At 37.2% G+C, this 69,662-nt stretch overlaps 3 annotated features.

The window, feature by feature from the left end:
• Positions 11,616-12,374: an enhancer, noted in NCBI's record as "OCT4-NANOG hESC enhancer chr14:87726633-87727391 (GRCh37/hg19 assembly coordinates)". NCBI's record gives its function as "activates a minimal SCP1, AML or CMV promoter by ChIP-STARR-seq in primed H9 embryonic stem cells {active_cell/tissue: H9 hESC(primed)}" and the evidence as "EXISTENCE:reporter gene assay evidence [ECO:0000049][PMID:30033119]".
• Positions 31,401-32,202: an enhancer, noted in NCBI's record as "OCT4-NANOG-H3K27ac hESC enhancer chr14:87706805-87707606 (GRCh37/hg19 assembly coordinates)". NCBI's record gives its function as "activates a minimal SCP1, AML or CMV promoter by ChIP-STARR-seq in naive H9 embryonic stem cells {active_cell/tissue: H9 hESC(naive)}" and the evidence as "EXISTENCE:reporter gene assay evidence [ECO:0000049][PMID:30033119]".
• Positions 37,486-38,003: an enhancer, noted in NCBI's record as "NANOG hESC enhancer chr14:87701004-87701521 (GRCh37/hg19 assembly coordinates)". NCBI's record gives its function as "activates a minimal SCP1, AML or CMV promoter by ChIP-STARR-seq in naive H9 embryonic stem cells {active_cell/tissue: H9 hESC(naive)}" and the evidence as "EXISTENCE:reporter gene assay evidence [ECO:0000049][PMID:30033119]".

Below are 69,662 nucleotides of genomic sequence, written 5' to 3'. Positions count from 1 at the left end.
AGACTGAGAGAGACCTGAGAGAGAACCCACAGTCTTTTATAATCTTATTTTTGAAGTAGAATATCATCATGTCCTTTTATTGGTCCTAGTACACTTCTTTGAAGGGGATTCACATAAAAGCATGAAGATGACTAGGGGGTGATGTTGTTGGCTGCCATTGTGGAGTCTACCACAAGAAAAATTCTGAAGAAGTGTATGGCATGATCTGACTTATGTTTAATTATTCTGGATGCATTGTGGAAAAAATAATATAAAGAATCAAGAGTAGAAACATGTAGACCAGTACGAAGCCATTGAAATAACTGAGAAAATAGATGTTAGATTGTTGGTCACAAAAGGATGGTAGAAGTAGTGATATTGAGAAGTGGTCAAGCTCTGTGTATATTTTGAAGGTAGAAACAAGAAAATTTACTGAGGGTTTGGATATGAAGTTGAGGAAAATAGAAAAATTAAAGACAAAGCCAGAATTTAAGAAACTGGATGAATGGTGGCAACGTGTATTAAGAAGAAGATTGTGACAGAAGCCAATTTGGTGAGTGGGAGAGGGAATAAAAAAATCTGGTTGAAACGCATTATTAAGTTTGAGATGCCTACTAGACATACAAGTAGCAAGGTCAAGTAGGCTGTTAAGTTTACACATCTTGATTACATGGGAGAGGTTGAGGCTGTAAGTATAAAAAAATGTGAATAAGATAACTGTAGTCATCATAGTGCAGAAGAATTTAGAGACACAGGGTGGATAAGATAACATAGGAAATGAGTATAGAGACAGAAAACACAAAAGTCAGAGGGCTGAGCTCTGTGATACTCCCATCGATAACAGTTTTCCCTCTCTATTCATTTGCTGATACCATTCCTTCTACTCAGAATGACTTTACTCACTTTTCCTCACAGAAAAGCACCCATCCTTTACAATCTAACTCAGAATACATCATATTTGAAACGTTGGCTATTTAGCCAGGGTTTTCCAGAGAAACAGAACCAAATTCTTACCATAAATCTACATATTTGTAAGGCATTGGTACACATGATTATGAAGGCTGACAAGTCCCAAGATCTACAGGATGAGTCAGAAAACTGGAGATCTAGGCGAGCTAATGGTTTAGTTCCAGTTTGAGTCTGAAGGCCTGAGAACAAAGAGAGCTGATGCTGCAGTTCCAGTCTGAAGGCTGGCAGGCTCAAGACAAAGGAATGATTGATGTTTTTATTCAAATCCAAAGTTAAGGACAAAAATGCCTATATCCTAGTTTGAAGGCCATCAGACAGGAAGAATTTTATCATGCTTGGGGGAGGTCAGACTTTTTGATCTTCTCAGGCCTTGACCTAATTGGATGAGGCCTATGTACATTAAGGAGGGCAATCGGCTTTATACAGCATACTGATTAAATGTTAATCCTGTAGGAGAGAAAAATAACTTTCCTTCACACATTCCAAGGGCCATGTCTTACACTCCTATTACAAAAGACAAATTAACAAGAGAAAAGCATAATAGGTTTTTAAGTCAAAGTTTATGTGACATAGGAGGTTTCAGAAATGAAGACCCAAAACCAGGGGAAAACTGAATTTTTATGCAAAGTCTGATGAAAAAAGTAGAGAAACATGCTTGGAGAAAAAGGGTATGATCTATTGGTAATAAACTGAAGGGGGAACACAGCAAGGCCTGTCTGTTCAGATTCTTCTTGGCCTCCAAGTATAGAGTGGGACTCATCTGGAACAAGGGTCTTACAACCTACTTGCAGGCAAGACAAGTCAGAGAATTCCTATATGACCATTTTCCCCAAAGAAAGGCAGGGGAAGGTCAGAAATTGACCTTTCTAGGTTTTATGGCTTGCCTTGGGGAGAGAAATTCTAGTTTCTATGTCCTGCATAAAAGGGAGAAGAAAGGATGAGGGAGGGTGGGAGAGACCTTGCTTCTGAGGTCCTCCCCATCTCCTTCAGTGCAAAGTACTCAGCTGGTCAATGCACCATAGTCTGGAGTATTATTGTGTTCTCAGCCCTGACAATCTCATCCAGAAACGTTCTCACAGATACACCCAGAAGAATATTTGACCAATTCCTGCATACCTCATGGCCCAGTCAATCTGATACATAAAATTAACTATCATGTTGGTCTTGTAGTAGGCTGAAAAATACCTCACTCCACCAAATACTTGTATATCATAATCCCTGGAACCTGAAAATATCACCTTATATGACAGAAGGGACTTTGCAGTTGTGATTAAATTAAGGGGAGGGTTATCCTAGTTTATCATGGTGGGCCCATGTGAGCACAAGAGTACTTATGAGCGGGATGTAGGAGCATGAAGACTCAGAGAAGGTGGCAGTGTAAAGATGAAGCAGATTGAAGTGATGCAGTTTGAAGACAGAAGAAGAGTCCACAAGCCAAGGAATGCAGGAGGCCACTAGGCACTGAAGACAACTACATGGATGCTCCCCTCAGAGCCTTGGGAAGAAATAAGTTCTGATGACACCTTGGCTTTAGCCCAGTGAAACTGATCTCATAATTCTGGCTACCAGAACTGTAAAAGAATAAATTTGTATTTTTTTAAGCCACTGAGTTTGTAGTAATTTGTTATAGCAGCCATAGCAGCCATAGGAAAGAAAAGTCTTCCTTTCATCTACAATTTGCATCTTGCCCTCACCTCATGTAGTATTTATTTTAAAACAAATTCATTGAGGTAAAATTCACCCATCATAAAATTGCCCATTTTAAGTGTATAATCTGATGAGCTTTGGTAACTTTACCAGATACCATAAACCATTACCATAAACCACTTTTAGACTATTCTCATCACCCCGGTAAAATCCTCCATGTTTACTGACAATTAATCCCTATTTCCAACCTTAACCCCAGACAATCAATAATCTACTTTCTACCCCTATGGATTTGCCTTTTCTGAATATTTCACATAAATGGAATCATATAATATGTGGTCCTTTGTGTCTGGCTTCTTTTACTTACCATAATGTGTTTGAGGTTCATTCATGTCTTTGTACATATAAGTAGTTGGTTCCTTTTCATTGCTGAATATGTCCATTGTGGGATATTCCATTGCACAGATATACTATGTTTATGTTTTTCCACTTAATAGTTGATGATCATTTGGGTTTTCTCACATAGTACTTCAATATCCATTTATTCCTATAGGATTTTATACCCACTTCTTTAAGGCATGCTACATATTATCTTACAGTTGTAAATAGAGAAGGAAGTACATTTGATTCACCTTTTTATGCTGGGGCCTACACCTATATCTGGAAAATTGTAGGTATTTAATGAGCCTCAGTTGCAGTTGTGTGCTGCTTACATGACCCTGCCTGTTACTGCTGCTACAAACTCAGGAATCGTGGTCCATCTGGCCTCTACACAGGCAGTGTTTCTGTTCCCAGTATTGCCTTTTTCCATCCACCTTCCATTTCTTTATGCTGGGCTTACTATTGTCAGGTTGTCTAAACCATAGTTTGCTCAAAACTTCCTTGTATATTTTCTTAGGGCAAAGGGCAATGTGCTTTGGAAAGTTAAGGTCTAGATAAGGGTTTTGAAGAAAAATCTTTTTTTTACATAAAGTCATGTGTCTTTGTCGTGTCCTTTCTCTAGGCCATGTTATAGATCTAACTAAAGAATATTAACAGTCAAAACATAAAAATAAATGCAAACCTTTCAGTCTCAAGAGCTCTAAGCATTTAAGAAGAGAAAAAAATAAACCTTTGTGAGTTAAAGTTAAATCCTTTAGATGTTTCCAATGTTCAGCTTTGAATTCCAATAATCAGCACAGAATATTGGTGTATGATTCCTGTAAGTCTTCAGTGAATACTTCTTTTTAAGAATTTAGTTTCTCTTTCACAGCATTTTGCTAATCAGTCATGCTGCTATGAAAAGTGGATAATGACCCACAATACATTCTGAAATAAAAAAGAATGCAAGGGGAAATAAAGCGAGAAAGCCCACAACACGAAGGTATTATCAATTCAGGTTCAATCAGGCTTCTCAGGTGGAATCGGTCTTAATTCAAAGGGCCCTCTCCTCAGAGATGGAGGCAAGTGATATTTTTCTCTGTGGTCTTTCAGAGCTTTTCATTCCACACAATCATAGCATACATCAAGTATGAAAGCCGTGCTTTCGGAAATATGTAACAGGACGTTGAAATGAGAAAAGGGAAAGAGACAGAAAGACATTTTATTGAAAAGCATATTGTAGAGCTTAGCTTAAAATTGGACACTTGCCTTTGATGGGTCTGCTTTTAAAATAGGAAATTGATTTTCAGTTAACCAGCTCAAAGACAAATGCACAGCCACACTCTCGCTCTTAATTCTGCAGGCAGCCCTTCCTTCCTAACCGACTTTCCTTGTAAAGGCATTTGAATACTTTGCAAATAAAAAGTGCATAGGGTTTAGGCATGCCGTGTCCTGAGCGATTCAGTCTAAATTTCTGTTGCTGTGCCTTCTGTTTTCCCCAGGACTGAAAACAAACAAAAAAAAACACTTCCATAAAGGTAGGATGCATTTCAGAGGAAATCGTGTGTGCAGGCCCAGGCAGCTTTTTGAAATGTGACGACATGTAATAAGTGAATTACATTCTAGTATATAAAATGTGACACGTGAATTAATTACTGATGCTAACTTGATTTACATTAAGTTGCCAGTGATTTGTCATTTTAAATTATCTATGAAAAAATTATTTTGGTTTATGACCCATTTCAAATGAGGAACTTTAAGTAGGCAAGATAGTGATGTGGAGTGGAAATACTCTAGAGATTTTTGCTTGTTTTCCTTATTCTGCTACTGTCATCTCTTTGAACACAGGGGCAATGTGTTTCTTCTTAATTTCCCCAGTTCCTAGCATAGCGCCTAACATATACTAGGCTCTCAAAAGATATTCTGAATGAGTGATTGAATGAATAGTAACTGATAGCTCATATTTCATTTCACAAGGATTTTTCTAAACCTTTAAAATTAAAATCAAATCAAACAATGTTGATATATACACTCTAAATTGCCATCGAACGCCAATAATCATAAAATATGAAAATGAGAGGTCAGCTAAATCAACCTTCTAATTCCTGATGCAGCATTCGAATAAGTGGTTATCCTATCTCTGCTTAAACCCTGCAAGTGATAGGAGATTCGTCGCTTCGTGAGGAAGCCCACAGCATATTTGTAGAGTTTCCTTTCTTAAAAATGTCTCACCTTGTATTGTGCTCAAATATAGCTGCCTACCACCTACTACCATTCTTCCCTCTGAGACAATATACGTAACAAGATGTTAGATGCAACTGTTTCTGTTGTATTGGAGTTTTAACAAAGACTCCAACAGCTGAAAATAAAATAGTTGGTGCAAGGGACATTTATACCCTAATGTAAGATGACGTAGCATGTTATATTAGGATGTAAGTGTGGCATTCAGGACATGCAATGGAGTTGGCTCCAAACTAGTTCTCTCCACTTTGGTCTATCATCTGTGGCCCAGGTATTCAAGCAAATATTAATGGGGTTCCAGAGGCACTATCCCCAAATATGGCTCATTGGCATTTTAAAAAATAGCAGAAGCAAGAATGTCACTCTGACCTTCCCTATTTTCCCCTGAAGTAGATCATAAGACCTGGAAATGAATTGCTGATCTTCTCCTGAACTAGGTCATCAGACCTTCAGGTGAGAGGTGCTCACTCTATACCCAGAGGAAAGGAACAAATTTACCTTTGAAGACACAGGGACACAGAGAAGAATCTGAACAAACAGGCCTTGCTAAGTTTCCTCCAAACTAGTACCATTAGATCATACCCCATTTGTCTAATTATACTCTCTGCAACTATCCACTTCATCAAACTTAGGCTTAAAATACACACGTTTGTTTGTTTCATAGGATCTTTATTTCTGAAGGCTGTCATCTCACATAAAGCTTATTTTAAATAAATTGCATGCTTTTCTCTTGTTAATCTGTCTTATGTTATAGGGGCCTTAGCCATGAACATAAGATGGGAAGAAGATATGTCTCCTTCCCTACAGAGAGAATGTGTTGGCAGAGGCTGAAGAGATTGCAAAGTGAGAATTTTTTTACTCGGTTTTCAGAAACCTGTGGTTGCTATTATCTTCTTGCCATTTCAAGTCAAGTAAGTGGAGGCCTTAAAAGAACCAAATAGCTTTATAGGCATTTCCTGGAGTTTGAAAGACAGAGAACCTAGCATTTTACTTTTGTCTGAAAACTTAAAGGTAGGAAGCTGTGGCTAAAACATCCTTGTCTGGAAATAAAACAGAAGGGCTTGCTTTGAAAATGGAATGAAAAGTCTGAGTATTACATTGGTTTCCACCAAGCCAGATGTGGCCATCACAGAGAAGAGTCCTGTTGTGTTTCTTGAGAGGGACTCTTCCTAGAAGAATAACTAGAAATTAGAATGACTCTGCAAGAAAGGTAAGTTCCTGGAAACCAAGAGTTGGAGAAATTACAAAAGGCTAGTTGGAGGTGGCGACACCCTCATCACAGGATGGAAAATGGAAACACACCATGCCATGAGGCACCACAGCTGATTCCAACTCTTATTAGTCAAGTGTCTCTCTCCTTCTCTTTATCTCCCAGTGGGACCCAAAGCATCACCTACTAAATATAATGGGAGAAGAAGCAGAAAATAGAGGTAAAATTGACCATATCCCCTTCTCCTCCTGCAGATTTCCGAGTTAAAATAAGGTGTGATCTAGGGAAAAGAAGTTTTAATCTGAATGATATTTAGGGACTTCATATTGCCTGAAACAAGATTTTATTACCAGGAAAAACAAAAAACAACAAATTCTTCACGCATTGCCTGACTGTCACTGGGAAATCTATGAGCTTTGCCAAAGATTATGGACAGATTTAGAAAAAACAAATTGAAAGACTAGATTTAAAATGGTAGCAGTGGAAAGGAATATAGTTGTTTCCTGCTAATATGCCAGGAAATGAATTAACTCACAAATTGGTTTACACGTGGAATATAAAATTCCTCTTCTACATAGCCATTCTTCAAATATTTATTTGCATGTAAGTCGCTTAGTATATCTGCATCTGTATTTCTATTTGTGGGGTAGGTGACTTGATGAGGGATGAGTTTAATTGATGGCATATTAGGACAAGATATGGAAGACTTTAAAGTGGGCAGACAAGATTGCAGCACTTCCTTTTAATAGAATGCTGGGCATTGTCTAGAAAACAACGTACGAATTTTCTGATTCTATAGTGATCTTTGCCTTGGATTATTTCACTTGGTTAATTTGTAGCTCTGTAGAGATGAAAGTTAACTAGTAGAAAACTGTTGGTAATGCAAGTATTTCCTGCCTATGTCTTTGCAAATGATTCCCATTCATAGAAATGCAAAATATTTTTTACAAGTAGACAATACAAATTTCTATCAATCAAATCCTCAGTTGAGCAGTTTGAAACATCTTACCAATGCCCTCATTAATTCATGAGTTATCTATATTTGTGTGAGAGGGATGACTTAACTTACTTTTTAAAAATTTCTCTTTTAGGAAAAGGCAGAGAGAGCTGGTAAAAGGTATTAATCACTCAGAGCTCTGGATTTTCTGAAAGATAACCAAAGTAATGAAGGCTATCTGGTTGGGATCTGAGTAGAGAAACAATGTTGATTAAGTGATTCACCAAATGAGGTACTCAAGGACGTTACACTGAGCCAGAGTGTATACTCAGGAAGTGGGGAGTAACCACTACTAGATGTACACGAGTCGGCAGCATACAGCAAGCTTTGTGGGATCTGGTAAAAGTTAGGAGAGAAAACCCATTTGCTTCTGACTGGTTCTTGCTATGATATGATGGTCAGGAAAGCTGACTGAATTCAGAGGCAAGGATTGGACAGATAGGCCTGAATGAAACCTTGTGTATAGCAGAAGGTTTCAGAGGCATTCAAACCAGAGTGACTCCATCTTGAATAGGGGATGGGTAAAATGAGGCTGAGACCTGTTGGGCTGCATTCCCAGAAGGGTAGGCATCCTTAGTCACAGGATGAGATAGGAGGTCAACACAAGATACAGGTCACAAAGAACCTACTGATAAAACAGGATGTGGTAAAGAAGCTAGCCCAAACCTGCCAAATCTAAGGTGGTGATGAAAGTGACCTCTGATTGTTCTCACTGCTCATGATACACTAATTATAATGCATTAACATGCTAAAAGACACTCCCACCAGCTCCATAACAGTTTACAAATGCCATGGCAATGTCCAGGAGTTACCCTATGTCTAAAAAGGGAGGAACCCTCAATTCTGATAATCGTCTGCATTCTTCCTGAAAAACTCATGAATAATCCAATCTTTATTTATTACATAACCAAGAAATAACTATAAAAATAGCCAACCAGTGGCCTTTGGGGCTGCTTTTCCATGGAGCAGGCGTTTTTTAATTCCTTTACTTTTTTAGTAAACTTGCTTTCACTTTGCTCTGTGGATTTGCCTCACATTCTTTCTTGGATGGGATCTAAGAACCCTCTCTTGGGATCTGGATTGAGACCTCTTTCTGGTAACAAAGGTATGTCTTATTTATTTTTGTAGCCTCAATTTTTATCTCTTAGAACTTTATATATGCTGAACACTTGAAACATATATGTCAGACTGTTTCTTCCAAGTCTTCTTTTGTCTGAAACAAGAGAGTAGAACATCTATTCTTCTAACATTTTCCATTTCATATGATAAACCACAATAGCAATAAACACCCACAAGTAAAGTTTTATTTCCTAATCATTCTCCCGAACACTGCAAATTCCTCAAACATTTGTTTCCCAAGTTATTGCAGGTAACATTATGTTCTGCCATTGCATTACATAGATCATCATTTTTCCTTTGGGTCTCTTTCCTGTTCACTGTGCCACTGGTACATATTTTTGTATTTGTCATGGCAGCACACTATTTCTCCTGGTACTGATTTCTATATTCATCAGGAGACACTAGGTCATAAGTAGTAACGAACAGCTTCAAAATCCCCATGGCTTAACACAAACATTTTTATATCTAATTTACACTAATTTCTCTATGTGCCTAAGTAAGCCTCTAGAGCAACTGAACTCAACATGGATTACCAATTTATGCTTCTTCAGTCTTGTAAGTCTGCCATCTTAATGTGAGGCTTTCTCAAAATGATTCCAGTAAGGAATGATAAATCTGGATGATTCTGCACTGCTAATTCAGCAGCATGTCTCAAGAATGATTTTGGTAACTTCGTTTAACAGTCCATCGTCTCAACTAAGCACATGCTCCACTTCGCTGAGGTTTGCTAGGACCTATGTGTTCAGAATAGGGTTTTTTGGAATGTGCTTAGATCTCCGGATAGGGAGCACTACCTATCTCCAGATGGTATTTCAGAAGCTCACGAGAGGGCCCTACAAAACTTGAGATCAAGATCTGAGATGGGGCCACCATCTAGCCTTCTCTAGTAAAACTGGGAGGAAAACGAGCTGATCAGGGCAGCACCAAAAGAAGCTGGTGGTTGGAGCCAACAGCTAATGGGTGGAGCCTGACTGACAGGAACAATAAACAAAATCAATCAATCAAATAAATAAATAAATAAATATCTCCCCACCACCACCACTTCAATATTCTAATGCTCTTCTAACCTAAAAGTAAGCCAATTGGCCAGGGTATCTGGTATGCATAGCTGGCAGAACTCTAGTCTTGTTTTTATAGAGTCAAGAAAGGTGAATTTGAATTTGAAAGAAGGTAATAAATAAGTAAACCAGCATAGTCCACCCCTTTGGCTGCTGAGCAAACTTACATATCATCTTACACATATTTTACTCTGCAGGCAACAAAATAACAATGACTTCCTCTACCTAATAAGATGGCTTTCTTTGAGCAGATGGAGATGTTCTCATTTTCTTTGTAAATGAGATAAGAACAAAGACACCATGCAAGGTCAGTTTCTTTTAGCTCAGTCACAAAATTACTTAAATATCCTTTAACCCAAACACTAAATTAAAAGATCACCAATAAACTATTCTCATATAAAATAATAAGCAAAAAGCTGAAAAGGGAAAATTGTTGGTATATTATATATCAATCCACAAGTCATTTTTCACAATTTCTGCAACAACTGTGGTGAGTATATGTGCGTAGTTACCATAATCTTCACATGTGCATTGTTTCTGTAGCTAACAATAATGCTGTAGTTTAGTTTTTACTTTACTTTTTAAAGACTATTCATTGCACTTTTTCTTTGTACCTCCAGTGGCCTTGCTTCCTCACTTCGTGGGATGAGCCAAACCACTTCTAGAGTGTCTAACTGTTCTGTGGATTTGTTTTTATCGAATCACTGCAGGTTTTCCCTTAACTTTTAGTATTGGGACATAGAAATATTGAGAGATACCTAAGAGAATCCCCTGGGTTCTAGACCCACATTTCACTGATCACATAATGTAGTACCAACTCATTTTCCTCTTGATAAACTGAATCAATCCTCCAGCCAACACTGCAACACCTACTGGTGCTGTGACATGAGAAACCCAAAATTATCAGGTGTTAATCTCATTTTTTAACTCAGAGGAACTATTGTCCTATCATTGGCTGGCAGCATTCCATGCTTAAGAATTAAGGGAGTCTAACCAATTGAGTTTAAACTTTCAAGAAAAGATAATAAAATTTGCAAGTGGATTATTTATAAGAGAGAGAAGCTACCTCTACCCTTGGTTCCTTTACTTATGTATTATGGTTATAAGGAAAATAGCATGATATATTAATTACTTGTTTAAAGCATGCGACTCATCCTCTATGACACTAACATTTCAGAGTCTTTAATTCCTGCTAATGTTATGTCTGAATCTGAGTCTTCAGTAGACCATTTCACTCTTGGGTCAGGTCAGCTGTTTCTGGATAATGAGACACATAGTAATACCAGTAAATTCCTTGGGCGTGAACCCATTGTCCTGCTTCTTTGTGGATCTGAGTTTCTAGGTCAGAAGCAATGTTGTAAGAGATGTCATGGTAGTGAGCAAAATGTTCTTTAAATCTACAAGCTGGCAAAGCACTGTGGGCAAGGAAGATGAATGTGTATCTAGAATACATGTCTATTCTCGTAAGAAAGATAAGTTGTTGCCACCTCCATGATGAAAGAATTCAGCAAGAAGTATGCTTCTAGGTGGCTAGTGTGGGGAACACTGACATCTGGGAGACCTTAGTATTGGTCTCTGTTGTGGTCAAGACAGGATTCACTTGAGTCAGTAGCCAGATTAGCCTTGGTGAGGACAAGTCAATGTTTCTGATTCCTTTATATCATTTTCCACTTAATGGTATAGTCTACATATTATTCAATATATTGATTCTATGAAAACAAAATTAAATTCTTTTTTTTGAGACAGAGTCTCACTCTGTCACCCAGGCTGGAGTGCAGTGGGTGTCATCTCTGCTCATTGCAACCTCCGCCTCCTGGGTTCAAGCAATTCTCCTGCCTCAGCCTCCCGAGTAGCTGGGACTACAGGTACCCACCACCACACTAGGCTAATTTTTTTGTCTTTTAGTAGAGATGGAGTTTCACCCTGTTCTGTTGCCCAGGCTGTTCGCAAATTCCTGAGCTCAGGCAATCCACCCACCTGTCTCCCAAAGTGCTGGGATTACAGGCATGAGCCACTGTGCCTGGCCAAAAATATTTTTAATGAACATTTAATTTGTTTTCTGCTCAATTTTTAAAATAGCATCCTTTCTGTATTAGCAAAAGGTAACATCTGTTTGAGTAAGTTGTAAGCATGAGTCCCAATCAAATGAGCTTTTTTCTGAGTTAAATACAAAACAATTAATCTCTTTTATGGTTCAGGTTTCTAGAAAAATAATAGTGCTGTTAGTCTTAATTATTGGATGTTGTGTGCCTTTACTGGTTGCAATTTTATTCACTCGTATCGAATTGGGCTTGCAGTTTTTATTCTGTGTTGCCCCCTTTCATTAGAAACACTATGACTAAGGTTTAACTAAAGTAGCTTCAGGCTGCACCAGCAAAGTTGAATTGACTTTGCACAGCTTGACTTCTTCAAGTCTTTGGATAATTAGCTATGAACAGCTAGTTCCTGGGGCTTGTGGTCCATCAGGCTATTTTTAAAGGTGCTTATGTTTCAAAGGAAAACACCATGGGGTATAGCCCATGCATTGCCTTCTACCATTTTGTGTTTCCCCAGATTTTTAAAATAAACTCCAAATCCGTCTTCTGTAGAAATGCTTCCTAAAGAAACTTCTGCTCCCCATGGCATTTTGTGTACCTTACATGTAACTAATCTTTTAATATATAGTTACAGGTTATGTTTTCTTTTATTGTTGCTGTTGTTATATTTATTTTGCTCTTCCTATCACTCCCTTTTACTCTAGATTCTTCAGTTAGCCATTTGTTTCTCTATTGTGAGCACTCAAGTTGAGAGTTTTGGTTAAATAAAAATGGTATTGGAGCAAAGACCACTGACTTCAAAATTACTTACATTTACAATGGAGATCCTCATTTACATCATATCAAATGAGTAAATATTTGCAAAAAGAATTAAACCTTTAATAACAGACTATCATATATTAGCACCTTTGTATATTGGAGGGTATAATTATTGAAGAGGAACCCTCCAGAAATGTATCACAGCAGATTTATGGCTATCTATGTAATTAACAGGCTCGGTGTTGTCACTCATATTTGATCTTTGTCTTTTTCTTCTTATTCTCTGTCCTCCTCGATGCCTTGCCCAAATTGTTTTACATGGTAGGCATTCATCTAACATTTGTCGAATTCACAGTAACTTATTTTTCAAAAGTCCTACTGAATTAAAAAAAGGATTATATTGACAGACTTCTCATTCTTCTCAACTGATTTTCTAATCTGTTGAACAAATAAGCAAAATCTCCTTTGACAGCATTACTTCCCACATCAGAATTGTGTAAAGGAATGAGACATTATCATGACTATTCCAAGAAAAGAGTATATCAAGAAAGAAAGAATGCATACTATCTGGTGTTGATTTGGTAACAAGAAAATTTTAATCAAAGTGCCCAGATTTTGAACTAATATCTTTGGGGTATTTGCCAACATCATGTTAATATGCTTTTGGTAAGATGATTTGATTCCAGGAGACTTGCCTGCCTCGCCTGTGTAGGATATAAATATCTGATCAGGATGGGCTAGTAAATGTAACAAACAGAAGACTTAGAAGAACAAGTATTTCAGGTTTCCATCTTATAGCATATGATCACCATAGCACCTACTCTTGCAACCTCATCCCCTCTCCAACTGCCTGTAGTTATTTGACGTGGAATTGGAAATTAGACAAAAGGTTTTCTGGTAACAGAACATATAAATTAAATATACTATGAATTTTCTTATTGATTTTATTTAAGTGAGCATTTTATCATACACTGTTGTATTTTCTTTTGCTATTTTATTTCATCAATAAACTATATGCTGATTAAATACACTGAAGTTTATTTATATGTCTTTTGGTTGTCTCCTGTATTAGTTCATTTTCACACTGCTATAAAGAACTACCCGAGACTAGGTAATTTATGTAGGGAAGAGGTTTAATTGAATCACAGTTCTGCATGGCTGGCGAGGCCTCAGGAAACTTACAATCATGGTGGAAAGTGAAGGGGAAGCAGGTAACTTCTTCACAAGTGGCAGTAGAGAGAAAGAGAGCAGGGAAAACTGCCACTTTTAAACCACCAGATCTCCTGAGAATCCCTCACAGTCATGAGAACAGCATGGCGGAAAGTGCCCCCATGGTCCAATCACCTCCCACCAGGTCCTTCCCTTGACATGCGGGGATTACAATTTGAGATGAGATTTGGGTGGGAACACAGAGTCAAACCATATCATTCCACCCCTTGCCCCTCCCAAATCTCATGTCCTTTTCACATTTCAAAACCAATCATGCCAGCCAGGCACAGTGGCTCACACCTGTAATCCCAGCACTTTGGGAGGTGGAGGCAGGTAGATCACGAAGTCAAGAGATCGAGACCATCCTGGCCAACATGTTGAAACCCATCTGTACTAAAAATATGAAAATTAGCTGGGTGTGGTGGTGTGCCTGTAGTCCTAGCTACTTGGGAGGCTAAGGCAGGAGAATCGCTTGAACCCAGGAGGTGGAGGTTGCAGTGAGCCGAGATCACGCCACTGCACTCCAGCCTGGTGACAGAGTGATACTCCATCTCAGAAAAACAAAACAAAACAAAAAATGCCTTCCCAACAGTCCTCAAAGTCTTAACTAATTCCAGCATTAACTCAAAAGTTCAAATCCAAAGTTGCATCAGAGACAAGGCAAGTCCCTTTCACTGAGGAGCCCATAAAATAAAAACAAGTAAGTTACTTCCAAGATGCAATGCGGGCACAGGAATTGGGTAAATGGTCCCACTCCAAATGGAAGAAATTGGCCAAAACAAGGGGCCACAGGCACCATGGAAGTCCAAAATCCGACATGGCAGTCATTAAATTGTAAAGCTCCTTTGACTCCATGTCTCACATACAGTGCATGCTGATATAAGGGGTGGGCTCCCATGGACTTGGGTAGCTCTGCCCCTGTGGCTCTACAGGGTACAGCCCCCATGGCTCATTTCATGGGCTGGCGTTGAGTGCTTGTGGCTTTTCCAGGCATGTGGTGCAAGCTGTCAGTGGATCTACCTTTCTGGGCTTTGGAAGAGAGTGGCTCTCTTCTCACAGCTTCGCTAGGCAGTGCCCCAGTGGGGACTGTGTGTGGGGTCTCCAACACCACATTTCCCCTTCGCATGGCCCTAGCAGAGGTTCTCAATGAGAGCTCCACCCATGCAGCAGACATCTGCCTGGACATCGAGGAGTTTCCATACATCCTGTGAAACTTAGGTGGAGGCACCTGAAGCTCAACTCTTGTCTTCTGCACACCTACAGGCCCAACGACATGTGAATGCCACCAATGTTTGGGGCTTGCATCCTCTGAAGCAATGGCCTGAGCTATACCTTGGCCCCTTTTAACCACAGCTGGAGCTGGAGTGGCTGGGATGCAGGGCACTAAATTCTGAGGCTACACAGAGCAGCAGGGCCCTGGGCCCTGGCCCATGAAACCATTTTTACCTCCTAGGCCTGCATGCTTGTGATGGGAGGGGCTGCCATGAAGATCCCAGAAATGCCCTGGAGACATTTTCCCCATTGTCTTGGTGATTAACATTTGGCTCCTTCTTACTTATGCAAGTTTCTGCAGCAGAAAAAATGGATTTTTCTTTTCTACCTCATGGTCAGGCTGCAAATTTTCCAAATTTTATGTTGTGCTTCCCTTTTAAATAAAAGTTTCATTTTCAGGTGATCTCTTTGTGAATGCATAAGACTGAATGCTTTCAGAGTAACCACATCACCTCTTGAACACTTTGCTGCTTAGAAATTTCTTCCACCAGATACCTTAAACCATCTCTCTCAAGCTCAAGGTTCACAGATCTCTGGCACAGGGGCAAAATGCAGCCAGTCTCTGCTAAAGCATAGTAAGAGTGACATTTGCTTCAGTTCTCAATAAGTTTCTCATCTCCATCTGAGACCATCTCAGCCTGGACTTCATTGTCCATATCACTATCAGCATTTTGGTCAAAACCATTCAACAAGTCTCTAGGAAGTTCAAAACTTGCCCTCATCTTCCTGCCTTTTTCTGAGCCCTCCAAACTCTTCCAATATCTGCCTGTTACCTGGTTCCAAAGTTGCTTCCACATTTTCAGATCATCTTTATGAGACCACCCCATTCTGCCAGTACCAATTTTCTATATTAGTCCATTTTCCCACTGCTAAAAAGAACTCCTTGAGATTGGGTAATTTATGAAATAAAGAGGTTTAATTGACTCACAGTTCTGCATGGCTGGGGAGGCCTCAGGAAATTTACAATCATGGTAGAAAGTGAAGCAGAAGCAAGCACCTTCTTCACAAGGCAGCAGGAGAGAGAGATCAGGAAAAATTGCCAATTTTAAACCATTAGATCTTGTGAGAACTCCCTCGTTATCATAAGAACAGCATGGGGGAATCTGCTCCCATGATCCAATCACTCCCCACCAGGTCCCTCCCTTGACATGGGGGGATTATGATTTGCGATGAGATTTGGGTAGGGACACAGAGCCAAACCATATCACTTCCTTTCTCCTACCTCCAATTTCTGAGTTATTATAAGCTTGGTTAACTTGTTGAGGAGGGAAAAAGATAGTTTATTTTCTCTGGCCTCAGGGCTCCTTGAGGAAAGATGTTGTTTTATTTATTTTTGTATCTCCAGAGCCTATCTTAGGCCTAGCGCATATTAGCAGCTCAATGCACAATCTTAGAATGAAAAGAAAAATAAACAATTGTAACAATGGATGTACATATGGAATAACAAATATGTCTAGATTAGTACTATTAAGGATTATCTAAGACAGTCATGAAAATAAATGCACGGTAGTGACAATTAGAGGGGTTAGCCTTGTAGGACTGCATAAACTTGAATTTGGAATCCCTTCTGCTATCTGCTTTGAATAAAGACAGTTGATGGGCTGTGTTTATGTAACTGTGTGGTTATAATCTCAGCCTAAAGTAGAAAGAACTTAGGTTTTTGTCTTAAACAAAGGAAAAACAGACTGTATATAAGATGACTAGAGACAGACATAGCCATAGATACATTAAAATTGTGGGACAGGCTAAGAGCTCTCCTTTCTATCCATAAAGTCTTGGACTTGTGCAGCTCTGTATAAGTTATAGGAAAGAGACTTAAGGCTTTATAATAACATTGGCTGTCATAATATTGAGCTGGTGGCTTTAGTGCTATCATTTGGACTTTTGGTCCTAAATCACAAAGATTCCTTCAGCATATGAGTGATGGTATCACAGATGAATGGCTACCAATGAATGTCTTCATCACACTTATGGTAGCGACATGGGTCTCTGATACTTTGCATCACATTTTAAGACAATATGCTCACCTTTTCAAATGCCTAAGAAATTGATATCTTGTTACCTTTGGCCAGGTGATCATGTTATGAAGACTAATATAAACAGTGGTTTTGGCTGCTTACTTGTACTAGGTGGCATGCTCAGAGTCACCCTAGGATTTGGAAGATCTACAACTACCATTCTCACTTCTGGTATGCCTACATGCAGGCACTGAATTCTTTATGTAGAAGATATTATACCAGTGAGCAGTACTATAAAACACCTATGGCAACAATTTCAGGATATACCACCTATGTTCAGGTTTTCCTCATTTGTTTTCCTTCTATTTATATAGAGTTGTTGTAATTCCCAACAAGCAGCACTGGCCTCCCACATTATTTATTGTTTCAATATAGGGGACAATTACATATAATTAGCTGGATGACACTACTCATTTGCTGGTGGAATTTGCTATGAATGCATTTGCTCCTTCTGGGAGTTGCTTTCTATTTCCTGCACCACTGCTCTTCTGCTGTTTAGAGAGACTTACCCTTTTTTTCCCCTTATTTATTGCTTCATTGGTCCAAGGCAGGAAGAAAGCATATAAAAATCACTATGCAGCAGCCTGTGAATAACTATCACAGGAGGCAGGGAAATTGCTGCATACCAAGTAGAAAACACATAAAGAGGCACAGGGTCAGCTTGCAACAACCGCACGTTCATTTGTGAGTGAAGAAATCCAGGGAAATTTGTCAGTGCCTTGTAATATTTTACAAAAATCATCACTTGATGGCATGGAAGATACAAAAATCAAATAGAATCTTATTTCTCCATCATGATGTGTTCCACATAATTTGACTCATCAGCTGGCTGAAGGTTACTATCTTGTTATAAAACTTTAAATAATTAGCATTTTCTAAAACATATTTTCTAAATTCTATTGGTCTTTCTCCTGCTTTCTTAAACAGAATTTACAGAATTAGAACCTACCATGAAATTCTCCAGAACAAGAACTTAAGCTAGACTATGCTCAGAGGAAAGACTCTTTCTTCTACTGAATCTTAAGGCGTTAAGTAGCCAGTATTCCTGAAGTACTGTTGGTGTGGCCGGCCCTGTATACATGCAAAGCTCTTTAACAAGTTGGGTGGAACATGCCTTAGCGATCCATTGTTTGCAGTGGTCTTCTTTAGGCCATAGCAGCCTGTCTTGCCATTCTGCACATGCAAGTCTGCATACTCATTTTTGTTGAGGTCTCCCACAGGGGCTTATCTCGATCTCCTACTTGGCCTCTTTCCATCCCAGATTTTTACCTTGTTGGTTTCCCTTATTCATAGCTCCTTTAAGCTGATCATGTTTACCCCTTGTCTCCTTGGCTAACTTCCTGACTTTGACACAGTAATCTTACCTTAACCTCTCTATGAATTGCATCTCTCATATATTTTAGAGGAGATTATCCCAAATGCTTATAATTAGTTATAAGAATTTACCATTTGTTCCTTTTTTGCGTTGGCAACCAGAAAATTATAAGAAGTTTCATGCACGTCCATGTGAAGAGACCACCAAACAGGCTTTGTGTGAGCAATAAAGCTTTTTAATCACCTGGGTGCAGGCGGGCTGAGACCAAAAAGAGAGTCAGCAAAGGGAGATAGGGGTGGGGCCATTTTATAGGATTTGGGTGGGTAGTGGAAAATTACAATCAAAGGGGGTTTTTTCTCTTGTGGGCAGGGGTGGGGGTGTCACGAGGTGCTCAGTGGGGGAGCTTCTGAGCCAGGAGAAGGAATTTCACAAGGTTAATCGCTGAGTTAAGGTGGGGCAGAAACAAATCACAATGGTGGAATGTCATCAGTTAAGGCAGGAACAGGCCATTTTCACTTCTTTTGTGATTCTTCACTTGCTTCAGGCCATCTGGACATATATATGCAGGTCACAGGGCATACGATGGTTTAGCTTGGGCTCAGAGGCCTGACAAGAAGATTGGAAGGTCTTTCTTCTTAATTCAGTTGAGTATACTACAATCTCCTTTCCTCCTTTAGGGCACTGAATGTTATTGAACCATTCCTAAGGATTGTAGAATATGATGTATGGGGGAGTTAGAAAGAGTTATAGAAATTATATAACTGAACACTCCCATTTTACTCATAGAAAAATGGAACCCAGAGAACCAAAGCAATGGGCCCAAAGACACAGGAAACTGCTGAAACTGGAACCCATGCTTCCTAATTTTGGCTATTGCTTTTTCCAAATTCTGATTTTTTTAAGCCTTGTCTCCTAATTTCTGGTATAGAGTGTATTTCTGGTTCCTGCTATTATATTCCTCCTCTCTTGTGACTTTTCTTCCGAGGCTTACTATCCTTGGCCATGGATACCCTCCAAGAATTAAAATAGAGTCATTATATACTTCGATAGTCATTATATACTCACATCTCTGAGACTCACCCACAAGCCAAACCTCTATTATACAGGTTTTTGTGTTAAAAAGTTCTAAATATGGTTTTCCATCTTTACTGGCTTTGTTAGTTGGCTTTCTTTAGTTAACCATTAGAACTTTCTTACTTAAATGCCTCATAATTTATACATGAATTGTTATAAGATTACTCATTTTACAACCAAAACTGAATTTCCCAATATTTGTCATTGCAATCTATGTATTCCAAATTCCTACACAGAGTACAGGTTTAATAATTATCTAAAAATAATGATGGAGATACTGTTTGTATCTGAATTTCTTTCATTGCAGCTATCTAGGTGATTCTATAGGGAAAAAAAATAATAAATTAATTGGTATATGTGACTCTTCTAGTGCATAGAGCTTATACCTGTTATGTTAGATTAAATGTTGGTAAATTATACTATCCACAGTGTAGAAAAAGAACAGACTCAATTTCACCAAGCATTTCACTGGTATTAGTTCTGTTTATATAAGGCCAGTTGGCTAGACATAATTTCTAAAGATATCAAAAATATTTTCTACTAATTAGTCTCTCCATATTTCCCAATATGGACAAGAAACTAAAAACTATTCAATATATATTTGATGACCCTCTTAGAGTACAGAGTAAAAGAGATTAGTTCAAATCCCAGCTTTGCCTAGTTCTATAACCTCAAAAATGTATTTAATGTTTTTGTGACTTTCCTTATTTATAAAATGTGAACAATAATAGTACCTAATTTATTGTGGGAATTAATTGAGGGGGCACACCTAACACCTACAGCACAGTTCTTATTTGCAAGACGAGAAATAGAAGCTTTTTATTTGCTTTAATATTGTGAAAATTGTAAGATTCCAAATAGAGTCACTTGGGTTAATTCCTGACAAATGGAGCCAGGGAAGGCCATGAAAGGAAGTGCTCTCATTCAGGATTTGCCTGATAACAGGAACTATCACAAGAAATTTTTGCAAACCACAAGTTACTACACGAGTCACACAAGGACAACTAGTGGCACAAGGACAGCTAGCCGGTTACACAAGAACACTTGCCTGTTTCAAAAACTCTCGCGAACCCAGCTCAAAGCTGGAAAGGCTTAACTATAGCTTTAAGATTACAAGTCTTATCTAGCAACTACTGACACTCACCAATCAGAGCTCACCAGCTCTTATAAGATGCTGCCAGTGCCAGTAAGGTTTCTCTGAAAACGACTTGTATAACTAGTCTTTCCTGACTAAATTCTAACCTTTTTCTTTGTTCTATAGACATACCAGAGATCATCCTGGTCTGTATGTATGTCCTGGATTGCAATCTTACCTCCTGTATATTATTTGCAAACAAAACCTTTTTGCTTAGAGATTCACCTCTTTATGTGGACAATATTATATTTCTCTAAGTAACATATAGCAGATAACACTTAAATAATAAGGCATTGATTCAATTTGATATCATAAAATACAAAAAGAGTGTTCAAAGCACCATGAGAAGGAAAATACAAAAAATGGCATACATCTTATCTTCAAAGAACTTAAAACCAAAAGTATTTAAAAATATTTTCTTAATGCTTTCCCTTTTTAAAACACTCTAGAAACACTTGGTATTTATTATTTTGGATTCAGCCTGTCACTGGGGCAACATTATTTTTTATATTAACTTATTCCCTCTCCCATTTCTCTCCCAATTCATGACCACTTGGCACAATCACGAAATCATTTCTCATAGGCAGTGTTTAATTTAATTTTATTTTAGGAGCACAGTCTGTACACCTTTCCCTTAGCCAGAAGTCTTACCCTTACGTCTGTCATGGGGAAGTAGGAAGGGACATGGATGGCACAGGATATAACTTCACTTCTAATAACACAACTTGAATTTTCAGTACTCTTCATGGGTAAGCCCACACAGCTCTTTAGCTCTGGTTGCTAAGAACAGCCCTTTACCTGAAGCCAAAGCACAGGAAAATATTCAATAATGCATTTCCTATGCCCCTGAATACCAGTCTGAAAACAGAAAGAAGTTAAACACTTTGTTCAATCATTTATTAAAATGAAAGTAGCCCCCTGGGGCTGCAGGAACATGGGGAGCCATTGCCAAGTTCAATTTATTTTTAGCTGTTGTCAATTGCACATGAAAAAGACCCTAGTGTGCAGTCCTGTCCTGTTGACATTTCCACTAGGTAATTTACCTTGTGCTCCACTCTCTCTGGAAAACCCTCCAGTTATTTTGTGAGATAAACAATAGGTGTCTTTGCTTCAGTGAACTTTTGCTTGAGTTTAATGACCTGCACTGACTGGATGCAGTTTCCTCACTTCTGTGAAAAAGAAAATGCTATTACTAACACCCCTTTGCTTAGAAATTGCTTCTTAATGTTCAGTTTATTTTAGCTTTGGGGTAATTCTATGCACTTGCTTCTCAAATTTTTTTCCCTTTCAATGGATCACAGACACCTACATTTGGACGTCTTAGTAGGAGCCAGCATGGCCTAGTGGATGAGCTCAAAGGCTACACAGTAGGGCAGTCTACATTTCATTTTTTTTTTTTTTTTTTTTTTTTTTTGTGACGGAGTCTCGCTCTGTCCCCCAGGCTGGAGTGCAGTGGCTGCAAGCTCCACCTCCCGGGTTCACGCCATTCTCCTGCCTCAGCCTCCTGAGTAGCTGGGACTACAGGCACCCGCCACCACGCCCGGCTAATTTTTTGTATTTTTAGTAGAGACAGGGTTTCACCGTGTTAGCCAGGATGGTCTCGATCTCGTGACCTCGTGATCCGCCCGTCTCGGCCTCCCAAAGTGCTGGGATTACAGGCGTGAGCCACCACACCTGGCCCAGGGCAGTCTACATTTCAATCCTAGCTCCACCATCTGCTAGATATATGATCATGAACTAGTGACTTTCCTGACTTAAGACCCAGTTTCTCTAGCTAAAAATAAGGCAAATAATTATATTCATTTTATATATAAAATAAGAGAAATTAAATGTGATAATCTAGAGTTGCTGTAGTACCAAAGCATACTACTCACTAAATATTTGCTATTGTCAAAATTACTAATAATAAATATTAGTGATTTTCATTATTAATATGAATAGTACAGTGCTCTGGGTAAGAGATTCTGCCAGAATAAAAGCTAGGAACCACATTTTTTTTTTTTTTTTTGAGGCAGATTCTCACTCTGTCACCCAGGCTGGAGTTCAGTGGCGCGATCTTGGCTCACTGCAAGCTCCACCTCCCGGATTCAAGCCATTCTCCTGCCTCAGACTGCTGAGTAGCTGGTACTACAGGCACCTGCCACCACACCCAGCTAATTTTTTTGTATTTTTAGTAGAGACGGGGTTTCACCGTGTTAGCCAGGATGGTCTCGATTTCCTGACCTCGTGATCCACCCATCCCGGCCTCCCAAAGTACTGGGATTACAAGCGTGAGCCACCATGCCCAGCCCACATTTCTTTCTAAAAAGCTTTTTCTTCCTCGAAATTGAAGGGGAAAAGAGCTGGAGTTTTGGCTTGCGTGCATGTGTATATATGCAGTATGCACTTATTTTATCACTTGAGTATAACATACATCTAGAAAAATCAAACAAATCATGAATATACAGCTCAACAGATTATGACAAAGTAAACACATCTGGATAACCACCATCCAAGTTTGCACCAACCCAGTAGAAAGTTATCAGTACCTAAGAGGCCCTTCATGCCCCTACATAATCACTAGTCCCTCTATCTCCCCTACAGGTCATTAATATCTTAATTTGTAGCACCCTATATGGTATTTGCCTGGATTCAAGCTGTATATAAACTGGGTTCGCATATAATACACATTATATTGTTTTGGCAATTTTTACTCACATTATAATTGTGATTTTTTTTTTTTTAAGATGGAGTTTTCACTCTAGTCATCCAGGCTGGAGTGCAGTGGTGCGATCTTGGCTTACTGCAACCTCTAACTCCCAGGTTCAAGCGATTCTCCTGCCTCAGCCTCCTGAGTAGCTGGGATTACAGGTGCATACCACCACACCTGGCCAATTTTTGTATTTTTAGTAGAGTTCGGGTTTCATCATGTTGGTCAGGCTGGTCTCAAACTCCTGACCTCAAGTGATTTGCCTGCCTCAGCCTCCCAAAGTGCTGGGATAACAGGTGTAGCCACTGCACCAGCCTAATTATGAGAGTATCTTAAATTTATTGCCATCTAGTCTTCCTTTGTATCATTTTTTCATTCTAATGCTGATGGACATTTGAGTTCTTACCACGTTTTAGCTATTTTATATAATGGCCAATGAACACTCTGGCACCTGCTTTTTGGTAAACATGTGGTCATACCTCATTTGAGAATATGACTAAATAAAATCAGATGTATGTTCAACCTCAGTAGACACTTTCAAACTTTTCCAAACTGGAAGTGCTGATTTCCTGTTTCATTAGCCATATGTGGAAGTTTCCACATGCTTGTCTACATTCAGTGTTGCTAGTCATTTTTATTTTCACCATTCCAGTGAATGTGTAAGGATATTGTATTGGTGATTTTAAACTTCATTTACCTGATAACTAAGTTAAACATCTTTTGGTATTAACTGGATGAGTATCTTGTTTTTTGGATCTTATGTTTTAGTGTCTTGCCCTTTCTTTAAATTGCATTATTCATTTTTACACGTTTGTTTCTTATATATCCTTGATATAAGCCCTATTTTGGTTTCAGTGTTGCAAACTATCTTTTTCTTGTCTGAGGCTTGCCTATTCACAGTCTTAATGGTACCTTTTGTTGTATGGAAGTTCTTAATTTCAACATAAGCTAATTTATCAATTATTTTCATCAATGTTAGCTTTTTGGAACCTGTGTAAAAAATTTTCCCCTACCTAAGCAAGATAGTCTTCTGTTATCACCTAGAGGTCTTATTGTTTTACTTTTTACCATTAGATCTGTGATTCACTGAAGCTGATTTTTGTGTCCTTTGCAATGGGGTTGTGAAATGTAATTTTTTTCTCATATGGATATTCAACTAGCCAGCACTATACACCATTCATTGCAAAACAGTTCTTTCCCATTGCTCTGTAGTGCTAATTTTTGCGTATATCACTTGTCTGCATATGGAGGGACTGTTTTTTATACATGTCTATCCTTATATCGTACCACATTGTTTTAATTAGTTATCTTTACAAGTTTTACTATCCAATAGAATGAATCCTAACACTTGATTCTTCTAAAAAATTGTCTTGTCTATTTTTACCCCTCTGCATTTCCATATAAAGACATTTATATATTATGGAAACTTTCAAGCATATGCAAAAGTAGAAACACAGGGTAATGATGCCTCATGTACACATCAACTTCTTTCAGCATTTATGAACTTCGTACATAAATCCACTTTGTCTGGCTACAGTGGCTTTGTGTACAAATCTAATATAGGTATGTCAATTAGGTAATAGTACTGTACTAATGATAATTTCCCAAGTGTGATCATTGTTCCATGTTTTCATGAAAAATAAACAATGACTTATTTTGAGATAAGGGAAATTATTTCTGCAATGTACTACAAACTTTTGTACCAGTTTCAGAAAAAATATAAACAGGAAGAGAGGAAAAGCAAGAGAGAATGAACAAATACTTAAACTAATGTACTATAAGTTTGCACTTGGAGAATCCAGGTGAATAGTATATAGGAAAGGAAAAAGTTGAACTTTTCTTCTAAGATCCAGGAAAAGACAAGGATGCCTATTTTCACCATGTCAATTCAACATAATATTGGAAGGCTTAGCCTGAGCAATTAGGCAAGAGAAAGAAATAAAAAGCATGCAAATTAGAAAGGAAAATGTCAAGCTGTCTCTGTTTGCAGACATGTGATCTTACATACAGAAAACCCTAAATGCTCCACCAAAAAACTGTTAACATTAATAAACAAGTTCAGGAAAGTTGCAAGATACAAACTCAAGACACAAACATCAGTAGTGTTTCTATAAACAAACAGTGAAGTATCTGAAAAAGTAATTTAGAAAATAATTCCATTGATAATAGCTACAAAAAATACATAAGCTACCTAGGACAAATTGGACCAAGAGGTGAAAAATCTCTACAGTAAAAACTAGAAAACACTGAAAAATAATTAAGAAAAAAAAATCTATTTCATTTGTGTCCTGTTTTCATGGATTAGAAGAAATAATATTCTATGTTCATGAATTGAAAGAAACAAGACTGTTTAAATGTTTTTCTAACCAAAGCAATTTACAGATTCAATGCAATCCCTAGCAAAATACCAATGACATTCTTCACAGAAGTAGAAAAGAGAAACCTAAAATTCATATAGAATCTCAAAAGGCCCTGAATAGCCAAAGCAATCTTGAGCAAAAGGAACAAAGCTGGACGTATCACACTGCCTGACTTCAAAATACACTACAAAGCTATAGTAACTAAAACAGCATGGTACTGGCATAAAAACAGACCAGTGGAACAGAATAGAGAGCCCAGAAATAAATTCACACATCTATGGCCAATTGACTTTTGACAAAAATGCAAAAATACACATTGAGGAAAGATCAATTTATTCAATAAATTATGCTAGGAAAACTGAATATCCACTTATAGAAGAATAAAATTAGACTCTTATCTCCCAGCAGATACACAAATAAATGCAAAAATGAGTTAAAGATTTAATGTAAGACCAAAACCTATGATATCACTGGAATAAAACATAGGGAAAATGCTTCATGACATTGACCTATGCACAGATTTTTTTGAAAAGACCTCAAAAATACAGGCAACAAAAGTAAACATAGACAAATTGGATTACATCAAATTAAGAAGCTTCTGCACAGCAAGAAAACAATAAAGTGACGATACATCCAACATAATGGGAGGAAATATTTGCAAACTATAGATCTGCCCAAAGGTTAATATCCAGAATACATAAGGAGCACAAGCAACTCATTATCAAAAAACCCCACAAATAATCCAATTTAAAAATAGGCAAAAGATCTAAATAGACATTTCTCAAAAAGTGACATACAAATGGCCAAAAAGTATATGAAAAAAATCACTGACATCAGGAAAATGCAAATCAAAACTACAATGAGATATCACCTCATTCCAGTTAGAATGGCTATTATAAAAAAAAAAGATGGAAAAAAGCAAATGTTGCAAAGATGTGAGGAAAAGGAAACACTTATACACTGTTGGTGGGAATGTAAATTAGTATAGTCATTATGGAAAATAGTATAGAGGTTCCTCAAATAATAAAAAATAAAACTACCATGTGATCCAGCAATCTTATTGCTGAGTATTTACCCAAAGAAAATGAAACCAGTACGTCAGAAAGATATCTGCACTCTCATGTTTATTGTAGCACTATTCACCATAGCCAACATATGCAATCAACCTAAGTCTTTATCAACAGATGAATGGATAACAACAGGATAATATATATACACAACTACTATTTAGCCATAAAAAGAATGAAATTCTGTCATTTGCAACAGCCTGTATGAACCTAGAGAATATTATAAGTGAAATAAGCCAGAAATAGAAACAAATATCACATAATCTTACTCATATGCAGAATCTGGTAAAACACTCCTCAGCAAATGCAAAAGAATGGAAATCGTGACAGTCTCTCAGACTGTCTCAGACACTTTCCTAAAATTTTTGTATGGACTTGTCCAGTCGGTCCAAGGTGTTAATCAATGTACAATAGGATGTGTTAGCAATTACACAGACTACATCTTGGCCTGCAAAGAGGAAGTCTAAGTCCATTCTATTATTCATAACAACCCTGGCCAGTGAAGTAAAGCTGACCTGAATGCCTTTCAGAGATAAGGTGATCTTACTGATAACTCCATATAAGGTCAAGCACAAACTTTGTGCCGTCTTTTCAATGGGCATAACTCCCATAATTAAAAAAAAATTGGCCAAAGAGCATGAATACATGGACACTCTAATTAAATTTCGATATAAAACATTTTTAAAACATCAACTTGTTGACAGCTATTCCACCATTGTTTATACAAGAACAGGATTTTTTGCTTGTGTCTAACATAAAAAGTACACATTTGGGTAAATACATTCATATTGATATCATTTTACTTATATGTAATTAACCTGGAAAGGTTGAACTTCTCTTTTGATTTTTCTAGCTCTTCTCATATTGTTGGTTTGATGAGCAGGACAGCCCTTGCAATGATGTTGAGTAAATTAAAAACATGAAAAATGTCAAACTTACCTAATTATTTCTACCCTTCTCATTTTTTAAAGTGAATGAGTTTATTTTTGGCATTGCCCAGGAACAACCTGGGAAACCCCAAAGATAGGTGAGGTGCAAATGATATTCTGTTACTGTGAATTTGGAGGCTGAATTTGAAAACTGTAATATCAAATAGAATTGTCAAAGCAGAAAAAGCATGAACATAAGTTCGAGGCATATAAAGGCAAAAAGTTTGAAGTAATATTCAAACATAGAACCAAGTGGCAAAGATTTTTAGGATCCTTTGCTTTTTCAAGAGTGACTTCTCAAAAAAAAAATCAGGAATATGCACAAAAGTCACAAAAATTTAAGGTCTCATGGTATAAAATATTTCTTATCCAGACAAAACACAAAGAAGACACAGATTAAAAAAAAAAACTATTTTAACGGAAAATAAACCAAATTATAGTTTTACCCCTTTTTATACAACCAACGTAACATTTTTTTCTGTAGTAAGCCAGGTCTTCATCTTATAAACAAAGCCATAAACACTGAAACAACTCTGTAAAAATTTCACACAGTTTAATGCTTTCAAACTCATTATTTGCAAGTATTTTACACCAAAGTAAATAAACATCATAACTCTTCAAACCTTCTACAACTTAACTATGCTGTTTACTATCTTCTTTTCACCTTCTGCCACAAAAAGGCAATTTTACTTAAGACGTAATTAATCTCTTTGTTTCTCAAAAAAAAAAGTGAGGAAAAACATATCCATTTTTTATTCACATATTGTTTTACAACTATTATAAGGAACATAGTTCTAGCAAGACATAAGAGTTATAACTTTTCACCCAAGTAATTTACTTCTGGTCCCCCACAGGCACAGGGAAAACTGTAAGGCAAGTAAATGACAGCTCTTTGACATACTTAAGCACAGATTGGAAGACCAGAGCTCCAGGAAAGACTTTATGACTCATGAGGACATATATATTTTCATTCACTCATACGTATTTGTTACACATTTATTAAAGTGGCAAATATAAACATGTATATCATTATGACCCAATGTTGTCTACTCATCCTTTCCAAACTGTTACCTAACATATACTTTTTATATACATTATTTAATACACATATTAAAATTATGTTGACAAACAAGTGTTTTCATAAGAGATATGACAGAAATTTTTACTGACACAGTGCAAGGAATTAAGTCATTATTACCTCTAACATTACAAAAATTAATCCACTTTTATAGGCTAGCATTTATAATTTAATTATTTGAACATATAATTATTACATTTGTCATTTTAAACATTTATTGGAAGCAGTGCAAGCAAACTTGAACAATGAAATGATTGTAGTGCATTTAATTAGTACAGATTAATTTTTAAATTTTTTAATTAGGAAAATCACAACCCTTTTAAAAAAATATTATTCACATTGTTAACTATTATAAGACATACATATGTTTTGAAACCAGTATTTGTTAAAAAAGTTACCTTAACTAGAAATATTACTTAAAATGCCCCTTTGATTTTATATGTGAATCAAAAAAAACCCACACATCTAATTTTGCTTAAAGTGCTAAAATTTTCTAGATTTCTACCCCCACTCTGCTAACATGATGTCAACCATTGCTTCTTAGCTTGCATCAGAGGAAATCAACACTGTAATTACAGGAAAATGGTAGAACTAACATATACAATAATTAGTTCTTAAAACTAATTGAAACACAAACAGACTATGATATTAGCCATTTACTAATTTATTCCAGAAACTAAATTACTCCCATAAAATATAGACTATTACAGGTGGTAATACAGGTGAATTCTACCAAACCTTAAGTAAAAAAGAACTCCAATGTCCTTTGCCCTGTAAAACGAATGTGCCATTTGTTAGATGTTCATTATTAGGACATATATAATGAACCTCAATTTATATATATATATATATATATATATATATATAAATTTATATATAAATATATGTTATGTATGTTTATATATTTATATATGTGTATATATGTATGTATACACATATATACATATATGTTATATATAACATTGTCATATGTTACATACAACATATACGTTATGTATAACGTATGTAGCACATATTATATATAACACATAAAATATATAACACACATTATATGTTTTATATAATATATAATGTATGGTATGTTATATATCATACATATGATATACGTAACATATATAAGGTTATATACATCATGATATAAATATGTAAGACATTAAAGTACCTCAATGTTATATACATATGTCCTAATAATGGACATATAACAAACTATACATGTTTTAATGCTACATTTGGTACATTTTGATATATGTATATACCATGAGACCATAACCACAATCAAGACAATCATCACCCTCAAAAGTGTCCTTGTATCCCTTTGCAATCCAGCTTTCCTGTTCCTCCTCCCATCCCTAGGCAACGATTGATCTGCTGTCTATCAATAAAGATCAGTTTGCAGTTTCAGAATTTTATATACATGGAATTGTATAATGCATCTTCTTTCTTATTTGGTTTCTTTTACTCAGAATATTTACTTGCAGATGCACCCATGTTGTTGTATGTATCAATAGTTCATTCTTTGGTGTTGCTGAATAATATTTCACTTAATAGATACACTGCAATTCATTTATCCATCTTATTAATGGACATTTTGGGTGGTTCCAGTTTGGGGCTCTTACTGATAATACTTCTGTGAAAATGCAGATTTTATGAGTTTTGCTCCCATTTCTCTTTAGTAAATATCTAAGATTGAATGGGTGAGAAATACGTATAACTTTGTATAAAACTACTACATTATTTTCCAAAATCATAGTACTATTTTACACTTCTACTACCAGTAGATGAACAATCCAGTTAGTTACTCCTCATTCTTGTTAGAATTTTTTATTTTAGCCCTTTTACTAATTCTATCTACAGTGGTAGCTCAATGTGCTTTTATCTGAATTTCCTAGAGTTTTGAGTATCTTTTCATGTGTTTATTTGCCATTCATGTATCTTCTTTAAATAAGTGCCTTTCCCATTCTTTTGCCCATTTTTTAAGCAGGGATGGGGTTTTGTAATTCCTGAGTTTTGAGAGTTTTTAAATATATGCAGGACAAAAGTCACTAATCAGCTATATGATTAGCAGTTACTTTCTTTTTTGTTATGGCTCGTCTTTTCATTTTCTTAAAAGTGCTTTTTATAAACAGAAATTCTTAATTTTGAGAACTGTAAATTATCTTTTTCTTTATGGATTATACTTTTTGTGTTGTGTTTAAGAACTCTTTCCAATAAAATGTAAAAATATATTTTCTTTTATTTTTATTAGAATTTACATACATTTTAAATTTGAATTTAGGTATGTAGTAATTTTGAATTAATTTTGGTATATGTTGTGATTTATAGGTCAAATTTCTTTCTTTTTCCCTTTTTCTTTCTTTGCACAAAAATATCTAATTGTTCAGGTATCATTTTTAGAAAAGTTTATCCTCATTCTCCTGAATTACTTTTGTATCTTTGTTGAAAACCTATTGGTCATATATGTGTGAATTTATTTCTAGACTATTCTGTTACACTATTCTATTTCTCTCTCTTGATGCCAGTACCACATGTCTTCATTACTGAAGGTTTATAAATAGACTCAAAGTCAGCTAGAATAACTGCTTCATCTTGGTTCTTTTCCAAGTGGGTTTGGTTATTTTCAGCCCATGCGTTAGAGCGTTAGAATAGACCTTTAGGATGTGTGGGAATGGGTCTTTGTATGTATGTATATTTTCTGATGTGGAATCTTGGAAAAGTACCAATCCTAAAGGGTGACAAATAATTTTATATTTTTGAAAATTTTAATTATAGAATTGGATACAAGATTATGTTATTCATTATAGATTAAAATTATCATAGACAAATTTATGTGTCAAAAGAAAATTAAATTATTAGATGTTAGAAGCTACATGAGGGATTCTGCACAAGCTGAACGTCTGTTTAATATACCACCTCCAAATGCTGCCTCAGCATTTCATAGAAGGGAAAAATAGAATTCAAAGAATCTAAATAATTTGTTCACATCTTCTCCTAATATTGATATAATTGGTGGTATTTAGGCTTAAACAGATAGTGTCTGAAATTTCTGCTTTTCACTTACTAGCAGTGTGACTTTAGATATGATTTATTTTAATCTCTTGAAGGCTTAATTCCCTTATTTTTAAATTGGAAAAATAGTTTTCTTTCAGGACTGATTTTGAAGTTCCTGGCACAATTCAAGAATTCAATGTGTTGTGACTATTAATTAATACAAAGTGAAAAAGATAGAATTTGTGAACCTTGGTCTTCTGCTTCGCAGTTCAGGAATCTTTCTGCTACATCTTACTGCCTTTCAGTACATGGGTTGATAAAAGAACAAGGGAGAGAGAAAGAGAAAGAAACACAGAGGGCTTTGTCAGGCCTCTGAGCCCAAGCTAAGCCATCATATCCCCTGTGACCTGCACATACACATCCAGATGGCCGGTTCCTGCCTTAACTGATGACATTCCACCACAAAAAAAGTGAAAATGGCCTGTTCCTGCCTTAACTGACGACATTGTCTTGTGAAATTCCTTCTCCTGGCTCATCCTGGCTCAAAAGCTCCCCTACTGAGCACCTTGTGACCCCCACTCTGCCTGCCAGAGAACAACTCCCTTTGACTGTAGTTTTCCTTTATCTACCCAATCCTATAAAACGGCTCCACCCTTATCTCCCTTTGCTGACTCTCTTTTTGGACTCAGCCTGCCTGCACCCAGGTGAAATAAACAGCCATGCTGCTCACACAAAGCCTGTTTGGTGGTCTCTTCACATGGAATTGCATGGAATTTGGTGCCGTGACTCGGATCGGGGGACCTCCCTTGGGAGATCAATCCCCTGTCCTCCTGTTCTTTGCTCTGTGAAAAAGATCCACCTACGACCTCAGGTCCTCAGACCCACCAGCCCAAGGAACATCTCACCAATTTTAAATTGGGTAAGCGGCCTCTTTTTACTCTCTTCTCCAACCTCCCTCACTATCCCTCAGCCTCTTTCTCCCTTCAATCTTGGTGCCACACTTCAATCTCTCCCTTCTTTTAATTTCAATTCATTTTCTGGTAGAGACAAAGGAGACACGTTTTATCCGTGTACCCAAAACTCCAGCACCGGTCACAGACTAGGGAAGGCAGCCTTCCCTTGGTGTTTAATCATTGCAGGGACACCTCTGTGATTATTCACCCAGGTTTCAGAGGTGTCAGACCACGCAGGGACACCTGCCTTGGTCCTTCACCCTTAGCGCCAAGTCCCACTTTTCTGGGGAAGGGGCAAGTACCCCAACCCCTTCTCTCTGTGTCTCTACCCCTTCTTCGCCTTTCTGGGGGGCAAGAAACCCCCAACCCCTTCTCCTTCACCCTTAGTGGCAAATCCCGCTTTTCTAGGGGAGGGGCAAGTACCCCAACCCCTTATATCTCTGCGCCCCGATCCCTTATTTCCATGCCCCAACCCCTTATATCTCTGTGCCCTGATCCCTTATTTCTGCACCCCAACCTCTTATATCTCTGCACCCTGATCCCTTATTTCCATGCCCCAACCTCTTATATCTCTGTGCCCCAATCCCTTATTTCCACACCCTGACCCCTTTCCCGCTTTTCTGGAGGGTAAGAACGCCCGAACCCCTTCCCTCCGTGTCTCTACTCTCTCTTTTCTCTAGGCTTGCTTCTTTCACTATGGGCAACCTTCCACCCTCCATTCCTCCTTCTTCTCCCTTAGCCTGTATCCTCAAAAACTTAAAACCTCTTCAACTCTCACCTGACCTAAAATCTAAGTGTCTTATTTTCTTCTGCAATGCCGCTTGACCCCAATACAAACTTGACAGTAGTTCCAAATAGCCGGAAAACGGCACTTTCAATTTTTCCATCCTACAAGATCTAAATAATTCTTGTCATAAAATGGGCAAATGGTCTGAGGTGCCTGATGTCCAGGCATCCTTTTACAGATCGGTCCCTTCCTAGTCTCTGTGCCCAATGCAACTCATCCCAAATCCTCCTTCTTTCCCTCTTGCTTGTCCCCTCAGTCACAACCCCAAGCATCACTGAGTCTTTCTAATCTTCCTTTTCTACAGACCCATCTGACCTCTCCCCTCCTCCTCAGGCTGAGGTAGGTCCCAATTCTTCCTCAGCCTCCACTCCTCCACCCTATAATCTTTTTATCACCTCCCCTCCTCACACCCGGTCCGGTTTACAGTTTCATTCCGTGAGTAGCCCTCCCCCACCTGCCCAGCAATTTCCTCTTAAAAAGGTGGCTGAAGCTAAAGGCATAGTCAAGGTTAATGCTCCTTTTTCTTTATCCGCCCTCTCCCAAATCAGTTAGAGTTTAGGCTCTTTCATCAAAAACCCAGCCCAGTTCATGACTCGTTTGGCAGCAACCCTGAGACACTTTACAGCCCTAGACCCTAAAAGGTCAAAAGGCCGTCTTAGTCTCAATATACATTTTATTACCCAATCTGCTCCCGACATTAAATAAAACCCTAAAAATTAAATTCCGGCCCTCAAACCCCACAACAGGATTTAATTAACCTCACCTTCAAGGTGTACAGTAATAGAAAAAAGTTGCAATTCCTTGCCTCCACTGTGAGACAAACCCCAGCCACATCTCCAGCACACAAGAACTTCCAAATGCCTGAACCACAGTGGCCAGGCATTCCTCCAGAACCTCCTCCCCCAGGAGCTTGCTACAAGTGCCAGAAATCTGGCCACCAGGCCAAGGAATGCCTGCAACCCCGGATTCCTCCTAAGCCATGTCTCATCTGTGCGGGACCCCACTGGAAATCGGACTGTCCAACTCACCTGGCAGCCACTCCCAGAGCCCCTAGAACTCTGGCCCAAGGCTCTCTGACTGCTTCCCAGATCTTCTTGGCTTAGTGGCTGAAGACTGATGCTGCCCGATTGCCTCGGAAGCCCCCTAGACCATCACTGATGCCAGCTTCACGTAACTTTCACAGTGGAGGGTAAGTCTGTCCCCTTCTTAATCAGTATGGCGGCTACCCAGTCCACATCACCTTATTTTCAAGGGCCTGTTTCCCTTGCTTCCATAACTGTTTTGAGTATTGACAGCCAGGCTTCTAAACCTCTTAAAACTCCCCAACTCTGGTGCCAACTTAGACAATACTCTTTTAAGCACTCCTTTTTTAGTTATCCCCACCTGCCCAGTTCACTTATTAGGCTGAGATATTTTAACCAAATTATCTGCTTCCCTGACTATTCCTAGACTACAGCCCCATCTCATTGTCGCCCTTCTCCCCAACCCAAAGCCTCCTTCGTGTCTTCCTCTCGTATCCCCCCACCTTAACCCACAAGTATGGGACATCTCTAATCCTTCCCTGGCAACCGATCACATGCCCATTACCATCCCATTAAAACCTAATCACCCTTACCCGGCTCAATGCCAATATCGTATCCCACAGCACACTTTAAAAGGATTAAAGCCTGTTATCACTCCCCTGCTACAGCATTGTCTTCTAAAACCTATAAACTCTCCTTACAATTCCCCCATTTTACCTGTCCAAAAACCAGACAAATCTTACAGATTAGTTCAGGATCTGCGCCTTATCAACCAAATTGTTTTGCCTATCCACCCTGTGGTGCCCAAACCATACACTCTTTTGTCCTCAATACCTTCCTCCATAACTCACTATTCTGTTCTTGATCTTAAAGATGCTTTTTTCACTATTCCCCTGCACCCCTCATCCCAGCCTCTCTTTGCTTTCACCTGGACTGACCCTGACACCCATCAGTCCCAGCAGCTTACCTGGGCTGTGCTGCCGCAAGGTTTCAGGGACAGTCCTCTTTACTTCAGCCAAGCTCTTTCTCATGATTTACTTTCTTTCCACCCCTCCGCTTCTCACCTTATTCAATATATTCATGACCTTCTTCTTTGTAGTCCCTCCTTTGAATCTTCTCAACAAGACACACTTCTGCTCCTTCAGCATTTATTCTCCAAAGGATATCAGGTATCCCCCTCCAAAGCTCAAATTTCTTCTCCATCTGTTACCTACCTCGGCATAATTCTTCATAAAAACACACGTTCTCTCCCTGCCGATCGTGTTCAACTAATCTCTCAAACCCCAACCCCTTCTACAAAACAACAACTCCTTTCCTTCCTGGGCATGGTTGGATACTTTCGCCTTTGGATACCTGGTTTTGCATTCCTAACAAAACCATTATATAAACTCACAAAAGGAAACCTAGCTGACCCTATAGATCCTAAATCCTTTCCCCACTCCTCTTTCCATTCCTTGAAGACAGCTTTAGAGACTGCCCCCACTCTAGCTCTCCCTGACTCATCCCAACCCTTTTCATTACACACAGCCGAAGTGCAGGGCTGTGCAGTTGGAATTCTTACACAAGGACCAGGATGGCATCCTGTAGCCTTTTTGTCCAAACAACTTGACCTTACTGTTTTAGGCTGGCCATCATGTCTCCGTGCAGCAGCTGCTGCTGCCCTAATACTTTTAGAGGCCCTCAAAATCACAAACTATGCTCAACGTACTCTCTACATTGCTCATAACTTCCAAAATCTATTTTCTGCCTCATTCCTGAGGCATATACTTTCTGCTCCCCAGCTCCTTCAGCTGTACTCACTCTTTGTTAAGTCCCACAATTACCATTGTTCCTGGCCCAGACTTCAATCTGGCCTGCCACATTATTCTGGATACCACACCTGACCCTCATGACCGTATCTCTCTAATCCACCTGACATTCACCCCATTTCCCCATATTTCCTTGTTTCCTGTTCCTCACCCTGATCACGCTTGATTTATTGATGGCAGTTCCACCAGGCCTAATCACCACACACCAGCAAAGGCAGGCTATGCTATAGTACAAGCCACTAGCCCGCCTCTTAGAACCTCTCATTTTCTTTCCATTGTGGAAATCTATCCTCAAGGAAATAACTTCTCAGTGTTCCATCTGCTATTCTACTACTCCTCAAGGATTATTCAGGCCCCCTCCCTTCCCTACACATCAAGCTTGAGGATTTGCCCCCACCCAGGACTGGCAAATTAGCTTTACTCAACATGCCCCGAGTCAGATAACTAAAATACCTCTTAGTCTAGATAGACACTTTCACTGGATAGGTACAGGCCTTTCCTCCAGGGTCTGAGAAGGCCATCGCAGTCATTTCTTCCCTTCTGTCACACATAATTCCTCAGTTTAGCCTTCCCACCTCTATACAGTCTGATAACAGATCAGCCTTTATTAGTCAAATCAGTCAAGCAGTTTTTCAGGCTCTTAGTATTCAGTGAAACCTTTATATCCCTTACGGTCCTCCGTCTTCAGGAAAAGTAGAACGGACTGAAGGTCTTTTAAAAACACACTGCACCAAGCTCAGCCACCAACTTAAAAAGGACTGGACAATACTTTTACCACTTTCCCTTCTCAGAAGTCAGACCTGTCCTCAGAATGCTACAGGGTACAGCCCATTTGAGCTCCTGTATAGATGCTCCTTTTTATTAGGCCCCAGTCTCATTCCAGACACCAGACCAACTTAGACTGTGCCCAAAAAAAACTTGTCATCCCTACTGTCTTCTGTCTAGTCATACTCCTATTCACCATTCTCAACTACTCAAACGTGCCCTGCTCTTGTTTACACTGCCAGTTTACACTGTTTCTCCAAGCCATCACAGCTGATATCTCCTTGTGCTATCCCCAAACCACCACTCTTAACTCTTAAATAAATAATCTTTACTGGCAAGGCTATGCTGAACCTCCTTAGGCACTCTCTAATTAGATGTCCTAGGTCCTCCCAATTCTTAGTCCTTTAATACCTGTTTTTCTCCTTCTCTTATTCCGTTTAGTTTTTCAATTCATACAAAACTCTATCCAGGCCATCACCAATAATTCTAAATGACAAATGTTTCTTCTAACAACCTCACAATATCACCCCTTACCACAGAATCTTCCTTCAGCTTAATCTCTCCCACTCTAGGTTCCCATGCTGCCCCTAATCCTGCCGGAAGCAGCCCTGAGAAACATCGCCGATTATCTGTCCATACCATCCCCCAAAATCTTCACCGTCCCAACATTTTACCACTATTTCATTTTATTTTTCTTATTAATATAAGAAGACAGGCATGTCAGGCCTCTGAGCCCAAGCTAAGCCATCATATCCCCTGTGACCTACACATACACATCCAGATGGCCGGTTCCTGCCTTAACTGATGACATTCCACCACAAAAAAAGTGAAAATGGCCTGTTCCTGCCTTAACTGATGACAATGTCTTGTGAAATTCCTTCTCCTGGCTCATCCTGGCTCAAAAGCTCCCCTACTGAGCACCTTGTGACCCCCACTCTGCCCGCCAGAGAACAACCCCCTTTGACTGTAATTTTCCTTTATCTACCCAAATCCTATAAAATGGCCCCACCCTTATCTCCCTTTGCTGACTCTATTTTCGGACTCAGCCCGCCTGCACCCAGGTGAAATAAACAGCCTTGTTGCTCACACAAAGCCTGTTTGGTGGTCTCTTCACACGGACGCGCATGAAAGGCTTATTTTAAGTTGATTGCTTCTAGTAATGTCCTATACTTTTAAAAAAGACAGTATAGAATATAAAGCAAGACAACACAACTGAAACACTGAGCGTGACTAGAAAAATGACACTAGCAGCCTGAAATTTCTTAATCTCAGTCACTCCAGGCTTAAACTGTAAGTGGAGAGTGCAATGTCCAGCAATTTAACCCCTCTAAAATGAAAACAGCAAATATCAGGGCAAATAGTGCCTCCTAAAATATTCTGTTCTCCTGAAGGCAATTTCAAAGCTTTCTTTTCTTTGGTTTTCCCCGTTAAGCCATAGGTTAAGTCCTTAACTCTTACTTATTTTTGCTGTTTTGTAATAAAATTCTCATCTGGGCATCATTGACCTAGTTTAATGAATTTGTGAATTACAATAGCTTAGTCTTTTTCAAACGTTAGTGTATTCATCCGTTCTCACACTGCTATGAAGAAATACCTGAAACTGGGTAATTTATAAAGGAAACAGATTTAATTGACTCACAGTTACTCATTGCTGGGGAAGCCTCAGGAAACTTACAGTCATGGCAGAAGGTAAAGGAGAAGCAGGAACCTTCTTCACAGGGTGGCAGGATGGAGTACAGGCAAGCAGGGGAAATGCTAGATGCTTAGATCCTTATATAACCCTCAGATCTCGTGAGATTCATTCACTATCACAAGAATAGCATGGGGGAAGCCACACCCATGATTCAATTACCTCCACCTGGTCCTGTCTCTAACATGTGGGAATTATGGGGATTACAATTCAAGGTGAGATTTGGGTGAAGACACAGAACCAAACCGTATTAGTTAGTGTGCATGAATCACTTGGACACCTTTTTGAAATGCAGATTCTGATTTGGTCAGTGTGAGTGAGGTGGAGGTGCTAAGATTCTACATTTCTAACAAGCTCTCAGCTGATGCTGGTGATGCTGGTCTCCAGACCACACTTTGAGTAGGAAGGTTTTGGTTTCCAAACCTAGGTGATCTCCAAAGTCACCTGGGAAGCTTTTGGGACTACATAGATAAATGGTAACATGCCCAGACTTGCTAAATCAGATTCTCCAGCATCTTAGAGTCTGAGAATTTGTACTTTTAAAAAGTTTGCCCATTAGAAATCCACAGGGATCCAGGAGAACGGTAAAAACAGCTAACGATCCCTGGGGCATGTTGACTAACCAAACAGAAAACAGACCAGCTACAGCACTGCAATGAAGTTCTGAGCACCTGCTCTCCCAGGTGTTATTGTTTCAGCTGCTGAATATGGGGAAGTAGAAGTGCCCCAGGCTAGGACTTGGAGAGATTAGGTGGTCATTTTGGCATTTGCACTGACAGTGAAAGTTGGGTGTCAGGAAAGCTGTTATTTACTAATTGCTATATTTTAACATTTTATTAACCAGTTTGACCAGCTTTGTTCATTGTGTAAGACTGTCAGCTTAGGGGGTTGAGAAACTTGAAAAAGAAGCAAAAGCATTCATTCCCAAACTTTGGGCACATCAGTTTGTCCTGAGGAGCTTGTTTAAAAAGCAAATGTTTACAGCCCATCTACTGTGATTCTGTTTGGTGGATGTGGGTTGAAGCCAAGGAATCTGCACTTTAAACAAGCCCGGTAGGTGATTTTGAAGCACACTCTTTATGACTTAAAACCTCAGGATCCTCTGCATCGGCAATGGAGCAACCCCTTTGGAACATCCATCTTACAGTTAAGTATCTCATGCCTTTAGTCAATTTGGTTTAGTAGCTGAGAAGTATAAAATAATTGAAATCAATTGAAAAACTAATTTCATGAAACTTTCTTGTATAATCCCTTACCAGTACCAATCATCTGGAATTGTAACACAGGTTTTTCTATTATATGTAACTCGCGTAAATGACCCTTTTCTCATTTTTGCTTCTCAGCTTCTGCCTTAGCATGTAATGGTCTACTTAAGTATTACTTTTGCCTTAGAGAGCAGGAGAGGCCACTGACAATCTTGTTTGAAATGGCCTATAGATAACAACTTTTATTCCCAGAGGTGTATTTTTTTTCAATGTGAATCAAAAAGCATCTTTAGCCTTTCACTAAATTATTGCTCTTTCTGAGAGTCTCCTCATACTCTGTAACATTTTGGGACTGTGTTATCAGCCACCAAGCTGCATTTAGGAGTTGACTCAGTGAATTCTGATTTCCAATGAATTTTGTGCATGTTCTTTGTACTGTTTCACCGCTCAATTTTTCTAAGACTTTCTCAAAGTTTGGTGGGGAAAACCTGCATCAACATAAAAGGGCAGACTTGGAAACACACACACACACACACACACACACACACACACACACACACACACACACACACATAAATAGCAGATTCAAGACAATCTCACCCCTCCCACTTGAATTAGAATCTTAGGACGTGGAGCCTGGAAATCTGCATTTTAGTAAACATTAAGGTTGGATCTTATTTATGCACAGGAGTGCTTGAGGACCCTTGACTTAGCCCTGTGCCGTACTGCTTCTAGCCCTCCTACTTTTCCCCCTCTTCTCTTCTAAAGTCCCTATGGTCAGTGCTTGCCAAGTCCAGTTGTATCCTTGTTAAATAAAAACATATCATGATACTTGTTAAAGTACAGTAATCAGCTGAACACAGTAGCTCATGCCTGAAATCCTAGCCTCCTAATCCTTTTGGAGGCAGAGGCGGGTAGATCACTTGAGTCCAGAGGTTCAAGACCAGCCTGGGCAACATGGCAAAACCCTATCTCTACAAAAAAATAAAAAAATTAGCCTGGTGTGGTGATGCACACCTCTGGTCCCAGCAGCTTGGGAGGCTGAAGTGCGGGGATTGCTTGAGCCCAGGAGGTTGAGGCTTCAGACAGCTATGACTGTGCTACTATACTGTAGCCTGGGCAACAGAACAAAACCATGTCTCAAACACAAAACCAAAACAACAACAACAACAACCACAAAGTACAGTAATTCAGACTCTGTTCAAGGAGGACTATTACAATGGGGTTATTAATATGGCTTAGATTTCAAATTTGTATAATGTAAAACTGAAAAAGAGGAGAAATTGATACAATAAGAACTCACCCCTTACTCTAAGTTCCACCCTCAAGTAATTATTAAGCAAGCATAACATGAATGGTATGCCTTCATGGTTACTGAAAATGACTCATTTATTATTTTCTTCAAATTTAACTTAACACTCACGCAGCTTTGTCACACCAGTTTTCAGCCTCATTTGCTGTGACTTCCTCTACATCTTAACCTCTAATCACAGGCATTCCTTAGGATTCTGACCTCTACCTTCTTTCTCTATGTAGTCTCTCTTTCATAAATGCCACCTATTCCTGTTCATTTTATAAATACCATCTATCCCTATCAATCAACATACAGAAACATCTTAGATCTAAGTTTCAACCCCATATGTATTTATTGTTGGGTTGACTTTTTGTTTGCTATTGGATTATTTGGCATTTACTGGATTTTTGTACACTGTCAGATTTCTCTACAAATTAAACCAAGCTCTTAGAGTTTAAGTCTAAAGAGCCAAAAGTTTACACACCTTCAGGGCTTGGGAATAAAGAAGTCTTTATGTTTTCTTTATGTTTTTTCATTTTCTGTGAAGAAATTCAAGCCTGCTGCAGAAATTTGCATAAGTAACTAGGAGCCAAATGCTAATCACCAAGACAATGGGGAAAATGCTTCCAGGACATGTCAGAGACCTTCACAGAAACCCTTCCCATCACAGACCTGGTGGCCTAGGAGGGAAAAATGGGCTTCCTGGACAAAGTCCAGAGACCCCTGCTGTGTGCAGCCTCAGGACTTGATGCCCTGCATCCCAGTTACTCCAGCCATAGCTAAAAGGGGCAAAGGTACAGTTTGGGCCATGGCTTCAGAGGGTACAAGCCCCAAGCCTTGGCAGCTTCCATGTGGTGTTGAGTCTGCTGGGGCACAGAAGTCAAATATTGAGATTTGGGAATCTCTGCCTAGATTTCAGAGGATGTACAGGCAGAAGTATGCTGCAGGAGGTGGAGCCCTCATGGAGAACCTTTGCTAGGGCAGTGCAAGGGAAATGTGGGATTGGAGCCCCCACACACAGTCCTCATTGAGGCATCACCTAGTGGAGCTGTGAGAAGAGAGCCACTGTCCTCCATACCCCAGAATGGTAGATACACTGACAGCTTGCATCGTACACCTGGAAAACCCACAAGCACTCAACACCACCCTGTGAAGGCAGCTGGGATGGGGGCTACAGGAGCAGAGCTGCCCAAGGCATGGGAGCCCACCTCTTGCATCAGCATGACCTGGATGTGAGACATGGAGTCAAAGGAGATCATTTTGGAACTTTAAGGCTTAATGACTGCCTGATTGGATTTTGAAGTTGCATGGGGCCTCTGGCCCCTTTGTTTGGCCAATTTATCCCATTTGGAGAAATGGGAGTATTTATCCAATGACTATACCTTCACTGTATCTAGGAAGTAACTAACTTGCTTTAGCAGGCTCATAGGTGGAAAAGAATTGCCTTGTCTCAGATAAGACCTTGGACTTGGACTTTTGGGTTAATGCTGGAATGAACTGAAATTTTGGGGGACTGTTGAAAGGGCATGATTGTGTTTTGAATTGTGAGGACATAAGATTTTGAAGGAACCAGGGTGGAATGATACAGTTTGGCTTTGTTTCCCCACCCAAATCTCATCTCAAATTGTAGTTCCCATAATCCTTACCTGTCATGGGAGGGACAACGCAGACATAACTGAATCATGGGGTGGTTTCTCCCATCCTATTCTCATGATAGTGAGTTAGTTCTCATGATATCTGATTGCCTTATAAGGGGCTTCTCCCTTCCCTGGGCACTCATTCTTTTCTCTCCTGTCGCCATGTGAGGACATGTTGCTTCCTCTTCTGCCATGATTGTATGTTTCCTGAGGCCTCCCCAGCCATGTGGAACTGTAAGTCAATTAAACCTCTTTTCTTTATAAATTACCCAGTCTTGGGTATTTCTTCATGGCAGCATGAGAATGGACTATTAGAGTAGATCCCTACAAATCATTATTATTTTAAGACTTTTTCATATAGAATTCTTTGAAATGCTATTTTGAAATCATATTCCAGTCACATATAATCTTGTGTTTTTTAGCATTGCTTTTGTTCCCTTATATCACTTTCTAATTCCTCTGGCTTTCTGGTATCTCAATTGCTGTGGGCACATTTTACAAAGGAATCAATGGCTTTATGATTAGAGTTGAAATGGTTTCAGATCTTCCCAGAATTTTCTAAATATATGCATTTTATCTCACAGCAAGATCTGATATATTCTCAAATACTCAGTTACTTCTTTCCGGTTCTTTGTGATTTGTTGTTGAGGTCTGCATGTTTTATTTTCCTTTCCTGCCTATTTTTCCCCATTTGCATTTCCTGAAAGATGCACACATAGCCCAGAACAAAGAGACACACTTATTCTCTACTTGGCAGAAGAGGTGGCCATTTTAGTTGGGCTGAAAATTAATCACTCCTGAGCATGACTGGGGTGTGACAATGGATTCAGAAGCAAATGATTTTCATAAATTATTAAAATGAAACAATAGTTCCACAAGTTGTCTGAGGCTTGTGATTCGAGCATCTGAATACTAACTGTTTAAGACGTCTATAGAAGGTCTAGTGCAGCAGTTTTTCCTGGAGGAAGAGGTTTCTGTGGATAAATTTAGCCTCTAAGAAATCATTCCTGAGCACGTCTCTTACAGGCAACAAGGATTTTTTTTTAATCTCTTGTATCTTAGTCCATGAAAAGGCCAGAATGTCTCAAAACAAATGCTTCACAAATGCCACAAACAACAAAATTAGATCACTTTGCTTCTATCAGGGAACAGAGGTATCCATAATGTAGTTTTCCTTATTTTTTAAATAAAACTTGTAAAATCTAAATATTTTCAGGTAAGCTGACAGGTATTGAAATGGATTTTTCCCCAGGAGGGTGGAAATGAGGGCAGAGAGTAGAAGTTAGAGAACAGTCAATTGCTTGCTTTTCTGTTCACATCAGTGATATTTTTAATCATGCAGATTAGGTTTTATAACATAATATCCTTTCACTTTTTCTTATCTAAAACTTATCTAACTCTACTCTTAAAGAGCAGCATAAGAAATCTTGGAAACATTTTAATTCCCAGGCTGCATTGCCTTTTACTTTAATTTTGAAGGATGAAGAAATCTTAGCTAGGAAGTATCTAGAGAATTTCGGAAGATTCCTCGAGCAGAACAGTGCTTAATATATTACTCCTTTTACACACTAGGTATGCTTTTGTGGTATAAGAAAATATTACCTTTGAGAGGTCATCTGAGCTTACAGCTCACCCACAGAACTTTCCATTCGAGCAGCATCATTCCATGTCTGGAACTTACAACCTGCTTCTGCTTTGTAAAGGGCAGATTTTGAATATTCAGTTCCAAACCCAAAGAAAGGGCAAGGAACAAAGAGTATAGGAGGAGAGAGAAATAGTTTACAAATAGAAAGTTAGCACTTTATAGACCTGAGCTGCCTGCTGCCTCGTCATCAGCCCCTGATTTGACAACTCTGTCTCCACATCTCTCACCTGTCTTCTCTTTTTTGCTTCATTGCCACCACCTTTACTAAAATTGGTCCATACATTCTAATTACACTACTTCCTGATTCATCATAAGGAAGCCCACTTTCAATCATGGCACTCCAGCCTTCGGAAGCTTTGCATGGCTTTCATTTGCCTGCAATCAGAGTCCAAACCTCTATTGACTTTGGTGCCAAGGAATCCCCCTCACTTGTTCCTCTTACACTCTATTCTTCAATAAGACCAAATGACTCAATGTGACTGGTTGGCCCGTGGCATGAGCTATCTGTAGCTTGACCAATTTTGCAATTATTAATAGTGCCACTTTAACTCTAAAATTGCTTGCCATGGTTTGGATGTTTGACCCCTTCAAAGCTCATATTAAAATTTGACCCCCAGTGTTGGAGGTGTGGCCTAGCAGGAGGTGTTTTGGTTATGGTGGTAGATCCCTTGTGAACGTCTTGGTGCCACCCCCACAGTAATGAATGAGTTCTCATTCTATTAGTTCCCTGGATGTTTAAAAGAGCCTGGCACTCCCCCCCCACTCTCTCTTGCTTCCCCTCTTGCCATGTGACCTCTGCACAAACCAGCTCCCCTTTGCCTTCTGTCATGAGTAGAAGCAGCATGAGACCCTTACTAGGGACTGAGTAGATGCTAGCACCACACTTCTCATACAATCTGCAGAACTGTGAGCCAAAACCTTTTTTCATTACTAATTACCCAGCCTCAGGTGTTTTAGATATCAACATAGACTAGGACATGCTTCAATTTGTGAAATACATTATATGGTTGATGAATGTATCCTACATATGTGATGCTGCATTTGCCATGAACTATTTTCTAGGAACAGGTTCCTCATCTAAACATCCACTGCAATGTGTCTATGTTTTTTCACACTATTCTTTTTAATCTTCTCATTTTTATTCCTTTATCTTTTTTGTTTTTTCTAATCATTGTTTAGTAGGGAGACAGGAAGTACTGTACTTGTTATGGACTAAATGTTCTTGTTTCCCCCAAATTCATATGTCGAAGCCATAACCTCCAAGATGACTGTATTTGGACATAAGGCTTTTTGGAGGATAGTAGGTTTAAATGAGGTTATAAGGGTAGGGTTTTGATCAGATAGGATTAGTGTTCTTATTAGAAGAAATATCAGAGAGATCACTCTCTCTGCCATGTAAAATCACAGTGAAAAGACAATGATCTGCAAGTCAGGAAGAGAGCCTTCATCAGAGTGACCATGAAGTCACCCTAATTTTAGACTCTCAGCCTCCAGAACTATGAGAAAGTAAACTTCTGTTGTTTAAGCCATTCAGTCTAGGCTATTTTGTTATGGCAGCCTGAGATGACTCATTCAATAGTATAGATTAAATACCCTGTGGGCAGAGATTTGTTTTTATAAACATTTTTATATACTCAAAATATCAAGGACAATAGCTTAGTGCACTTCAAACACACACACACACAAACACATCAGTAAAACTATTGTACTTTAATAATTCACTTGAATCAATTGTATTTGACCACTTTTTTTTGCTGCCCCCTTCTTCATTAAACCTCTAATGATTTATGTTTTTTATAGGCATATTTCAAGTTGACTTAGCCTGAAACGTTCAATTTGTGGTCACAGTTTTTGCTGTTCCTGAAATGGCTTATGCTTTGCGTCCTGCCAAACTGATAGCGACACCTCATCCACTCTTACTGCCCTATGACCACCAGAGGACTAGTCATCTTAGACATCAATTAACTTTTTTGACATATCTTGGAGATGTTAACACCTGGTTATAGACAGTGTCTTAAAGACACCCAGATGTTTCAGAAACCAGACATTAAATTTCCATATACTCCATCAAATTCTATCCTTATAGTGGATTCCTCAATTCATGGCTTTTATTTCCACAATATGAAGCTCCAGGATATCAAATATTAGTTTTATGTTTGCTTATGTTTATACTTCAATTTTTGAATGTGTAGCACATAATAATTACTGGCTTATTAATATAAAATGAAAAATATAAGTCCAATAATGCTTTAATAGAGACTATCCATGAATTACTACTTAGCAATAGGTTAGTAGTACACTGTCAACTTATTGCTAAAACTACAGATTGTGTTTTTTAAATGTTCTTTGATGATTAGAAAGACACTTAGGTGGCATCATATAGTCTCCAGGTCATTGTTTTGAACATATTTCTCTCTCTGCTATAGACATGTGGCTATATTTTCCCCATAATATGCAGCTTTTCCTAATTCAGACTACATAAATTTATAGACATTTCTCATGATTATGTTAAAATGGCAAAGCTTTCAAATGTCTTTCTATCACTAATGCCTAATATGTTATCCAATTGATGAGGAGGGAAAAGCTAGTTTCAGTAGAATAAGAACATTTCCCCCCAAGTAATTCTATCTAAATCTGGCATAATATGAACTATGTATCTTTAGGATTACTGCAAAAGACTATAGTAACCTTTTCTTTAGAATGTTCTTTGCATTTTCATGTGGTTTCACACTGCCAGCTTCTTGGACCTGATTCAAAATATCAAAACTCTCCTTATGTTTTCATCCTTGGCTTAAGATAAATTGTTTCTTAGAGAAACTTCTTGTAGATCCAAAAATTTTTGGTCCTAGCTTCTGGAAATCAGAGTGTGATTTTAAGTGAAATTTAAAGACCGTCAGTTTATTGACACAAATTCTCTTTTCTTAATGAGTCCAAATGTCAAGGCTGTGGCTTAGGATAAAGCTCAATGAAATTGTTTAAAATGTAACATGTTATGTTTACCTTAGAAATAATTATTCTAATCATTAACATTTTACTATTACAAAAGAAAACACTTTAGTATTTCAGCACAATGTTAATTTGGGTAAAATTTCATAGTTCTCCAGGAATTCTTCAAATAATATTATGAACAAAGGAAAGAATAGGGATTGTTTAAATTATTCTGTTCAGTGAAACAGATGAAACCTTTCTAGAAGAACAGATTAGCAGAATAATGCCAGAATGAATGTGGCTTCAGCCATTAGAAACAGAGCCAAGCAGAAAGTCAGGTTTCTTGGATTTACCACAGAGCTTGTGAATTGACAAGGCCAGACATCTCAAAGGTTGTTGGAAGAGTCCTTTCCTAACATATGGATACTGGGACATGCTATCAGGCTTCAAAGACTCCGCTCATACTCATTATTTTTAACTTTTATTTTTAGAGCAGTTTCAGGCTCAGCACAAAATTGAGTGGAAGGTATAGAGATTTCCCATATGCCCCTCCCTGCCCAAATGCATAGCCTGCCCATTACTAACTTCCCCCACCAGGGTGGTACATTTGTTGCAATTCATGAATCTACATAGAAACAACATTATCATTCATCCAAGGTCTATAGTTTACATTAGGGTTGCATTGCTTCTCTACATTCTATATGTTTGGATAAATGTATAATGACAGATATCCACCCTATGGCCTAATATAGAATGGCTACATTGTCCTAAGAATCCTGTGTGTTCTGCCTATTCATTTCTCCTTCCCTCCAAAGCTTGGGAACCACTGATCTTTTTACCCTCTCCATGGTTTTGCCTTTTCCAGAATGTCATATAGTTGGAGTGATAGAGTATGTAGCCTTTTCAGATTGGCTTCTTTTACTTAAAATGTCATATAGTTGGAATAATACAGTATGTATCTTTTTCAGATTGTCTTCTTTTACTTAGAATGTCATATAGTTGGAATAATATAGTATGTTGCCTTTTCAGACTGGCTTCTTTTACTTAGTAATATGCATTTAAATTCCCTCTATTTCTTTTCAGGGCTTGAGAGTTCATTTGTTTTTAGTACTGAGTAATATTCTATTTTCTGGATATACTACAGTTTTTTTATTCACTCACTTACTGAAGGGCATCTTGGTTGCTTCCAAGTTTTGGCAATTATAAATAAAGTTGCTATAAAAATGCAAGTCTAAGTTTCTGTATGAACATAAGTTTTCAATTCCTTTGGGTAAATACCAAGGAGTGTATGATAAAAATATGTTTGGTTTTGTAAGAAACTGTCTTTGAAGGTGGCTGTATCATGCATCATTTTGCATTTCCACCAGCAACATATGAGTGTTTCTGTTGTTCCACATCCTTGCCAGCATTGGCTGCGGTCACTGTTTTGGATTTTAGCCATTCTGTAAAAGTTGTGTGTTAGTATCACATGGTTGTTTTCATTTGTGTTTCCTTGAAGACATATGGAGCACCTTTTCCTATGCTTTTATTTGTCTCCTATATGTGTTCTTTGTTGAGGTGATTAGTAAAGTTTTTGCCCATTTTTCTTTGGGTTGTTCATTTTCCTACTGTTGAGTAGTAAGTGTGTTTTGTTAAGTTTTGGATAACAGTCTTTTATAAGATATGTCTTTAGGAAATATTTTCTCCCAGTATGTGACATGTCTTTTCATTCTCTTGACAGTCTTTTTTGTGGAGCAGAAAATTTTAATTTTAATGAAGTGCAGTTATCAATTCTTTCTTTCACAGATTATTTGGTGTCGAGTGTCATATACCATTCTAATATTTTTAAGCTAAAAAATCCAGCTATTGCACCAAGATACATGTTTGTGTATATATATGTGTATACACACACATATATGTATATATACATACATACATACATATATATACATACATACATATACACATACATATATGGCTGGGGTTTTCTTGAATCAATGATGTATGGTATCAATATTGATTATTCAAAAAATGTCTTACAGGCAATATGCGAAACACTGATTACATTATATTTTCAATTTATGAAAAGTAATTTGTCTCTATGATAAAATTTACATTTTGTGAATATTTCATTAAGATATTTAGACCAATCTATTTCCTAGCCTCAATAGCAAGAGAAGAGATACTCTAATGTTAGCAATTTAATTTAACCTGTTTTGTCAAACCACGCTTAACATTGAAATAATACCCCCTGAGATTCTTTTCTCTCAATTCTGCAGAGAGCTTTTTATTTTCCTAGGCAGTGGTGAGCCTGAAATAATGTTCTCCAGGCAGCCTTTTTTTTTTTTTTTTCAATAAATGTCTGTTCTCACAGGTCAATTACAGAAATGCACTTACAGCAAAACAGGCAACATACATTACAAACTAATTGCTGAGAAACTTCCAGAAAAACAATGATGAAGTGAGTTAAAATGCCACAGACATTCTCTTCAAAGTTTTCCATTGACATATCTATAAAATCATCTTAAAAATTAAAGAAAAGCCTCAGCATCCAAAATTAACGACAATAATTACAATAATATTCTAGAAACTATTTGACTTTCCTGCAGCCTTCTAAAGAAATGGCTCAGGATTAAGAAACGGGACTTATAGAAAATCAGAACCCTACCTCAAAGCACACTATTTGGTCAGGACTCAATTAAAAGATAACAAAAGTATCCCCAAATGGTATCTCCTGAACTATGGAAGAAGGACTCCATAAAGTCACCACTTAAATGCAATTTCAAATGGACATTGAGTGTCTCTACTTTTTAGGAAGTAATGTGTGTTCCAGAAGTAAGTGGCATATTCTGGGGTATTCTGCTATTGATTTTTTCATTAACCCAGGGATTTTGTCAGAAATTTAGTAGCTTTCTCCTCTCATAGGAGAAACTCTTTTTTTTTTTTTTTTTTTTTTTTTGAGACGGAGTCTCACTTTGTCGCCCAGGCTGGAGTGCAGTGGCGTGATCTCGGCTCACTGCAAGCTCCGCCTCCTGGGTTCACGCCATTCTCCTGCCTCAGCCTCCCGAGTAGCTGGGACTACAGGCGCTCGCCACCACGCCCGGATAATTTTTTGTATTTTTAGTAGAGACGGGGTTTCACCGTGTTAGCCAGGATGGTCTCAATCTCCTGACCTCGTGATCTGCCCGCCTCTGCCTCCCAAGGTGCTGGGATTACAGGCGTGAGCCACCGCTCCCGGCCAGGAGAAACACATTTTTAATGTTCTTCATGTTCAATTTGAGGTAGGAAGTTAAAAATTGTTTATTACAGTTGCCCTAGTCTTAAAGCTGCTGAAATGGGCAGAAGCTGCCTCTGACGAAACTTGGTGTTGATGAAGGTCTTTAGATTCTTGAAATATAAATGAAGAGAGTAAGAAGGTTCCTATAAAATTTAGTCTGGCTATTCATAGTTAAGTTGGACAGTGACTGATAACAGATGATGCTTAGCAGGGAGACGATGTGTTCTGATATTCCAAAAAGCTTCTACTTGGAAGTGAGTGGCTCTCAACCAAATCTGACCCTTACCACTTACAAACTGTCAGAGACTTGTTCAAATTATGTAATCTCTTTATGCCCCAAGTTTAATACTTGTAAAATAGCAAATCTCTTAAGATTATGAACATGAGCCTAGTATAGTGCCTAGAACATAGTGGGCCCTGAATCAATGGTCTTCTTAACTTCCGTATAAACACTCTTACATATCCAATCAGATATTCATTTAAGCCTTCTTAGCTGGGTGCTATGGCTCATGCCTATAATCCCAGCACTTCGGGAGGCTGAGGTGGGCAGATCTGGAGGTCAGGAGTTCGAGACCAGCCTGGCCAACATGGTGAAACCCCGTCTCTACTAAAAATACAAAAAATTAGCCGGGTGTGGTGGTGTGTGCCTGTAATCCCAGCTAATTGGGAGGCTGAAGCAGGAGAATCGCTGGAACCCAGGAGGCAGAGGTTGCAGTGAGCCGAGATCATTCCATTGCACTCCGGCCTGGGTGACAGAGGAAGACTCCGTCTGAAAATAACAACAACAACAACAACAACAACAACAAAACACCTTCTCATGAATTAGTTATGCATGTCTTTAATATTAGCAAAACTTAGACTGCTTTTATCATTACTAAAGGCAGACATAAGTCTTCAAGCCTCACACATCACAGGGGCTCTTGAGAAAGAATGAGAAACTTAACTTTTTTTGTAATAATAGATTTCTCATTTATCTTACTCCATCCAGGATGAAAACTCAGCCACTCTGGTGTTTTCTCTTGATTCAGGAGGAAAAATCTAGCAATGTTGGCTACTTATCCTCCCTCCTTTCTTATTGGAGAGAAATTAACTTAGAGATTGAGAGGGACACATAGCATCCTCCTCTCAGGGATGGCATCTGATTATTGGTTTGAATTACTTTATGGCAATATGTATAAAATATCTATTTTGCCATTTGGTCTCCGGTTATATAATCTTTATCTGCTGGTTAAAGTCACTGACTTTGCTGGCTTTCAGTGTCCTGTCAGCAACTTTCTGCTCACATAAGATGACATGAGTGTCAATATATACCCCTTCAGTATGGATGAGAACTTGGCTTGGGTTATTCCAAGCCACTTCTCTGGGGTCTTTATGCTGCTATCTATATCCATCATGGCTGGAGAACTCTGAGAATCTTGCCAACTCCCCAAGCAGTGAGATGGAAAGAAAGTGTGCTCTCTTCCCAATCCCCAAATCTCCCCAAGGTTCTATTCTTCCCCCTAGGGAAGGAAACTGGCTGCAACATCACCAACATCTGATTCTCTTGATTTCCCTCTAAATCTTCTTTCTCTTCTTTCAGTTTAAAGGATATTTAGCCTGGGTGGTGGTGATAAAATGAGATCACATTTTCTTTAAATCACACTTCCACTTGAGATGTGTCTCATACAAACATGAGAATTTGATGCCAATAATGATTCTGCTAGGACAAGATTCATTTGAAGCCAACTATGATTTTGCATTCTGGGGGCAAAGTAGAGAAGGAATAATAAAGGGTAAAAAGAATTGGGGACAGGGAATGTGAGAGGCACAAACTAACACTTCAAAATATTAGTCCTTCTCATGTCTCTCATTAGAAAATAAATGAAATATATCTTGAATTAAGATAGGCGGTTTTATTTCATCCATTAGTACCTACAGAGAGTCCAGCTAATTGACCCATTTATGCAAATCTAGATGTCATTCTATTTTTCTCTAATGGACTGTTAAGCAAATTGGAGAATAGATGCCCTAATAGAAACAATTAATTCCTAAAAGATTGACTTGGTAAACAAAAGCAATATAAACATCATTTTGCCATTCATGCAAGAAGGTTGGGCCCAAAGAGCATGAATTTAGATTAAAAAATTACTTGCATGGAGTGATTATAATTTTTAGATGTGTGAATAGCCAAATATTATTACATGAGAAATGACGTATCTCAATTCATAAAGAAGACTTTTATATTTACTGCAGTGAGATAATAGTAGTAATTTTAATAAAAACTAACGTCAATTGAGTACTTCCATTGTGCTGAATACCTTTCTAAGTGCTTAATATGTATTAATTCATTTAATCTTCACAACTCATTGTTATCCAAATTTAGGTTGCCAGATTTAGCAAATAATAATGAAGGATGCCCAGTTAAATCTAAATTTGAGAGAAGCAATGAATAAATTTTAAGTATTCCTAAATATCGAATGGGCCATATGAATAAAAGTTATTCATTATGTGTCCATAATTAAAATTTAACTGTGCATCCTCGATCTTATCTGACAACCTCTCCTCATTTCACAGGTGAGAAATCTGAGACACAAGCAAAATATATATCACTCTGTGCATGTCTACAAACAGGCTTGCTCCAGATATACTGCCCCATCAAATAAAAGGCCTGGTCAATTCTTACCAAATTTATGCTCCTTTTGTTGTCATCAAGAAAAGTGATTAACCTGAATTTATATTTCCTGGGAGTCTTTTCGTATTACTGCTAACACCAGTTGCTCTGCCTGGAGTACAATCGAGAACACATTTAACATAAATCTTCCCACTCTTGTCTGCTATGTCAGTTATAATTGGTCAATTTGAAGACTTCAGTTGTCTTTATCACTTCATAATTGGTTCATTCCAATGCCCCTTATTTGGTGTCTTTCTCTTAAATCTTCAGCAAAATATTTCAACCAAGGGCAGTCTGAGCTCAAGTCTACTCATACAAATGCTGATATCATCAAACCTCTTTCTTAATGATGGACAGGTACTGTTTTAACAATGATAAAATCAATTCTAGGGTAATATTCTGAAACCAACTTTGTCTATAACCCACTAAAAGCCTGGGCTTGTCAAAAGAATTTTCCTTTTCACTGCAGCAACTTCTTTGAAGCAGGAGTATGTGTTTTCTACGATACCCACTTGCAATAAGTCATGATTAGCTTCACATTTTTTAAAGTGATATTTGAATCAAAATGCAGGTTCTTGTGAAATGTTATTTTTTATACATGATGTAGAAATTTCCACTTCAAAACTTTGCATATGACATATTTTCTATAAGAGTTGTGAGTTCTTGTGAATCATAACCAGAAACCTTGTAGAATCAGAGACATTTACAACAAACAGATAATTAACCTCCCCATGCAAATATTTTGCCAAAATTTTATGGTATATTTTAGTGAGAGTGTTTCCTACACATATATTTTTTAACAATTGTACTGCATGTAATGATCTTTACTAGTTATAGTTTATTAGTATGTCGATATACAGCATATGTTTATAAGGTGTGTGTCACTGCACTAAGTAATTTCTATACATATTATCACTGAAGGCTCACAATAAGCTTTATGGATTGATTGTAGTCATTCAATTTTGTATATGAGGAAACTGAAGCTTAGCCAAAATTATATAGCTAGTAAGTGGGGGAATAGGAATTTTAACTAAGCCAGGGATCTTTTTTTCTTTTCTTTTTTTTTTGTTTTTTTGGTTTTTTTTTGAGACACAGTTTCACTCTGTTGCCCAGGCTGGAGTGCAGTGGCACAGTCTCAGCTCACTGCAACTTCCACCTCCCAGGTTCAAGCGATTCTCCTGCCTCAGCCTCCCGAGTAGCTGGGATTACAGGTGTGCCCCACAGAGTCCGGCTAATTTTTGAACTTTTAGTAGAGACAGGGTGTCGCGTGTTGGCCAGGCTGGTCTCGAGCCTCTGACCTTAAGTGATCCACCCCTCTCGGCCTCTCAAAGTACTAGGATTACAGGCGTGAGCCACTGCACCCAATCTGAGCCAGAGATCTTAACCACTGTATAATACCATGTTCTTTGGAGATACAAGATTCCCCTAATTTGTGGATGATGTATTAATATATGTCAGCATATGGAATCTCCTCAAAAACCTTTCTCTAGAGGCTGTGGGTTTAATACAGACAAGCTACTGTCCAGCCTGCTCCTCTCTGGGTTGGGGGCAACTTTTTGCAGCATACCTGACTTTTAGGACATTTCCTCAGGGTAGATTGTTGAAGGTGGTCTTAACTAGGCTGATGGAATCCATATACGAGCCCATCAGAAATAGCACAGATCACTTGAAGATTGTGTCTTGAATGCAGAGGAAGATGGCAATCACTCCTAACATTGTTTTTACAAACTTCCTGAACTTTTCATCTACCTCGTCGTGAGAAAACCTCTGACTTCCTCCTGGGACTCTTCAAGTCAAAAACTCACATTCACCTTAGAATTCATTTTTTGACTCCATAATAAATGTTTTTGCTAATTAAAAATACTAGCTGTTATGTATCGGGCACCTATTTTGCTTAGCATTCTGCCATGTGAATAATGCCATTATTATTTTACAGATAAGAAAACGATACACAGAGGGGTTAAACAATTTACTGAAGCCTGCATATAAGTAAGGCAAGGGCAGAATCCAGGGCTTCCAACATTCCAGTGGTGTGCTATGCTGCTAGTCTGGGGTATGCAAGCTCTTATTCTCACATAACAATCCCCTTGTTCCTTTTTACATACCTGTTACTTGACATACAATATCAAACACATCTTTTGGGAACAAGGGTAAAATTCAGTTTACTTTAATTCATTGTGGAAAATTCATATGTAGATCTATTTCAGGAATGTCCAGAAAGACTTGTTATCATCTAGTTTAGGCTCTAACATTATTTGTGTGTGTGTGTGTGGAAAGTTAATGAATGACCAGGCGTGGTGGCTCATGACTGTAGTCCCAGCACTTAGGGAGGCTGAGGCAGGTGGATTACTTGAGCCTCGGAGTTCAGGGCCAGCCTGGGCAACACAGCAGAACCCTGTATCTATTAAAAATACACAAATTAGCTGGGTGAGGCGGCATGTGCCTGTAGTCCCAGCTACTCAGGAAGCTGAGGTGAGAGGATTGTTTGAACTCAGGAGGCAGAGGTTGTAGTAAATGGAGATCACACTACTGCACTTCACCCTGGGCAACAGAGCAAGACCCTGTCTCAAAAATAAAAGAAAAAGTTCATGAATAATGAAAAAAACATCATATTAGGACAGCGGAATATTTTCTTAAAATGAGCTACTAGTTGATAGTGATCTTTCAGTATTTACAATGACTAGAAGGATACTTAAAGGTATTTTGAGAGCCTAGACTTCAGTTGAATCCAAAACCCTATAACTTGCAATTTCATTGACGTTGCCTTGAATTAAAAGTTTCCTTCATAATGTTAATATTATAGAAAATCATTTTTTTAATTTTATATTTTGTAGAGATGGGCTCTCACTATGTTGCCTATCCTGGTCTTCGACTCCTGGCTTCAAGTGATCCTCCTGCCTGGGCCTTCCAAACCATTGGGATTATAGGCAATGGCCAACTTGCCAGGCCAGAAACATCATTTTCTAGGTTGCAGCCGGTATATCACAAAATACTTTATGAACCCTGATGGATGTGTTTAACATTACTTACATTAACAATTTTCCTGAAAGCTCTTTATCCACTGTAAATATGTGTTTACAAGATAAGCAATAAAGTGTTTTATTTGTAAATAAATACCTCTCTTGAAAGGCAGATTAAAAACACATTTAAAGGCACAAAATCTTCTCTTTCTGCCTTCTTTCAATATTCATTGAAATCTTAAATAATTAGTATTGTGTTCAATGTACATCATTTTTGAAGCACAGCCAGTGGAAATTAGCATTTTAAATTCAGTGACTGGTTGTATAAAGAGGTCAGAAGTATGTCTGGTGCTTTTTGCCTTCTTTAGTAAAATTCTAATTATTTACATACTATTCATATAATAGACAATTTGTATTTAAGAATTTGTTTCAGTTTAAATCTCTGACTATGTAATTGTGTGATTTCTCCCCAGGGTTATAAAGAACGTGAATCTGTGGTCTGTGATAATTGCATCTGGAAAACAGTTAAAAACACTTGTAATTTAAATAAAATCCATAAAAAGAGCTGTCAAAAATCTGATTTAACTCATCTTATGAATATTCTATAAAATTACACTCAGAGTGTCTTTCTCCTTCCCAGAGTATAAATAGACTTAATATTTATCACAAAAACATTTAAATTATGTCATATAAAATACCTACCAGTTCAATCAATGTAGATATAATACCCCATATTCAAATCCTACAAACCACTACTACTGGAATTTATTTGGAAAGAGGACAAGATTCAGAAGATTGCAACCATTCTTATAAAGAAGGAGCTATTCTGAAAGCGATGTAGTTGTGCATGTATTGCATGTCTTAGAAAATATTGCAATGGATCCCACATGTTTATTATTTACGTATTAATAAAGAACATTAAAAGATTTAAGAATGGACTATTATTACTGCTTAAAACATGTGGGAGCATCACTTGAGCACAGGAATTTGAGGCTGCGGTGAGTGGTAATCACACCACTGCACTCCAGCCTGCATGACAAAGCCAGACCCTGTCTCTAAAAAAAAAAAAAAAAAAAATTAATTAATTAATTAAATTAAAATTAAAATTACAAAAAATCCTCAAACATGTAAGAGCATAGGAATGGCAAAGTAAGATTCTCCAAGAATTTACTCTTCTATAAAAGAATGAAAACACTGACTCCAAAATTAATAGTAATAGTAATTTATTGTCTAATCAATGTTTTAAGAACTCTGGGAATTAACCAAAGGCCTGCAATAATCCAAGGAATTTTGTTGAAGAAAAATGGTTGAATCTCAATGACAACGGTGAGCTTTGCCACATTTCAAATTATTTTTATTCCTCTCCCTAGCTTTAAAGAAATTTTGAAAAAAAAAAAAAAAAGCCTCATAATGATGGTAGCCATGTAAAGCAGACATGTTTTGGAAGGGACAGAATGGGTTTGAAGCTCCCCAAAAGCCCATATTCATACATGCCATTACATGACATGTCTGGCAGTTCTCTAGAAAGATCCATTTGCAGAACTCATCTTTATTTGGCCTAAATCAGACCTCACCAACTTTACAGAGCTTTCAATTCTGGGGCTACATTTGTGAAAAACAATCAACAGTGGTTGTTTAATATTGCAGCTTCATGAGGCAATGACAACAGCTGTGACCATAAAGAAGCTCAACAAAAAACATAAAGGGAAAAACTTGCAAAGTTGTCTATAGGGGCCTTTGAAAAGCTCTAACTTTTTCTTGTGACTCTAGAAGGCTTTGCATATATGCAGGGATGTGTGCACACCCAGAAAAGACTTGAGAAGGCCCTAATCTGTTGCCTCTTGCTAACCTTCAGGCTCTGACGAAAGCTAAAAGTAAAAAGTAAAGGCAAAATTTCAAGCTGCTTACCTAAGCATTGAAGGCCTATCCAAACTGTATATAGAAGCTCTCAGCAAAGGCTGGGAAATTTATAGTTTCAAAACATGTAAGGACATGTCTGACCAATCATTCACTGACCACTGACCAAAGACTTTAGTGGCTACATGTGACAAAAAACACAGACTTTATGGAAGTAGTTCAGGAAATTCACTAAACAAATAGCAATGACAAAAACAAACATCAATAACAAAAACTATATATATTGTGGAAATAATCTGACTTTCATAATTATCACATTATATTATTTAAAATATCTAGTTTTTAACAAAAAATTATAAGACTTTTTTAAAAACAGTAAAATATAGCCCCAACACAAGAAAAATCTCAGGCAATAGAAATTGTTGCTGAGGAAGCCTACATTAGGCATAACTAGACAAGGACATTAAGTCAATTATTTTAAAACATGTTCCAAGAACTAAAGAAAATAATGCCTAAAGAAATATAAAAAAAGGTATGAGAATGACATCTCAACAAATACAGAATATCAATAAAGAGATAGAGATCTCTTTAATATGAACTTGAAAATGAAAATTCTGAACTTGAATATTATAGTAACTGAAATAAAAAATTAACTAGAAGGGATTAAAAGCAGATTTTAACTGTCTGAAAAAGTAATCAACAAAATTTAAGATAGGTCAATTGAGACTTTCAGAGTGATACATAAAGAAAAAATAGGAAAAAAATGAACAAAGTATCAGACACTGTTAGGATACCATCAAGCACAAGAATATACACATTATGGGAGTCTCAGAAGAGAAAAGAGAGATGATGACAGAAAGAATATCTGAAGACATTATGACTAAATTTTCCCAAATTTGAGCAAAAACATTAATAGACATATTCAAGAATTTCAATAAACTCTAAGTGGGATAAACTAAAAAAAAATACACCTAATATTCCCAAGCAAATGAATTATCAGGCTTATATCTTACACCATATACAAGATGAACTCAAGATAGATTAAATACCTAAACATAAGACTAAAACTATAAAACTCCTGGAAGAAAATATAGAGGAAAATCTTTATGACATTGCACTTGGCAATGATTTTTTGCATATGACATGAAAAGCACAGACAACAAAAGTAAGAATAGACAACTGGCATTTATCAAACTTAAATACTTTTGTATATAAAAGGACATAATTGACAGAATGGAAAGGCAACTGATAGAATGAGAGAAAATATTTGCAAATCCTGTATCTGATAAGAAGTTAACATCTGTAATATATAAATAACTCCTATGACTCAACAACAAAAAGTAAAATAACCAGATAAAAAATGTGCAAAGGACTTGTAGAGCCATTTCTCCAAAGATGACATACAAATTGCCACCAAGCATGTAAAAAGATGATCAACTAGTTATCAGAGAAATGCAAATTAAAATCACGGAGAGATGTTACCACACATCCATTAGGATGGTACTATTTTAAAAAACTACAGAAAATAACAAGTGTTGATGAGGATGTGAAAAAAATAAATAAAACCATCATGCACTGTTGGTGGGATTGTAAAATGGTGCCATCACTTCGGAGAACAGTATGAAGCTTTCTCAAAAAATTAAAAATAGAACTACCACATTATCCAACAATCCCATGTCTGAAAATATATCCACAATAATTGAAAGCAGCGGGGCTAGATATTTACATATGTGTGTTCAGAGCAGCACCATTCACAATAGCCAAGAGGTAAAAGCAACCCAAGCATCCAGCGATAAATGAATGAATAAACAAAATATGTACACATACAATAGATTATTACTCAACCTTAAAGGGGAAAGAAATTCTGAAATGCTACAACATGGATAAATCTTAAGGATATTACACTAAGTGAAATAATCTAGTCATGGAAAGTCATATATCCACTCATATGAGGTACTTAAATTAGTAAAATTAGAGAGACAGAAAGTAGAATGGTGATTGCCAAGGTCTAGGGGAATGGAGAAATGGGGAGTTACTGTTTTATGAGTATAGAGTTTCAGATTTGCAAGACAAAAAAGTTCTCAGATCTGTTTCTCAAAAATATGAATATATTTAACACTACTGAACTGTATACTTAAAAACAGTTGAAATGGTAAATGTAATGTTATGTGTGTTTTTTAACCACAATTAAAGCAACACAAAGAAAGAAAGTAAAAAGGGATGAAGCCAAAACTTTGCTCATTATTTTCAACATATATGGCCAAAACAAGTAGGACCTCTGCAACATTTATCTGGGAGAAATTTTAAATGCATGCCTAAACATGTCATAAACAAACTGTCAAATGACAAACAGAGAATTTTGAAAGCAGCAAGAGAGAAGCAACTCATCGCATGCAAGAGATTTTTAATAAAATGAACAGCCAATTTTTTGTTGAAATCATGGAGGCCAGAAGGCAGTACAATGTCATACTCAAGGGCTAAAAGAAAAAAGACTCTCAACCAAAAATTCTATATGTAGCAACAAAGGAAATATAGATTATGAGGCAGAAATTAAGACATTTGCAGAAAAACAAAAACTGACACTGCCAGAATTTGCCACTAATAGACAGTTCTTATAAGAAATACTATAGGTAGGTTTTCAAGTTGGAGAACACAGAGAAAACAAACAGCACAAGTAAAGCTAAGCACATAAGTGAAAATGAAAGTATAAACATATGTTTTGTTTATCACAGTTTTTTTTTTCTGGCCTATTTGCAAGTCAACTGCAAAAAGCAATAATTATATATCTTTGTGGATGAACTTGTAATATATAAAGATGTAATATGTATGACAATAATAGGTCAAAGGAGGGTGAAGGAAGTAACTATTGAAATTAAATTGTTATTAATATGGACTAGATTGCTATGCTTTAAGATGTGGCTTGTAATTCCCAGAACTACTACGAAGAAAACAACTCAAAAATAGGTGGTAAAAGAAATAACAGAGGAATTAAAATGGCACTTAAATGATTCTATCTAACATAAAAAGGGAGTAATAAACAAATAGAAAAACAAGAAAGGCATAAGGCATATAGAAAACAATTAGCTAAAAGACAGATGTAAATCCTACCTTATTAGTAATTATATCAAATGTAAATAGATTGTATAATGTAATCAAAAAGCAGAAATTGGCAAAAAAGACAAAAAAATTGTCCTACTATATGTTATCTACAGGACACATTTCAGATTAAAATACATAAATAGTATGAATGTAAAAAAGATGCATGAAAAACATGCAAATAGGAATCAAAAGAAAGTTTGAGCAACTATATAAGAAAAAGTAGACTTTAATAAAAAAAATTGTTAGTAGAAACAAAAAAAGAGATCTTACATTTTTAAGAGCATTAATCTATCAAGAAGGCCTGAAAATATGAGCAACTATGCACCTAACAATAGAGGCCTAAAGTACATGAACAAAATTTGACAGAAAACTGACAAGAAAATTAGATATTTCAACAGTAATAGTTAAAGAATTCAATATTGTGCTTATAATAATTTGTAGAAAACTTAGACATAAGACCAGCAAAAATATAGAAGATAACAAAAGTATAGAACAACTAGAGACAATGAACATTTACAGAATACTCTACCCAACAACTAGACATAGACATTTATAGAACACCCAACAGCAGAATATATATCTCCTAAAATTCACATTAAACATCCCCCATGATGCATCATATTTTAGACTATATAAGAAGTCTCAGTAAAGTTAAAGGAAGTTAAAGCATACAAAGTATGTCCTCAGATCACAGTGACATGAAATTAGAAATCAGTAGCAAAATTTTTTTGGTAAATTCACAGATATTTGGAAATTAAATAACATACTTCTAAATAACCAGTGGTTCAGAGAAGAAGACAAAAGGGAAATTATAAAATACTTTGAGATGAATGAAAATAAAAAATAACATATCAAAACTTAGAGAATTCAGCTAAAGCACTCAGAGAAAAATGTATTAGATAAAATGTCTATATTAAAAAATAGCTCATCAATAACTTAATCTTTCATTATAGGAAACTAAAATGATAAACAAGATAAACTCAAAGCAAGAAAAATGAAGAAAATAATAGATGACAGCAGAAATTAATAAAATAGAGAATAGAAATCAATGAAAAAACTCTTATACCAAAAGTTGATTTTTCAGAAAAACCATCAATGAAATTTAAACATTTTAGGTAGAAGGACTGACAGAAAAAAAAATAGAAGACTAAAATAGCTAAAATCAGAAATAAATCGATTTTTTTGACAACGATACCAGAATAATTCAAAGGGAAAATGATATGTTTTTCAACAAACAATTCTGGGACAACTGAATATCCACATGCAAAAGAACTAATTTGAAACCCAATCTCATACCATCTACAAAAATTAATTCAAATAGTTCAAAGTTCTAAATGTCAGAGCTAAAAGTATAAACCTCTTAAAGAAAAATGTAGGTGAAAATCTTTATCATATTGGAGTACACAAGGATTACATGAAACTACAAACAAAAAAGGAAAATAAAACAAAATTGAGATTCATCAAAATTAAAAATACTTGTGCTTCAAAGTATACCATTAAGAAAACAGAAAGATAACTCACAAAGTAGGAGGAAATATTTGCAAATAATATATCTGATACAATAGTTGCACTCAGAGTATACAAAGAATACAAGTAGCTCAATAATGAAAAGACAATGCAATTTTAAAATGCCAAGAAATGTAATAAACCTTTCTCCAAAGAAAGGCTGTCATTACAAAAAATTAAAATAAAAAAAGATACTCAACACCGTTAGTCATTAGAGAGATACAAATCAAAACCACAGTATAATACCACTTTAAGAAAAGTAGAATGGCTATAATCAAAAATACGCAATGACAAATGTTAGAGATGACGTGGAGAAATTGGATTCCTTATACACTGATGGTGAGAACATAAAATGAAATTGCTTTAGAAAATTATTTGGCAGGTCCTCAAAAACTTAAACATCGAGTTACCATATGATCCAGCAATTTACTTCTGAGTATATGCCCAAGGGAATTGAAAACATATGTTCCTACAAAAACTTGTACTTGGGTGTTCATAACATCATTATTCATAATAGATAAAAGGGGGAAACCATCCAAATGTCCATTAACTGATGAATGGACAAACTGTAATATAGCCATACAATGAAATATTACTCAGCCATGAAAAGGAATGAAGCATTGTTATATGATAGAACATTAGAACTTTGAAAATACTATGCTAAGTCCATACATTTTTAAACAACATATTTTTAAGCAACACTATGCTAAGTCCAGACAGGAAACACCACATATTGAATATCGCATGATTTCATTTATGATTCTGGACATTCTTAAATGTCCAGAAAATGCAAATTAATAGAGCCAGAAATTATATTAATTACATTAATTCTTGCTAGAGGCTGGAAGGAGGCAGGGGTTGGGAATTGAGAGTGACTTCTAAGGAATAAGGTGTTTCTTTCGGGGATGATGCACATGTTCTGGAATTAGATAGTGGTTATTGTTGTATAAGTTTGTAAACATGCTAAAACCATTGAAAAATCACAAATAAAAGCAATATACTTCATGTATTCAATAGAAAAATGTGTTATGACTACTCTTAATGACTAAGAAAAAATTAGTAAGAAGATTGCTTCGTGTAACAAAGACTTTACTGATAAAATTGTAACCTGGCATTGTCCTGAAAATATTAAGATCAGATGATCAAGAAATAATGCCTTATTACATAAATAAAACTGGCCGTACACAGTGGCTCATGCCTGTAATCCTAGCACTTTGGGAGGCCGAGGTGGGTGGATCACCTGAGGTCAGGAGTTTGAGACCAGCCAGCCAACACGGTGAATCCCCGTCTCTACTAAAAACACAAAAATTAGCCGAGCATGGTGGCAGGTGCCTGTAATCCCAGCTACTCGAGAGACTGAGGTAGGAGACTAGCTTGAACTCAGGACGTGGAGGTTGCAGTGAGCCAAGATCGCGCCACTGCACCCCAGCCTGGGCGAAAGAGTGAGACTCCATCTCAGAATAAATAAGTAAATAAATGAATAAATAAAAACTTTGTTAATTTCTCTAAGCTTCAAATTCCAAAATGCATGTCAGAACTGGCAACCATTCTTTCAAAAGAATAGGTGTAAAACACTTGCAGCCCATTAATAAAGTAATTACAAAAATATTAAAACCTCAAACACATGGCTATGTCGTGCACTTCAGGTTGAAGGAAAAAATACCAGAGGCTAGCAAAGCACACAGGGCAACTACATCAACTTATACACTGTAGATAAAAAGGTAAAGGCTTAAGAAGCTACATAAAGGAAAAACAACGTTAAAATGTGTGTTACCCACTGGGTCAGAAGAAAGCAAATCTATTCTAAGCGTGGATGTTGTAAAACAGTTTGTTTGCTTTCTACCTGGGAAATTTGGAAAGGAAAAATTGGCTTGTTCTCCCCTTTGATATAATTATGCACAAAACAATATCATAAACTATAATTTATTACTTGTCTTCAGAGAAATATATAAAGCATTCTCCCAGATTACTTTACTTGAGCTGGTGGCTTTTACTTTTTTCTCTCTTGCTTTCAGCCTCTTATTTTCTTTCTCTTTCTGGACAGTTTTGGATTTGAGCCCAGTCTGTTTTGGTGGCCTAAGCAATATCCCTCTCCATTTCCTTTGGAAGCAGCACCCTAATATTCCTTTGAGAAACTGAGTCTCTCTCAATACATTTACTCTTGGAGAGATTGCCAATGAGGGAGTCTTGGCCAATCAAGGGTCAGCGAGTAAGTGAAGCTTAGTGGTCAGACTGTCTGTATGAATCACCAATCTGCATCTGAGCAGCATCAGAGTAGATAAATGATGCTCATTCATTCCTTTTGCAAGTCCCTAAAGCGATTGGTTGCCCATTTGTTCCTATTACACAAGTTCTCAGAACAGGTCCAAGTTTTTTTGAAGTTCTAGTTCTATACAGTCTTTGATTTTTTTTTTTTTATTTTGTAACATCTTCTTATCCTTTCAGCACAATTCTTCCTTATGCTGAATTTACGCATACTGTGCTTCTATTGTTTAAGTCATATTATTCCCCTTCAATTTAGGATTTTAGGCACTGTTCTCACTGCTCTTAAGGTTTATCTATTAACACCTTGGGAAACAGGGAAATTATTCTACTATCCAGGAAGTAAATCTGCAACTGATGTGGGTACTGATAGTTCAGAATTGCTTTCTACGACTGTCTCCCTCTTCAATGCACACAATTAAGGAAGAAGCCAGAAGAGAAATCAGTCATTCTTTTAAACTTCTTTTTTCTTCAGGTACGTTTTTATCCTTTTTTTGGTTTAGAAAATGAAAACCAGTTACCTACATTGGAACAGATAGGCATTCATGTGTGTGTGTGTGTGTGATATATATATATAGAGAGAGAGAGAGAAAAATTGTGTGTTTGTGTCTGTATTTAAATTCATCAGTTGTTCAATCACAATATAATAATCATTAATTCAGAAAATGTGTTTCCTTTAATTGATTTATTCACTCCAACTCATTAACTAATTCTGTGCTGTCATCTTGTGGTTCCTTCCCTATAATTTGTATTAATTTCCTGGAAAAATAAAACAATCTAATTTATCCATTAAATTATACTAGTGTTGTTGTTTTAATTCAAAATGTTCATTATGTAGTGCAAAGTTTTTATATTATTGCAAATAGCACTTCTGGAGAAGGATTTTCTAACTAATAAAAAACTAGATTATTTATTTTTTCACTTTGAACAATTAAAATTTTGCCATCAAAGTCGTTTTTAATAAAAGATATTGACACAGCGGGAATATCAAAATAAAGAGAAAATATAGTGGTAGAGGAAATACAGTTATGGAAACATAACTGTACTTCAATCTAGGCAAAGATGTTTATTGCAGTGGAGCATAGGATTAAATTATGGCTTTAATTATGGTAACCAATGAAAAAGTTAAATATAATGTATTACCTAGTTCTAGTTACCTTAATTAAGGAAGAAAAAGGAAGAAGTTTTCCCTGCCTGTAAATTCTTTAAATACATTGTTATATTAAGTCTATATAAGGGACAAAAAGATCACACCATTTATGTCTTCCTGGTGCAAATGGAAAAGGAAGCTAACAAAAACTGAAATTGACTGCCTCACATAATCATAAGACACTAGGAAGATTGGCTTGAGTCAGGGCTTGAACAAGGTTAGCAAAATATATTCCTTGACTCTTTTCTTCTTTGTTTTTCACATGTCTTCATGGTTGCAAGATGGCTGCCAGCAATTTTCAGGTTGAAATCCAGGAGCAAAGAGCCTTTTCTAGGCAAAATGTTTATTAGTTTCATTAAGCCTCATTTGTCCATGTGCAGATCATTCCACCAATCACTACAGCCAGGAGCATGAAATCACTCTACTTCAGGGAAGAAGCTGGGTTCACTGACAGCACATGGGTTTATATTGAAGAAAGGAGAGAGACTCCCAATGAGAAACTGAGAAGTTAGAACGAGGGTAATCCATTTCGGTACATCTTCCTCTTTAAGTCTTTGAGAAAATGTTCCATAATCACAAATACTTGTATTGCTGTACATGTAAATTCATTTTTGTTTGTTTTTGGCTTTGAAATGAAAATGATGTCATATCTCATATCTGGAGCAATATGGCACACCCTAGAGGATGCATGTATAAAGACAGAGACAAGAGGGTGCCACATCAGATGGTCTCAAGATCAGATGAGATTTTATGAGATGGTGATCAGATCTGATCTTGAGACCATCTCATCTGGTACCCTTTTGTCTCCATCTTCCTCTCGAGACCATCACCCCTTGAGAGTTTGCACCAATCTTTGGGGATGGTTTTAGACTTCTACTGGCCATGGAATATTTTGGTTGTTGAGAGACAGGTGATCCCCCTGGCTAAAATACACATTTTACTTACATTTTTGGCTACAGCAAGATCAATGATGGCATAAAAAAAATGGGACTTTATAAGATAGAAAAACATTTTTAAACAAGTGACACCAGTTTGAGGAGCTAAGGACATATATCATATCTCATTTTTTCTGTTGATATTTAAAAATTATTAAAATAAATATGGGTAAATCATAATAAGAACTTATAAATTATATCCACTAACACTTGAATTTTTCTTACTGTGGAACAATAGCTGTACAATAAAAATGATTTTAGTCAAATTGAATCTTGATTAAGTATAATTACTTATTGAAGAAATACAAGATAATTATTAAAAGCTGGTTTCATCTATAAGATTCAGGCTACTAAAAGCTCTGAACTCAATATATATGCAAATGCGCAAGTTAAGCTTTTAAATGTAACCATCAGTTCTGACAAAACTCAATAGTGTCTTTAAAAATAATGTAAATACATTAACAAAATATTGTTCTTACGTCTTCTACAATTATTCAATGTAAAACATATCTTGCTTTTAATATCTTGTCTTCATATTTTCTACTAAAATATTCCATAGGCCCATTTCTTTTGGCAGATGTTTCTTTTTATTTTTTAAGCTCAATAGATGATTTGTGATATCCTGTAGAGATACCAATGAATATACTAATAAATACCAGGTGTTTAGGCAATTGATATTTTCACTTTACATTGTGTGCTCATAGAATATAGGTCTTCGTGTGTATTTCTAACTCTTAATCAATGCCTTGAACATCACAGTAGTACAATATATGTCTCTGAACTCAACAGAAGTTGGAGTGAACAGTTAGTGATGCATTTCTGGTATTTCGTACTTAATTGAATCACTCAATTTCTTCTATTTCTTGGCACCTGATACTTCTGATATATCCATGAAAAGAGTCAATAAATGATTTTTGATGCCTTTAATGAATGCTAAATGAATAAGAGAGTTTTCCTTTATCAGACAATCAGGTCTTGACATAAAATACTCTTTTAATAAATATTTATTAAATGAATTCATTTCAAAGTCCACTTTGAATTAGGAACAATTGTTATTGCTTTGTCAAATTCCTGGACATAAACAAATGAGGCGTAAAATGGAGATAAAAGACTTAGTACCTTATCTATGGTCAAAGGTCATGGAATGTCAAAGCAAAAACAAACCAAGTCTTGTACAGCCATAAATTCGAGGTCTGGATGAAACTGAATTATAATTTGATTTAAGTTAATGTGATGCGTTCTTCACTAAAATGTGAGAGATTCATTCTCTAGGTTAGGATCCAGTTGAAATAGGTCCCATTTTACTTTAAGAAAAGCTTTTTACCTTATACAAATCCCGAGACCTATCAACCCAATGAATTTGGGGGAAGAATACATTATCAAATAATTAGCCTTTATATACTGAGATTCATTTACATACTGAACTCACATTATATCTGAAAAAGTTTTTATTTTACAAAAACAGATTTTTCTTGGTTTTTCTGAAATTTTATTTTAGTAAAAAGTAAGTTTCACGTAGACTGGCGGTCCCCAAGCCTGATGGATCATCCAAAAGCGCTGGGATAGCTTTTGTAAAACTACAAATTTTGTCATATTTCCTCAGAGATCCTTATTTAGTAGGTTTGGGTGGCCCCCAGCGGTTTCTCATGGTGAGCCAGATTGGGATTTAGCTTTATAAACCAAGAGTACTTGCCCAAGACTGGAGTCAAAGACTGGATTTATATCTGGATTATTTACAAACTAACTGGTTGTCATTATTTTCTTCTGGAAAAAGATTGCTTCTGAGGTATTTTTGCTTGAATTGTGTTAACTCTCTGATCAGGTAAAGCTTCATGTTTTCTCATCTCAATCCTTAATAACATGTTTTACAGTCAGACATAAAATGTTGACTTTGCAGTAGAACCTGCATCATACTAAAGTCCCTCTACCTAACATGCCCGGGAAATTTAGAGTGTACTATTGGGGGGAAAAAATGAAAAAAAAAATTCTTTTAGAATTATTTATCGTGATGTTCATCTCAGAGTAAAATACAGCTTACATGTTATTTATTTCTGCACAAAACATAAGTTGTATTTTTCTGTACCCAAATGCATGAATTATTAGCAAGCTGGGAACTGGATCATTGTTAAGATATTGCAGATGAACCTAATAATCTTGTTTCAAACGCCAAACCCCATTATAAACAGATGTACTGGAGCTATTTTCTAGTGTTTGGCTCATTTGTATAATGGCAAACGGGGCTTCCCCTGACAATCCAGTTTCATCTCAGTAATTTTTATTCAACCACGTCAAGCTTCCAACCTCGGAAAAGCACTCAACAATTATTCAACTTAGGATACCAATGCCTAGAGCATTTATAAATACATGCATACAGGCAAAAATCAGATCTTTAACATTTTATATTAACATCAACTTGTGATTAAAATGAAAGAAATATTCTCATATGCCTATTACATCAAATCTTGATCGCTACTCTGCCCTAAGCATCAGTAGATTTTTTCATTTCTTTATTGTCTTACTTTTCATGAGATTCCTAAATCTCAGATCTCATTTGGAGAAAAAATTCAACTCTGAATTCAGCTGAGTCACTTAAAGCTCTGATAGTAAAGAAAATGGAATTAACTAAATTCCAGGTTCATTTCTTCATGTGAGATCCGAACACAGTTAAGGTCCTTTTATTCCTAGAGATTTTTAATTCCATGGTTTTGAAAACTAATGGAGGCCTAAGCATTGATGGATTTATA

Source organism: Homo sapiens, chromosome 14 (genome assembly GCF_000001405.40).
Source record: "Homo sapiens chromosome 14, GRCh38.p14 Primary Assembly".
NCBI classification, from domain to species: domain Eukaryota; kingdom Metazoa; phylum Chordata; class Mammalia; order Primates; family Hominidae; genus Homo; species Homo sapiens.
Note: the sequence above shows the minus strand (reverse complement) of the source record. Positions and strands in the feature narration are given on the sequence as shown.